The following is a 66,071-nucleotide window of genomic DNA, read 5'->3' as shown; positions in this document are numbered from 1 at the left end:
CATTGCAGGGGCCTACCTGTGGTGGGTACAGACACGAATGCTATAAAGAATTTATAATATGAGATCTCCAATTCCTTGCCCGTGGGAATACTCACGCCATTAAAATGGAGTTTAATCAACAAAATTTGAATCCATACAAAAAGGCCCCAACGATCTAACACAACAAAACAACAACAAAAAAGAGAAAACCCAAAAGGTGTGATCCTAATATCTATTTCTCCATCCTATATATATCTCAATTGATGAGGTCATCTACAAGTCAAAGAGAGGGTTTAGTCACTATCAAAGTTGGAAATTAGCTGTCAAGAAATAAACAGAATATCAGTTAGTCCGTTTTGCCTGAATTGAAGCCCTCAGGAAAGGGTCTGTAGCTTTCTGCTTCATTTAAACCAGGGGGGGTCGTAGCATTAAGATACCTAATCCACCGCATTTTGCGCTGACATAAGATCTTATTCCAATCCCCACCTTTGGATGGAATGTGGATCCGATCCAATACTGTGAAGTTGACCTTTGGCATCCTGTATTTGTGTTTTCTGGCCACATGTCGACCCAAGGATTGCCAATTTGTATACTATGCATGTGTTTACTAATACGTTGTCCTAATTCTTGTTGTGTCTTTCCTATATAAAATGAGCCACATTGACACTGCATCAAATAGACCACCCCCTTGGTTTTGCAATTCGCAAAGTGTTTGGCGGCAAAATGTTCACCGCTTGGTGGCAAAATGTTCACCATTTGGCAGAGTCAAATGACTCATTCTTTTAACAACTGGGCAAAAAGAACATGCCCCACAGGAAAAAGTACCTAGTGTTTTACAGGGATCCTTTCTTGACTCCCCCCAATATTCACTTTGTACAATGGATTCCCCAATCGATCCTGCCTTTTTATATGTGATTTTGGGACTGTCACTAAGTTTCCAAGGACTGGGTCCTCAATGAGGATGGACCAGTATTTGGTAAGGATTCTACTAATTTTTTCATGTTCATTTGAGTATCGCAATATTATTCTGGTGGTATTGTCTTTCTCCTTCTTTTTCTCGGGCTTAAAAATGAAATCCTGTCTATTGGTATTTTTGACTTGATTAAAAGCCTTTCTTAAAGATGATTTTGTATAGCCTCTGACAAGTAGTCTTTCAATCAACTCATCTGCTTCCCTCTGAAAATCTTCATTAGTGGTGCAGTCGCATTTAATACGCAGAAATTGACTGAAAGGTATTTTGAATGGTTCAGGATGGAAGCTGTCAGCATGCAGCAAACTGTTGCCGACAGTCTCCTTCCTAAAATGTTTACTCGTTAGTCTACCATTTGGTTCTTTTAAGACACTGATGTCCCAAAAATCAACTCCGATTATCAAAGGTCATTGTGAAGTATATGTTAAGATCGTTGTGATTCATCTGGTCAAGACTGTAGTTTGTCCTTTGGACCATCCCAAACAAAAAATATGTCCTCTATGCATCTCTACCATAGAAATTCTTCTCCCACTCCCCCAGGTTGGCATATGAGGGGGCGCAACACGTCCCGATAGCCACCCCCTGTACCTGGAGGTAGTGGGAGCCCTTGAAAAGAAAGACATTATGCTGAAGGATGAAATCCAACATTTGTAGAATAAATTGATTAAATTTCCATTCTTGTGTAGCCCTTTGTCTAAGGACATATCCCTCAGCGGCAACCCCTTTGTCGTGTGGAATGCTCCCATAGAGCGATTCCACATCCACAGTCACTAAAATTGCCAATTTGGGAACCTCCAGATTTTCCAATATCTGTAGCAGGTGAATAGTATCTTTTGATGCAAGACGCCATTCTCATTACATGTGGTCTTAGATGGGTGTCAACAATCTGACTGATTCCCTCTGAGCTGCTGCCATTCCCAGAAATAATAGGTCTTCCTGGCAGATTAAAGTCTTTGTGCACTTTAGGAAGTGCGTAAAAAGTTGGAATATGGGGATATTTTACACAAATAATGTCTTTAGTAATTATTCCTTCTCCTAAAGCCTCATATACTAATAGATACAATTCTTAATTGAATCTGTCTCTCAGGGAGGCAGAAATCTTGCGGTGATATTTTTTATTATTAAGAATTTTTGACACGTTTTCATACATTTCATTGTTCATTAAAACTAATTTGCCTCCCTTATCTGACGCTTTTATGGTTATTTTCATATTCTTTTATAGGGATTTTAATACTGTCTGCTGTTTGGAATTTAGGTTTATAATCTTACTATCTACTTTGATGGCCTATATCTCTTTTGGTGGTTTGCTTAAAAAAAAAGGACCAAAGCAGAATTCTGATTTGGAGTATCTCACATAAGTGAGTACACCCCTCACATTTTTGTAAATATTTTATTATATGTTTTCATGTGACAACACTGAAGAAATTACACTTTGCCACAATGTAAAGTAGTGAGTGTACAGCTTGTATAACAGAGTAAATTTGCTGTCCCCTCAAAATAACTCAACACACAGCCATTAATGTCTAAATCGCTGGAAAAAAAAGTGAGGACACCCCTAAGTGAAAATGTCCAAATTGGGCCCATTTAACCAAATTTCCCTTCCCGGTGTCATGTGACTCGTTAGTGTTACAAGGTCTCAGATGTGATTGGGGTGCAGGTGTGTAAAATTTTGTGTTATCGCTCTCACTCTCTCATACTGTTAATTGGAAATTCAACATGGCACCTCATGGCAAAGAACTCTCTGAGGGTCTGAAAAAAAGAATTGTTGCTCAAACTACGGCCCTCCAGTTGTTCAGGAACTACAATTCCCATCATGCCTAGTCATGTCTGTGAATGTCATAGTTTTACAATGCCTCATGGGACTTGTAGTTCCGCAACAGCTGGAGGGCCGTAGTTTGAATATCCCTGCTCTACATAAAGAGGGCCTAGACTATAAGAAGATTGCCAAGACCCTGAAACTGAGTTGCAGCACGGTGGCCAAAACCATACAGCGGTTTAACAGGTTCCACTCATAATGGGCCTTGCTATGGTCGACCAAAGGCGTTGAGCGCATGTGCTCAGCGTCATATCCAGAGGTTGTCTTTGGCAAATAGATGTATTTAAAAACAAATTCGAATCGAATTTGAAAAAATAGAGATCGATTTTCTAAAAACTACAATAAAATAGAATATAAAACAATAAAGCAATATAATCAAAAAGAATAGAATAGAAGTTAATAGAATATAATACAATAGAACATGACAGTCTTCCGAAATTCGAATAGTATAAATTTGAATTCTAGAATAGATTGGAAAATAATTAAAATATATGGAAACTAAAATATAAAAGAATAGAAAAACAATAGAACAGAATAGAATCAATTATAATATATATTATATTTTATTCTATTCTCTTGTTTTTCTTTTCTATTCCATTCTAATCTTTTCTATTCGAATTTGAATTCATTTTATACGAAATTCAAATTTCTTATTGAATGAAATCGAATTTGAAGAGAAAAGATTATAAAAGATTAGTTTTATATTAGAATTTGAAAAAAATGTGTCCGAATTCCTAAAAAGTCGATCAAATTTGAAAAATTGAATTAGATTAGAAAAAATCGACTGCATTTGAAAAAATTGTACCGCATTTGAAAAAAAATCTACTAAATTAGAAAAAACTACCACATTCGATTTTTTTTTACATATAACCATTTTCCAAAATTCGAATTTCATATAGAATGAAATCGAATTGGAATAGAAAAGATTAGAATAGAATATATTATATATTTTTTCTATTCTGTTCTATTGTTTTGCTATGCTTTTCTTTTCTATTATTTTCTATTCTATCCTAATCTTTTCTATTGGAATTCGATTTCATTCTATACGAAAGTCGAATTTCAGAAGATGTTATATATAAAATATTTTTTTTCTGTTCTGTGCTATTGTTTTTCTATACTATTGTTTTCTAGTATTCGATTCTATTTTAATCTTTTCTATTCAAAGTCGATTTCATTCTATACGAATTTCGAATTCCAGGAAATGGTTATATATAGTTTCGTTTAAATGTGATAGCATTATTTTAAATTTGATAATTTTTTTCGAATTCGGTAGATTTGTTTTCGAAAGCGTTAGAACTTTTTCGAATGCGGTAGAGTTTTTTTCGAATGCAGTAGAATTTTTTTCGAATACGAAATGAATCCCGAAAATGAATGTAATGAATGCAACGAACTTAACAAAACAAATTTAATTAAATAACGAAACGAAACGAAACACATTTTTTAATCCTGCACATGTCTATGTTTGACCATTTGCTGTGATGTTTCGTATTGAAATTTGCTGTTTGGTGGAACTACAAGTGAACACATAACTAGTTAGTATACAGTTCTAATCACACTATTAACAATAGGAACATATATAACTGTATTAAATACCTATACCCACTTGCTTCCATAAAACTGAACTCTGACTGGTGTGTGTCTGTTCAGAATTTCTCTCTCTGGTGTAATGAATTCTATCAGTGTGCTGGGAATATTCCAGACAGAATAAGTGTAAGGCTGGCTGTGATTGGCCAAGACTCCTGCTGAATAACAAAAGCTTAACTCTATGCTTTCTGGTTTCAATTCTGCTGGGTCTTAAGCTGATCTTACAGTCACACAACAAATCTTAAAAGGCATATTCTCTCTTTTTGCTTCTGTGAACACAATATACAACTGTTACATGACATCCATATATAAAGTCACAGTAAATATATCTGCTTTTATCTCTCACTTATGAGCATATGAACTGTATTAAGGTTATTAGCAGGTCTAGCTGTATATGCATGTAAGTCACATTAGAAACCTAGGACAGATCTTAGCTGGCCAGCTACAATGATAGACCTAGCAGCAGCATCTGTTCTTCCCCATCTGTAAGTTTGTGAGAAGATAAATTAATAATATTCAATTTCCCTTTGGTGTTGTCTTGCCTGCATGGGGTTCCATCCCCTTTGGTGATATCAGTGATTTGATCAATTTTGCTTTGGTGATTTATCAGTGATTTGATCAATTTTCCACAACTAATCCTAACTTTAAAAATGCATTGGAAATGCACGTCAGCATGCATCTATAACACAAGTCAACACACAAAGCAAACACGCGTTGATGTTTTACAACACACCTGCCTCATGCTACAAAAAAAAAAATGCACCTCTACTCACATGAACAGATTTAAATGAGCCCACAATGTTTTTTTTTTTTATTAATATTCTATGGAATCTGTGTTTATTCAATCAATCAAACTTTTACAGGGACGTTTCTATTCCATCGGGCTTCCAAGAGTGCTTATAGTGAACACATTCCCTAAGAGTATTTCCTATATTTTATATACAGCCCTTTTTATTTTTTTTTAGACTTTTACCAGGATTATTTTGACATGGAAGTAGCAGTTGGCTAATCCCTCTAGTGCAGCATGCTCCTGGAAATCCCATTAAGACTTTACAATTAGGAGAGCCTGGTATTAAACCTGCTGTCTGATCAGAACAGAATGACAAGCATGGTGTGAGCAGTGACTATGTCTTTACATACCCCTCTGCCAAGCAATGTTCGCCATGGCCTTGCCAGTATCAGTGGATCTTTATTTATTCAAAACAAAACCACGGATTGTGGGGAACGTAGATCATATCACACAGGTAATACGTTTATTTTACATATGTTTTATTAACTACATATAGGACTGTTCTAGTTTACAGATCTATAAGCTGTCCACACATGTTACAATCTGAGGATGGGTGCGGCCGCAGTTTCAGTGCAATAGAGCGGTTCTGTTCAGCGGTTCAAGTGCAAATTTTTACCTGAAATCGCACTTGAACTGGACTCTAAATAGCACAGGACCCTTTTTAAAACCACTCTGCAGATGCCCCGCACATGTGTGAACCGGCTCCATAGAAAGCCGATCCAATTCACATGTTATGCGAATTGGATGTGGTTAAAAACGCATCCAATTCACATATATGTAAACCGAGCCTGATTGTACAATCTCCTGTAGCTCTACCAACAAGTATGTTGTGCAAGGACATGCCTGATTGAATAGTTTACGTAGGTCCGTATATTATATAGGTTTGGTAGGTCTAATGCCCGGTACACACGATCCGATTATCGGACGAATGATCGTCCGTTTTTTTTTGTATGCTAATCTTAAGGTCGAATCTGATGAGTTTACTAAAGTCACAAAAAAAATTCTCGTACGGCAGAATAAAAAATCGGAAGTGATGTCATGTGTAAGGATGAGCTCTGACGTGTTCGCATGGAACACGTGCAGAGCCCGCCAGGAAGTGTGCACGGCGCTGCGCTAATAACAGCCAGGGAGACATTTCACGATCCCTGCAGCCGAGCATCGGGACAATGTCTCCCTGGCTGTGATTAGCACAGCGCCGTGCACACTTCCTGGCGGGCTCTGCACGTGTTCTATGCGAACACGCCAGAGCTCATTCTTAGTCATGTGTTGTAATGCATTTGTATTGCATTTTCGAACAACAGCTGTACTGATTAAATGAAAATTGTACGATCTGGCATCGTATGAAAAAAAATTCCATGCATGTCCGATAGAATAAAATCGCATGAACTGTCCTGAACGGCTCTCGGAAGCTCTGTACTAACGATCCGATTATCGTACGATCGTTTCGAAAGCGGCATTTTTCATACGATTTTCGGATCGTGTGTACGGGGCTTAAGGTTGATTGTACAGAGATTGCATGGTCAGGTTATAATGTATAAAGGTGAGCCTTGCATACAAGAATGAACTAAGAAAATTCTAGTTACCTGGTTGCCATAATGATCCTCTTGTTTTCAAATTCTGAACCATGGAGTGAGAACTGGTATACAGATTAGGAAACCTGACATTTTTCTGGCTTTCCTGGTTTGTATACTAAGTGACCCAACACACTGAAGCTGGTGAGTCAGCACAGAAATTAGGCATTTAGCCTTTTCCACAAGGAAGTCAGCAATAGCAGCTCCTGTATTTGTCTAATGATTGGTTTACTAGAGGGAAAAATATTGTATGCTTTTAACTGTATTGGGATCATACGTGTAATAACATGAATATGGAAAGAGTTTCACAATTGCCAAAATGACTGAAAGAACTAGAATTAAATGAAAGGTACTATTGAATCTGGTGCATCTGTGCATAAAAATCAATCAGCTTCTAACATCAAAACACTGGTGATCTTTCGAGCTACTATACACAAATTGTCAGTTCCAATATAATCAGCTGCTAGCACTGATCACATCCCATAAGGCTGTGCATTCAGTATAAAAGTAACAGAAAAAAGTGCTGCGCTAAAAAATATATAATATGTGTTTTTTTTACACATACTATACTGTCTGTAGCAAACCACATGATAAATACTATAATGACACCACTAACTCAAATTAGTGTAACTGTGTGCTCAATTATAGTGCAGCATCTGAACTATTAATTAATTCGTTTCTCTACTTATCCATATATCCACACTCTATTAATTGCCTATAGAAGATCACATGCATAAAGTGCTAATTAGTGCCACAACTTAATGCTAATTTAAGTGATTCTGTGCGACAAATAAAAATGATATGCATTAATGCTTAAATAACAACATCTGTCATAAAATGCATCCAATATAATTGTGCTCAAAATATTCACATACATGTTCCCATGCACTACAAAAGTGCTGTGTGCAAAGTGCTATTTGCTTGATTCACAAAATGACATGCATAATATATACACAGTCCATTCACAGCTCAAAAAAATCCAAAGCAACAGGTAATAGCAAAATGTGTCCTTGTGTCCACCAGGGCTGTGGAGTCGGTAAATAAATGTTCCGACTCCGACTCCGACTCCTCAGTTTTATGTACTTCCGACTCCGACTCCGACTCCTCTGTATTAATATGCAAATGTATTTTATACATTCCTTGAGGGAAAGAAACGCAACCTACCACAGGACTACTGTCTGGGAAGCCAACAGTCTACTGTATTGCACAGTTTAAGCAAAAGACAAACACAATGAAAACAAAGTTTTATTTTTATTTTTTTATTAAAGCGGGGGTTCACCCGTACATAACACTTTTTACCCTTAGATGGATGCTCGTTTTGTCTAGGGGAATCGGCTAGTTGTTTTAAAATATGAGCTGTACTTACCGTTTACGAGATGCATCTTCTCCGCCGCTTCCGGGTATGGGCTGCGGGACTGGGCGTTCCTATTTTGATTGACAGTCTTCCGAGAGGCTTCCGACGGTCGCATCCATCGCGTCACGATTTTCCGAAAGAAGCCGAACGTCGGTGCGCAGGCGCAGTATAGAGCTGCACCGACGTTCGGCTTCTTTCGGCTACTAGTGACGCGATGGATGCGACCGTCGGAAGCCTCTCGGAAGACTGTCAATCAAGAAGGAACGCCCGCTCCCGAAGACCCATACCCGGAAGCGACGGAGAAGATGCATCTCGAAAACGGGTAAGTACTGCTCATATTTTAAAACAACTAGTCGATTCCACTAGACAAAACGAGCATCCATCTAAGGGGAAAAATAGTTTTATGGGTGAACTCCCGCTTTAATCAATCAAGTGGCTGGATAGTAGCAGCAGGCATAAACATCAGGAACAGGATCTTTACCAGTTCAAAAATACAAACCACATTATTTGGTTGTTTTAGAACAAAAACAAAACATAGGGCAGTGGGAGGATCCATGAAGGGGCATTTATTCTAAAACATGATTTTCCTAGGAGAATCCCATAGTCATGTTTAAAGTTTAAGCTAACAATCGGAGTTTACAAGTTTTTATAGCCTTAGCTAAATGACCGCAGTTTTTCCAATGGTTTACAGCTTCAGTCTTGAACTATTGGCCCTCCATTCCCTTTACTTATACAAGTGTCTCACTCTCTAGTCCTGCAAAAAACATATTTATTTAATCCCTTATCAGTGAGAGGCTAGGTTACACATGGACGCTGCGTTCCCTGTAAAAGCAGAACACAACACTATGGAAAGTATAAGTATTGCAGCTCCTAATTGTGCGTTGCGTGCCATATAGTGAAGCACATGAAAAGCATGCTTCTTCACGGTCACTTAACGTGTTCGTTTTGCGGTTACGTGAGGCACTGCATGCATTGGTCTTTATTCTTACAGTAGAGAAGTCATTAATTATAACTTTTTGTGAATTGGGACATTTAAACTTGCTTCTTTTTTTTTTAATTCCAATCTAAATTTAGTAGGAGTCGGTGCATTGTTTGCCGACTCCGACTCCGACTCCAGGTACCCAAAATTTCCCCCGACTCCGACTCCTCGACTCCGACTCCACAGCCCTGGTGTCCACTCTGGTTCCCCCCCCCCCCCCCCCCTGCGCTCATCACAAAATTTCTCCAAGGTGTGGGAAAACTTATGGCGGACAATCAACGTTAAAACCATTATTAAGAAACTGCAACAGCATTTATATTTTTTTCGACTCCTTGGGAAGGAAGATACTAGAGACCTTCTATCGCTCTGTCATTGAGAGTACATTAAAGCGGAGGTTCACCCTAAGAAAATTATCTACCATCCCATTCAGCATACTTGCGTCAGCTACAGTATGCTTTTTTTTTTTTCACTGCACTTACCATTTAATCGTTGATTTTCTTTTCTTCTTCGCGCGGGGGAATAGGCGTTCCTATGAAGGGGCGTAGATGATTGACGTGCGGCTACAGCGCGTCACGCTTTCCGAAAATAGCCGGACTAGGACTCGGCTCTTCACGGCGCTATACGGCGCCTGCGCACAGACTAGGAGCTGACTGCGCAGGCGCCATATATAGCCGAGTCCTAGGTCGGCTATTTTCGGAAAGCGTGACGGCCTGTAGCCGCACGTCAATCATCTATGCCCCTTCATAGGAACGCCTATTCCCCGCGGGAAGAAGAAAAGAAAATCAACGATTAAACGGTAAGTACAGCGGAAAAAAAAAAAGCATACTGTAGCTGATGCAAGTATGCTGGATGGGATTTGGTAGATAATTTTTTTAGGGTGAACCTCCGCTTTAATGTATTGTATTCTAGTTTGGTATGCAGGCAGATAAAAAGGCTCTAAAGAGAGTGGTTCGAATAGCGCACAAAATTGTAGGGTGTGAACTTGTTTCTCTAGAAGCAATATATGAGGAAAATTAGTGACAGACCAGACTCATCCTGGTTGTCATTTCTACAAATGTATTGCCATCTGGGAGACATTTTAGGGTGATTAACCACTTCAATACTAGCCCATAGTCATTTGACGTCCACAGATGGGATCTCCCATCCTGGGTGGACGTCATATGATGTCCTGGGCTTTGTGGGGGGATATCTGAATGATGCCTGCAGCTAGAGGTGCTAATTATCCTTTTTATTTTATGAATTAAAATAAAAGCCCTCTAATTTCAATAGCACCGGTACTTGGAAGTAACCAGGTGCTACATAAATATGGGATATTTTTTTTTTTAATAAAAGCAGACTTACCTTTTAAATGAAAAGGGCTATAGGGAAATACACTATCTGAAAACAAACTCTATTTCTTACATTTCTTACATTTTGTGTGTTTCTATAGGCCATGAAGCAATGTCAAGTGTTCCCCTCCAGATGGCTTTATATTTTAATGTTTTCTTCTTTCCCTTCTGGTTCATATCTGAGATTATCATGTTGGAACTTAAGGTGAGTAGGAAGTGGACATTTTTTTTTTTTTTTTTTAACTTGAGCATTCTATTAAGTGTAGCCATTTTGTGTGTGTGTGTGTGTGTGTGTGTTGGGTATGAGGAATAGCCCTCCCCAAAATGGATATTGCAGTAAACCTGTACCAGAATCGTTGCTATGTGGAAGAGAAGAGTGGGTTTGATAATACAGTTGGCAGTGCCTCCACTCAGGACAGAGATTCTGTGAACAGATGGGGTTCCCTTCCTGGGAAATTAACCAGTACTGTAATCAAAGTAATTGGGAGCAGAGTAAGTATTGTGATCAGCATATAACATTAACTGTAAGTTTACAGATACACACCAGTAAAGAGATAATACAAGATTTATATGTGAAAAGTTTGATAAAAGTAAATCCAATATACAGGTATTATCAGCAAACAGCCTGATAGGCAGGCCCGAATTTACTCCCTTTGCCGCCCCAAGGCCGGGTCCTTCAATGCCGCCCCCCCCCCCCCACACACACACATCACATGGGGAATCCCCAGAGAGCCCCCCCTTACATCAGGGTCCCCAGAGAGCCTCCCCTCTTACATCAGGGTTCCCAGAGAGCCTCCCCTCTTACATCAGGGTCCCCAAAGAGCCTACCCTCTTACATCAGGGTCCCCAGAGAGCCTCCCCTCTTACATCAAGGTCCACAGAGATCCTCCCCTCTTACATCAAGGTCCCCAGAGAGCCTCCCCTCTTACATCAGGGTCCCCAGAGAGCCTCCCTCCTTACATCAGGGTCCCCAGAGAGCCTTCCTCCTTACTTCAGGGTCCCCAGAGAGCCTCCCTACTTAATTCAGGGTCCCCAGAGAGTCTCCCCCTACATTAGGGTCCCCAGAGAGTCTCCCCCTACACCAGGGTCCCCAGAGAGCCTCCACTTACACCGGGGTCCCCAGAGAGCCTCCACTTACACCGGGGTCCCCAGAGAGCCTCCCTACTTACACCGGGGTCCCTAGAGAGCCTCCCTACTTACACCAGGGTCCCCAGAGAGCCTCCCTACTTACACCAGGGTCGCCAGAGAGCCTCCCTACTTACACCAGGGTCTCCAGAGAGCCTCCCTACTTACACCAGGGTCCCCAGAGAGCCTCCCTACTTACACCAGGGTCCCCAGAGAGCCTCCCTACTTACACCAGGGTCCCCAGAGAGCCCCTCCTTACATCAGGATCCCCAGAGAGGCCCTCCTTACACCAGGGTCCCCAGAGAACCCTCCCTTACACCAGGGTCCCCAGAGAACCCCCCCTTACACCAGGGTCCCCAGAGAGCCCCCCTTACACCAGGGTCCCCAGAGAGCCCCCCTTACACCAGGGTCCCCAGAGAGCCCCCCCCTCTTACACCAGGTTCCCCAGAGAGCCATCCTTCTTACATTACTGTCCCCAGAGAGCCATCCCTCTTACATTACTGTCCCCAAAGAGCCCCTCCTTACATTACTGTCCCCAGAGAGCCCCCTCTTACATGGAGGGTCTCCAGGGTCACCAGGGTCCCCAGAGACCCCCCTTACACCAGGGTCCCCAGAGAGCCCCCCCTCTTACACCAGGTTCCCCAGAGAGCCATCCTTCTTACATTACTGTCCCCAGAGAGCCATCCCTCTTACATTACTGTCCCCAAAGAGCCCCTCCTTACATTGATGTCCCCAGAGAGCCCCCCTCTTACACCAGGGTCTCCAGGGAGCCTCCCCTTACACCAGGGTCCCCAGAGAGCCCCCTTCTTACACCAGGGTCCCCAGAGAGCCCCCCCCTTACACCAGGGTCCCCAGAGAGCCCCCCCTTACACCAGGGTCCCCAGAGAGGGACCCTGGTTACATGATCGTGAATTCAGAGTCAGCCAATCTACGCTGCGCTTTAGTTCTCCCCAGTAGTTTGTAATATGACATTCAACTGGACCTCTAACTACTAGAAGTGGCCATCTGATGCCCAACCTGGCTCTAGCCTGAGCTGATCAATGAGCTCTGAGCTAAAATTAAAAATAGAGTCCCAGAATCCTGTCCCAGAAGGACAGGATTCACTAAAATAACAAAAGCTGTATATAAACTCTATAGCATATAGTGGTTCTTAACCTTTCTAGTGCCGTGACTCCTTGATTAAAATTTCCCAAGTTGTTGGGACCCCTAACAGTAAAATTATTTTCGTAGCGTGGGTTGTCGGCTTTGCGCCCCTAACCCATGGACATTTAGTGCTCCCTGAGTCCTTTCCACTCGTACAGTATTAAAACCCCTTATGGTACATTTTAGGATGTACCACTCTTTCTATTTGTTCTTTTTTCCCCTATCATCTCTCTCTAGCTAGCTGTCTTTCTTGTTCTTTCTCTCCCTTTTTCTTTGTTCCTCCCCTTTTTTTCCTCTCCCTTCCATGTATTCTCTATTTTTATTAATTCTCTTACTTTGTGGTGGGGGGAATGGGATGAGTGGATTAGGTGCTCTTGATCAAGGTCATCTGCTGATCTGAGAACTGTAGTGGGGACTTTTAAGGCAACTATAACCACAGGTTTTGTTACTCACTGTGTCTCTGACTTTGTGGTGTCTCGTAGCAGTGACACCTATGCCAAAATCAGGAGATGGGGTCTCCTCCAGTCCCTCCCACTTCACATTCCTCACCAGTCAGCTGACCTTTAGTCTCTGCCCCCCAGCCATGCCGTTAACTGAATGGGCAACTGCTAAGAGGCTGAGTGGGCGGCCACAGGCTTAAGGGACAGCCCAGCTGGGCTTCTGTAAAAAGGCAAGGAGAGCAGTGCGGGCTTCAGGAACAGCCCATGATTCGGTGACCCCTGGCAAATCATCATTTGACCCCTGAGGGGGTCCCGAACCCAAGGTTGAGAACCACTGCTCTATGGCAATAAACAGGTTCACCTACTTATATACAGCAAGCTATCTGACACTATGCATGTGAAATGATAACAATAGGACAGAGATACTCTGTCACAAGGATAGATATACACCCAGCAGCTGCAGTTAAAGTATTTAAACATAGGAATTCTTGCAAAATAGTTGCTTCTGGTTTGGATAGGATATGTGGTTGAGACTTTCTCTCTCCCTCCACTTCCTTCTTCAAGGGTTTTAAAGCCGGTTGAGGTGCAGGCCAGTCAAGTTCCTTCACTCAAAACTTGCTCATCCATGTCTTTATGGACCTTGTTTGTGCACTGGTGCGTAGTCATGTTGGAACAGGAAGGTGCAACCCTAAACTGTTCCCACAAAGTTGGGAGCATGAAATTGTGTAAAAAATGTCTTGGTATGCTGACACCTTAAGAGTTCCCTTCACTGTAACTAAGGGGCGAAGCCCAACCCCCTGAAAAACAATCCCAGACCATAATCCTCCCTCCGCCAAATGATTTGGCCCAATGCAAAAAGCAAGGTCCATGAAGACATGAATGAGCAAGTTTGGGGTGGAGGAACTTGACTGGCCTGCACAGAATCCTGGCCAACCCGATAGAACACCTTTGGGATAAATTAGAGCAGAGACTGCGAGCCAGGCCTTCTCTCCAACATCAGTGCCTGACCTTTAAAAATGTGCTTCTGGAAGAATGGTCAAACATTCCCATAGACACACTCCTAAACCTTGTGGTGAACAGCCTTCCCAGAAGAGTTGAAGCTTTTATAGCTGCAAAGGGTGGGCCAACTCAATAGTGAACCCTACGCACTAAGACTGGGATGCCATTAAAGTTCATGTGTGTGTGTAAAAGAAGGTGTCCCAATACTTTTGGTAATATAGTGCATATGTCCTTTCCTAAAGTGGATCTGAACTCAAATAGTAATGATTTCCTATGTCAAGCAATAGTAATTGTGCCTAAGCAGTACACAAAAAGGAAAAAAAAAATACAGGATCTAACTGCCTGACAGACATGCGACATGTCACAAGTGATGTGACTGAAATCTATAGGAGAACATTTTATTTTTGACTAAATTTCATGTTTAAATGAAGCAACTAGGTATTGGCATTTCATTATTCTCTTGAAACAAGAACTATTGTCAGGGCCTAAAAACATGTATAATAACCTGTGCTTAATGATTTACAGTAAAAAATGATATATGTAGCACCCTCACCTACTGTAGGTGCTAGGCTAGAGTGAGGTTTTATGTAGAACGGGTACATTTAGGTAGGTAAAAGCTAGGCCTGTTTGTTTTGATCTGTGGGCTGGGAGGGGCTTAGAGTAGGCTGGAGACTCACAACTAGTTTCATCTTTTGGTTGCCTCCCTTATGCTTTTAGAGGGAAGGTGGGGAGGAAAGGTGGAGTTGTCTGGGGTGGTCTAAGAACCCCTAACCAATCTCCAAACTGGATTGGCAGGGGGCAGGCCTCCTTAAATAACCAGAGTCAACCCAGCTGGGGAGGATTTGTTCAGGTGGAAGAACTGGAGATGGAGTATTGAGCTGTCTGGGCCTTGGAGGGAACCCCCAGGTCTGAGGGGGTGACCTTGGGCCAGGGGCTCAGAGCTGTACAGGAACCCCACACAACCCAAGGGGTGTCTTGAACAGGAGCAGGAGAGGGCAGCGGGGAATACTGCCAGGTAAGTCTCCAGTGGGATCCATCAGGTGTCGTGAGTGGCAGGAGAGCTGGAAGAGGCATGTCGGAGAGGACTTGGAGTGTTCAGTCAAAGGTGGATGCAGAGCCAGCTGGAGAGACTGTGATGTTACTGGCAGTGAAGTCAGGCTGCTGCAGTCAGGAGGGCTGTCATGGCTTGCAAAGGGAAGACTTTCCTATTTTTGTTGCTACACTGAAGGGGCCCGGGGTCCCTGCCTGCAATAAGGAACTTTGCTAAGGTCTGGCTGAAACCAGAGTTAAGCCTAACCATGTGCTAGCTGAGCCTGAAGAACTGTGCTGGAGGGATCTACAGCAAGTGTTGTGCAGGAGGAGAATATCTGAATTGTCCCATACCATGCAAGAATAATTTTCTAGGCATCCCATGAATTCCTTAACCCCATCCAAGTTCTAATTCCTTAATAAAATACTAAAACAAAGCTGATGGACTTTTTCATTGTCTTGGAGTGTCTGGAAGTGAATGCCGGGCTGGGCAGGGTGACAGGTGGGCCACATTACCCAGCAGCCCCTATGGGGTTACAGCTACATATAATACAGATAAAGTAAAACTTTATGGTCAAGTACACTATGGAAGTCAGATGTGCTAGGCTTGGCACTGGAAACCCAAAATAGTAACAGTTTTGGGTTTACCGACATTTTAATCAGGTGTATATTTAGTATATGAATTGCAAATCCACACCCCACATAAAATCCAGAATAACTCCGCTAGCTATCAATTTAAAAGAACCTCTGTGACGGTATCGGTATGATATCCCCGTCAAGCATTCCCTCCTCTCCATACAAGAACATCACAGGATCCCCCACACATGAGTCAAGACTGGATGCTGGAACCAAGACTGAGTTTAATGTTATAACACACAGCTTATATGTCATTTCCAAAACTGTTACAATGACAAATCTCCGCCCCCCCCTCACACTGGGGCTTCCATACAGATGAGTAGGCAGACACGACGGAGCCGAGTCTGAAAACACATTTTCTTTAGATAATGACATCAGTGGAGTTGAGTACTAGTTGTACTAAATACATTAACTAGACAACTCGACCCCGCATATAGAGAGATAATTACCACAATGAAGCAATCAGAATAATTAACACAAGCCACAAACACAGATCTCCTTCACACAACACAATAGATCAATTAACCTTTAGAAATAGTGAGGGGACATTAGCACTTCAATAACCGGATGGTAATCACAATGGCAAGCAGGGAGAGCATTAGACTGAAGCATATAGGCAAATGTATCACAATGGCCCCCCTTTTTCTCCCTGCTCCGGAAAACCCGGTTGGACCTTCCCTGGTCCAGTAGGGTTGACGGGTTCAGAGCTTTTAGTCCGAGGTTTACTCCGTTTGGCATGACTGACCTCCCTTGGCAACTGCTTCAGACTCAGGTATGCCACCGGGTCGTCAGATCACACGCCGGTCAGTCCCCAAGTCTTTGTGCGATCTGCAAAGTCACCAGAAGTCAGTGTGAAGATGGCGAATGGGTCTGTGCGCCGCCATCTAGGTGTCCCGCTATGGGAGGGGCAGGTTATGGCTCTGAAGTGACAGTCACAGGAGATTCATAAAAAGAAAAAGTTATATTTGTTGAAATGCTGTAGCACTGGTGCTCAGAGTCCGGGGGGGGGGGAGGGGACTCAGAGCCCCATAAGGTCAGCCACCCCCTGCTCCCTCCGCAGCCGCCGGTTCTCCTCTTTGAGCTTCTCCAGCTCCATCTCCAGTTCATGGAGCCTGGGGGGGTCAGCCCGCTGTGACCTCAGGTGGTTGTTCTCCTCCTCCATGCGGCTTATGCACTCCTCCAGCTCTATGTACTCAGGGATCAGATCCTGCTTGCTCATGTCCTGCAGGCTCTCCACGTGGTCCTTCATCATCAGGAACTGGGTGGTGGTGTAAGGGGCCACCGGTGGGCCCTTGGCGAACATCTCGGCCCGCATCTGGGGCGCCCGCTGCGATTCCATCTCCTCCAGTCGCTTCTTCTCCTCCCAGGTCCGCTGGTTATATGACTTCCAGGACCTCTTCTTCTTGGAGGGTAGCTGGCGGTGCCTCTTTCTGCCCAGCTCCCTCCAAGGCCCCTCCGGCTCATGGCTGTCGCCCATGACCAGCTGACAATGGTGTTCCATGTTGTCCGTAATAACAGATTGTACCATGAGGGCTTCGTAAGGGGTGCCCAATGGTTCTTCCTGACCCAGCTCCTGGGGATCCCAAGCCGAGTCTACACAATGGGCTGCTGCTGGTGGGCGGTACCCAGGTTGAGACCAATTTGACCTGGTGTTGTCATTCATGGGGCAATTCTGCTTGAAGTGACCCAACTGTTTGCACCGGAAGCAGCATTGTTCGTTGTCTTCCTGGCGTGGGTAGCGAGGGCTAGATGTCATCGGTCTGTTAGGCTGTTGGTATCTAGCGGCTGGTGGGTGTGAGGGCGCCGTTGGTCGTGGAGGTTGTACCCGTGGTGTGACCTGGTTTGTCTTGCGAGTATCTGCATATTCATCCGCCAACTTCGCGGCCTCTGGTAGAGTCATGGGCCTGCGATCTCTCACCCAATCTTTGACGTCCGTCTGGATGTGATTGTAAAATTGCTCCAGGAGCATTAGTTGCAAAATGTCCTCTGCGGTGGTGGCCTGGCTGCTGTTAACCCAGTTAGAGGCCGACAGGGACAACTGGCATGCCCATTCCGCGTAAGAGTCTTTCGTGGTTTTGCGTGAGTCCCTAAACTTCTGTCGGTGGGACTCTGGGGTTACTGTATAACGAGCCAGGAGCACTTCTTTAACCCGGGCGTAGCTATGGATATCCTGATCTGGCACGGTCCGGAAAGCATCAGAAGCTTTGCCTGACAGTTTGCCTGACAATATTGCAACCCACTCTCTTCTAGCTATTCGGTGCAGGTTACATTGTCGCTCAAAATCCGCCAGGTAGTTATCAATTTCACAGTCCTTTTCATCAAAAGCTTTAAAAGCGCTAAACGGAATCTTCCTTGTGTCTGCTGTGCTGTACTCACTGTTCGGAGAATGTGCGGCTGCTTGTTGGACTGCTGCCAGTTTTAACTGTAGTTCTGCATCTCTTATTTGTTTATCCTTCTGTAGTTCTGCGTTTACTAACAGGTCCATCACTTTCAGCACCACATCCGGCGTTGGGCTCGGGCCGAACCACGCTAGCTTCTCTCTCATTAGCTTGTTGGCTGGTGATTCCTCTTCCTGAATCACTGGTGTCTCCATCTCTTGTACTGCTGGCGTTGCTGCAATCACGTTCTCCTGGTCTCGCTCCATTAATTCTGCTATGATGACCCGCTTGGTTTTGTTGCTAGCAATCCTTCCACGAACTTCCAGTAGTTCTTTCAGTGTATTTCTTTTAAGCAGGGTGTAGCAGCCTTCCATTCACTGTTCCCAGTGTCTGCTTGGAGTCCTGGTGTAAGGGAGAGTAGAAGGGAAGATCCCGCTGCTGCCATCCAATTGTGACGGTATCGGTATGATATCCCCGTCAAGCATTCCCTCCTCTCCATACAAGAACATCACAGGATCCCCCACACATGAGTCAAGACTGGATGCTGGAACCAAGACTGAGTTTAATGTTATAACACACAGCTTATATGTCATTTCCAAAACTGTTACAATGACAAATCTCCGCCCCCCCTCACACTGGGGCTTCCATACAGATGAGTAGGCAGACACGACGGAGCCGAGTCTGAAAACACATTTTCTTTAGATAATGACATCAGTGGAGTTGAGTACTAGTTGTACTAAATATATTAACTAGACAACTCGACCCCGCATATAGAGAGATAATTACCACAATGAAGCAATCAGAATAATTAACACAAGCCACATAAACACAGATCTCCTTCACACAACACAATAGATCAATTAACCTTTAGAAATAGTGAGGGGACATTAGCACTTCAATAACCGGATGGTAATCACAATGGCAAGCAGGGAGAGCATTAGACTGAAGCATATAGGCAAATGTATCACAACCTCCTCTTAAAAATAATAGGATTTTGCAAACTCTAATCATGCCCTTTCAGAGTCCATCATGTGGTGAATTCAGCACCATCTTAAATCCTTGAGAACCTGTGGCATTAAATTGTCTTCCACCTGAGCTGGGACAAAGTCTAAGTTTCTCCATAAAGTATTTTTTGTTGTCCAAGTACACCATTAATTTTTGCAGCAATTTAAAAAAATAAAGAATTGTGCTGCTTGTACACACAAATTAGGAATAAAACAGGTATCTTCTGTCTTCTTCTCTTTGTTTCTGCAGTACTTCTTGCTACCAAGCTACCATCAGTTTCTCTTAGTCACAGCTATCACAATTATCACAGTAATTGAAATCCTGAGACTTTACTTGGGCTACATCGGAAATTTACATGAGAAGGTAAGCTGAAATCAATTGTATTGCTGTTACTCTAGACCAGTATTAAACAAAAATATAATATATTGCAGCTTACCAATCCTTAAAGCAGAGTTCCACCCAAAAGTGAAACTTCCACTTATATGCTTCCTCCCCTCCCCTCCGGTGTCACATATGGCACCTTTCGATGGGAGGGGGGGGAACAACATGGACCCGTTTATGACAGGTCCCCTTCCCTACATCCGGGAGACAGGCTGCAGCCTGATCTCCAAGAAGTTCAGCCCCCCTCCTCCTTCCCCCACCGCCAGGCCAATTGGAAAGTGCAGCGTGCTTCACGCGTGTGCAGTAGGGAACCCGCGGTGAAGCAGAAAAGCCTGGCTCCCCTACCAGAAATGGCGGCGGCAGCACCCGGGAGTCGATCCGAATTTTAAAAGCAGCTGTGTTCTGTCACATTAGCAAACGTGTGAGATCAGCAGGCTTGCCGCTGCTTTTAAAATTCAACATCAAAACAGTGTCACAGACTTCTAAATACTGTATTTTTACAATATAAGCTCAGTTTAGTGGTAAAAATACATGTAAAATGCAAGATTTCGGTGGGTGTAAAAAGATATCTGCTTGGCGACTTCAGACTGTAGGCTTACTGCAGCTGAGTGCAGGGTGTACGAAAATGGCCCTGACAGAAACGTCACTTCTGTTACAAGTTTTGATGGGTCACCTAATCTAATGAAACACCGGCTCTGTGACTGGTCGGAGCCGCGTGACGTCACTCCCACGCATGCACACGAGAGCAGTTGGTCACGGCACTTGCGAGTGACGAAACGGCACGAAGGTCCATTTCTTCACAGAGCATGCGCCAATGACATAATCTGCGCACTACAAGGTAAAGATCTCCTAAACGGTGCACATTTAGGAGATAATTCCACTACCTATAGGTATGCCTTATTCTAGGCTTACCTATAGGTAAAAGTGGCAATCACAGGTTTCAACCACTTTAAAAGTCAGCAGCTAAAGTATTTGTAGCTGCTCACTTAAAAAACATAAAATTTGGGCTGGACCTCCTCTTAAACTACTTGCTGCCTGCCCACAGTAGTTTTAGACTGCATTCACACCTGAGCGTTTTGTCGCCTGAAGCGCGATGCTCAAAAACGCTAGAGGGGAAAAAATACATTATTCCTTATGGAGATGGTTCACATCTCCACTCCAAGACGCCTGATGCCGAACGCCTGAAGCTCAAACAAGTTCCGGACCCTTTTTTGTCGCGCGAATTGGGCGTTTTTGAGCGTTTCCATTTCCCATAGAAAGTAATGGAAACGCTCGATTCAAGCGACTAGCGCGACAACTAGCGTTTCGTACGGGCGTTTTGTAGCTTTAATCAATAGAACATTTCACCCAGGCAGAAGATAAAAAAAATCTACCAACATGGCAACAAGTGATGAAAAGATGATAATTTTTCCTATTGGCTAAAATAAAAACGTCGAAGTACAAAAACGTCGGATGACGCTGTATGCAAACGCGCAAATAAGCATGACTACGCGCGACAAAACGCCGGAAAAACGCTCAGGTGTGAATGCAGCCTTACTGCAGGTGAGCAGCATGGGCAGGCTGGACAACATACCTGTATACTGCCAAATTGCTTCCAGGTTTGGGGGGTGCATGTGCCCACCCCCTGCCCTCCTGTGATTGGGCACACCATGAGTTTGGCAGCTGATTACAGCCAATGATTTTGGCTGAAGTCAGCTGTGTTCAATCACACAAAGTTCTGTGTTCACCAAAACACAGAACTCTGTGTACTGTGAATAGTGATCTGGCTGTTTCGTCTCCCAGCAAAGCAGGGATTAACAATGCACAATACATTGACTAGGAATCAGCCTCTTGTATTTCCTGTACAGCAGAGCTGGAATATGAGAGAAAGAAGCAGTAAAAGGAGCCAATCATTTCATGTGCTGACGGGGAGAGAATGCAGAGAAATTAGCTTGTCAGTGTGCTACTTCTCCTTTCACTGTCCAGTCACAGGTTGGGGAAGATTCAAGATAAGCTTGGCTCTGATGCAGTGGGTTGATGCAGGTTATTAAACTGAGGACATCTAGTGGCAGAAAAAGGTATTATGGGGGAAATCTCTAGGTTGAAGATTGCAGCAAAAGCTGGTTTTGTTATTTTATCTTCTAACAAGCTATTAATTTTTATCCTGTTATTTCTGCCTGGATATTTGCTTTCATTATCAATTGTCATATTTTGCATACTACGTAAGACTATTCTCTCTTTAAACCAGGTGCCGGAACTGGCTGGATTTTTGCTTCTTACCTTCCTCATACAGATGCCTCTTTTTTTATTCCTTTTGACAGACGAAAAAATCCTGATACTGCCTCTGGAAGTTGCAGTGCATGCAATCTATGTGATTTTGCTGAACATGGAGCTACTTGTCTCATTCTTTGTTCTGAAGATCATGACAAGACAGCTGGCCACGCAGTTTTACTTGCACCAGACTGACGAGTCAGAGAACAAAAATGTACCTGCCAAGTGTTCCCAAGTGACAATACAGCACTTCAAAAGGAGCATGATTGAATTGCAAGAGAGAGATGCCCTTCTGTATTAATTATTATTGAACCTTGGTGATGAAAACAAAAACAACCTGATGATATAATGCCAGCAGCCCTCATCATTCCTTTAGTCCACATTTTCATTGCAGTGTTTGAAACAATGTACAATTAGAAATGTGAAAGGTAGGGTAGAACTGCATTTTCTACGATATATAAAATAGTATTTACACAATCATTTTAGATATGCATATTTATTGGTTGTCCTTGCAGGAAAAACATGAACTAGCCTAAGAACATTGAAAGGAATGCCAGAAACGGAGAAGTGATGGAGGTTGCAGTGGCTCCAGTTGAAACTGGCCCTGACCCAAGAGTAGGGGAATGAAGCTTTGGTTTTATCTGACTGCAGCGGGCAGGTGTTACCTGGGTGTGTGGAACAGGACAGACAGACTTTTCTTGGATAAACGGTTTAGTGATAGGACTGAAGAACACCTAGATACATCATACCGCCTCCCTGAACTGTAGTTTTTTCTTTGATGAGACCTCATTGTAGTCCTAGAGGTTTTAGCAGGACAACCCTTGTCTTCACTGTGGAAAATAACACTCAAAATAGCCCGATAGCTATATCATCAGGCAGAAGGCTTTCAGAGTTGAAGGCCTTAAAGGATTTGTAAAGGAATTTTTTTTTTTATCTTAATAGCTTCTTTTACCTTAATGCAGTGCTGTTTTCATGTCCTCATTGTTTGTTTTTGCTCTCAAGTTGCTGTAATTCTTCTCTGATTTCCACACTTCCTGGTTGTCCGTTTCCTTATAACCACAGTACTGGGAGCTTTCTCTCTGTGGTCACTAATCAAGGAGGTGTGGTTACTGTGTATCTAAAACCCCTCAACACCAATCAATCAGTTTCGTTTTCCAAACCATCACTGCCCTGTAGGTACATTATATGATTGATTTTTATCTATTTTAAATTGTTTTTAAAAGGAATCAGTTAACTATTATGTCTCTATACCCTGTAAACAGTCATTTCAGCTAAACAATTTTTTTCCTTTACAACTCCTTTAAGCGCAGATAAAGGATACATTTCCTTTTTCCCCCAGAGTGGAGTTACGCCCCTTGAAAGGCTTTGTTCAAGTTAGGATCATCTTTTCACCTGGCCAACTCATAGGCCCTACCAACCTTTACATATTCTCAACCAGGCTTCTTACTTGAGCTGGACATTGTCAGAGTTTTAACTACTTACCTGGCAGCCACATCACCCTTTAGCGCATTGAATAAAGTATCCTTCATTCCCTGGGGTAAAAACAGGAAAAAAGAAGCGTCCTCTAGAACAGTGTTTCTCAACTCCAGTCCTCAAGGCGCACCAACAGGTCATGTTTTTAGGATTTCCCTCAGTTGAAACTGCTGTGGTAATTACTAAGGCAGTGAAACTGATCAAATCACCTGTGCAAAATAATGGAAAGCCTGAAAACATGACCTGTTGGGGCGCCTTGAGGACTGGAGTTGAGAAACACTGCTCTAGAATGATTGCATCCTGAATCATTAAACTAATACAAAGATCATACGGGGTGAAGGGAGTCCTCCTTCAGTGGTAAAGGCTCACTCCATGAGAACATTAGCGGCATCTTGGGTGGTGCGAGCCTGATGCCTAGTACACACGACCGGGATTCCCGGCAGTAAAAAGTCAGGCGGGAAAACCGAGAACCTGCTCCGAAACTTTCCCTGTGTACACACCAGATGTTTTTCTGTCGGGAAAACTGCGGTTAGAGCTTTGGCCGGGAATCCCGGTAGTGTGCATGCTCCACCGCAGTGTTTCCCATAGGGAAACTGCCGGGAAAAAGACCGCCGGGAATTGCGGCAGGAAAATACAGAACATGCAATTTAGCATACACACGGCCGTTTTTCCTGGCGAAAAACTGTCATGGCAGTTTTCCTGCCAGGAAAACCGGTCATGTGTACGAGGCATGAGTCTCTATTGAAACAGTTTGTAGGACAGATATTTGGTCGTCCCACACCTTCCTGAGGTACTACAAAGGGGATTCAGGTGCCTTAACAACTATAGAGCTTGGGAGAAAGAATATCCACTCAGCACTTAACTTCTCTATTTAAAAAGTTGATTTTCAGTATCATCCCACCTGTGTCAGCTAGTTATTTATCATGGCTATGCCGGCATGGAGAAAAACATAAAATTGTATCAAATACTTACCGTCATTTTCTTTCCCTGGTGCATGTTATGCTATTTACTCACTGGTCCTGAGAGAGAGGTCAGAGGCGGAGCTCTATCACCGATATTTTGTCATGGATAGGCACCAGGAAAGGAAAATTTGATACAATTTTTAGTAAGATTGTTCACAGGAGTATGTGGGCCTTTAGCAGGGGTCGACAAATCCCGGGCGCCAGGTCGCCATGGCGACTAGAAATAGGGTCCTGGCGACTTGGCTTGGAAGGGGGGGCAAAAAAAAAAAAAAAAACTTTTTTTTTTTGTGAGCTGGCACCATCTGGTGGTAAGCCGTTGGTATTACAAGTTATTACCACCAGATGTGTAAGATGGCGCCATCTGGTGGTGGCCGTTGGTATTACAAGTTAAGCATTACAAGTTAAACAGCAATTCTAATGTAATTTTTCACTATTTTCACTGCCATCTTCTTCCCTCTAACTAGAACCCCCAAACATTATATATATTTTTTAACCTAACACCCTAGAGAATAAAATGGCGATCGTTGCAATACTTTCTGTCATGCCGTATTTGCGCAGCGGTCTTGCAAGCGCACTTTTTTGGGAAAAAAATTACACTTTTTTTAATTAAAAAATAAGACAACAGTAAAATTATCCCCATTTTTTTTTAATATTATGAAAGATAATGTTACGTCGAGTAAATTGATACCCAACATGTCACGCTTCAAAATTACGTCCGCTCGTGGGATGGCGTCAAACTTTTACCCTTTAAAATCTCCATAGGCAACGTTTAAAAAAATCTACAGGTTGCATGTTTTGAGTTAGAGGAGGTCTAGGGCTAGAATTATTGCTCTCGCTCTACCAATCGCGGCGATACCTCACATGTGTGGTTTGAACACCGTTTACATATGCGGTCGCTGCTCATGTATGTGTTCGCTTCTGCGCGCAAGCTCGTCGCGACGGGGCGCGTTTTCTGGCTCCTAACTTTTTTAGCTGGCTCCTAGATTCCAAGCAAATTTGTAAACCCCTGGCCTTTAGTATTATAGTGAGCATTCTTGTCAGTCCTCAAAATGTAGATGAATACGGCCTCATGTATACAGGCCTATGAATTTATGCTCCAAATATGGTGCATTTTTTTCTGTCAGAACTTTGCAAAAAAGTTGTGTGTACATGCGTTTATACGCATTAGGCGTGTATTAGTATAAAAAGCATTCTACTGGCCAGAATATTTATTCTGGCCATTGGAATAAATTTACACTTGTTTATGTGTGTGTTTGTGAGAAAATGCAGGTTTGGTGCATTTTTACTTTTTAATGTCTCTAAACTATGCTCTTAAAATACTAATCTAAAAGCCACATAGGCTAACTTAAAACTGTGTTTAGAGGCATAAAAATATGCTGTGTGTCTTTAAAAGCACAATTTTGCTGCTAGTTTACAAGAGGCCTTATAGTAACATACAAAAAAAAAATAAAAACCCAAGGCACATGAAGAAAAATAATTTAATCACAAAATAGTATAATTTTACAGGCAAATGGTGACAATAACTGTCTAAAAAAACAGAAATAAAAGGCTGAGGAGCTTAATCAAGATTTGTTTAAACCTCTGTGCAAAAAAATAAAAATGTAAATCAAATGACAAAACAGCAGGACAATTATTTCTTTGGTGTGTCACAATATGGTGCGTTGTCTAAAAGGACATCAGCTCGTGGCCGCAGAACTAAAAATGCAAAGATAATTAAAGTTACCAGCAATACAATTAATAATTAACAAAAAAATGCAATGTAGGATGATTTGCTATGTCAAATTTTTATAAAGAATCAGCAAAACATTTTAAATCGCCTTCGAAATCCCACAGGTAGACAAGCAACTCAGATCAGTGACTAGACCTTCTGCGTGCTACAATCATTTTAGCTCATTGCCTGCAGGAACTAATGTAAAAACTACAAATTACAACTAATGAAGAGTGTATTTGTTTTACATGGAAACTATGAGGCCTCATGCACGTTAATGCATTCGCAGTGAGTTTTTAAACCTTTTTGCAATAGCGTTTTTTCGCGTTAGCGTTTTGTTTTTAAAGAAATTTGTTATATTTTTTTCTCCTTTTCAATGGATCAAAAATATTAAATGCCGGTGAGCAACGATTGAGTGTTTTATCAGCGTTTTTACAGCTGAAAAACGTCTCTCAGAACCCACTAGTTTTTTTTTACTGCTCAAAAACGCCACTGCCCAAAACTGCTGATAAAAGCCTATGCGTGCACGGACACATAGGATAACATGGAGAGTTTAACCCTTTCTCCCCGAGCGTACGCATATATGGGGTTATACCGGGATGATGCCCGCAGCTGCAAGCATCATCCCGGTACTGTTGTTTAGAGCCGGCGATTGGCTATCCAGGCAGAACAACCAATGTGGCTAAAAGCCGATCGGTTGTTATGCCGGAGGAGCAGGAGGGGACATCCCCCCATTCCGCTGCTCTGACTAGGGCCTCCCGTCCCACCGGGAGACCCGATCCGCGATCCGATGCCTCCAGTGTCTAGGCGCAGACTGGAACAAAGCCGTAAAAGGGCTTGGATTCAATCTCCGCAATGTAAACACGGAAGCGGCGTCATGACGTCACTCCCGGGGGAACTCGGCTGCCAATGGCGCCGGATTTAAGAAAAGTACACAGTATTCAGAATCACTGTTTTCGGCGAACTGAATACTTTGACGTGTAAAGGAGGTTACACGTTACAAAGAGTGCCTGTCACAAGGGATGTTTACATTCCTTGTGATAGCAATAAAAGTGATCAAAAAAAAAACAACACAATTTAATATAAAAAATAAAATAAAAAATACTTTTTTTTTTTAAAGCGCCCCCCTCACCGCGAGCTTGCGCAACAAAGGAAACCTGGTTCCCACCGTGAAGCATGGAGGAGGAGGTGTGATGGTGCTTTGCTGGTGACACTGTTGGGGATTTAATCAAAATTGAAGGCATACTGAACCAGCATGGCTACCACAGCATCTTGCAGCGGCATGCCATTCCCTCCGGTTTGCGTTTAGTTGGGCCATCATTTATTTTTCAACAGGACAATGACCCCAAACACACCTCCAGGCTGTGTAAGGGCTATTTGACCAAGAAGGAGAGTGATGGGGTGCTGCGCCAGGTGACTACCTCTTGAAGCTCATCAAGAGAATGCCAAGAGTGTGCCAAGCAGTAATCAAAGCAAAAGGTGGCTACTTTGAAGAACCTAGAATATGAAATATATTTTCAGTTGTTTCACACTTTTTTGTTATGTAAAATTCCACATGTGTTAATTCATAGTTTTGATGCCTTCAGTGTGAATCTACAATTTTCATAGTCATGAAAATAAAGAAAACTCTTTGAATGAGAAGGTGTGTCCAAACTTTTGGTCTGAACTGTATGTTTATGGAATGTGCTGTTTTTTCTGCTTTTCTTTCATTTCTTATTTTGTATATTAAATAAAAATTGAATAAAATAAAAATTGGAAAAAAAACATACATACATTATTGTTGTTTTCAAAAACCTTCCAATAGTTAATCAGTTAGTTAAAGAAGACCTAGCATCAGATCTTGTATATGCCAACTGTATGAAAGACAGTTAATGTGCAAGTGTAGCACTTACAGGTACTTATTACCTCTCACTGAGATCACAGTACTTTCCCTGAAAATGTCTTTGCTTACGTTTATCTCCCTAAGAATAGAGCTATCCCCAAGGGTCAGCATCTATCTCTTGGACTTGGATGCTGGCTCAGAGATGACACAATCCTGTTAACCATGATGCCTGTGCAATCCACAAATGCCATACATATGAATTGTAACAGTGTATTATGTATTTTGCCTGGAGTCCAGCTTTAACGTGTCTTAGGCACAGTTGGCCAGAAGAGATTTTGTTATAACTGACTGCAAATGACTGCCACCCCCACAGCTTTTTAGATAAAAAAAAATAAAAACGGTGCTCCCCTTCCCAAGGTCAAAATATTCAAATATATATTTGTACTACAATCTTTCAGTGACCAGACTTGTTATGGATGGCCAGCTTCAATCTAGTGCCTCTATGCACCCTTAACAATTGTGCCACATCTCCCTAGGCCCTCTACTATCACTGCTGAATATTAAGGCCCAGATTCTCAAAGGGCTTACGACGGCGCAACGCAATGTACGCCGTCGTAAGTCCTAATCTGGGCCGTCGTATCTATGTGACTGATTCTTAGAATCAGTTACGCATAGATATCCATTAGATCCGACAGGCGTAAGGCTCTTAAATGCATTATTTTTTTCGCCGCTAGGTGTCGCCTCCGTCGTTTTCCCCGTCGAGTATGCAAATTAGCAAAATACGCGAATTCCCGAACGTATGCGCGGTCGACCCAGTGAAGTTACAACGTTTACGTTAGATTTGCGACGCGTAAAGTTGCCCCTGCTATATGAGGGGCAACCAATGTTAAGTATGGCCGTCGTTCTCGCGCCGAAAATAAAAAATTTACGTTGTTTGCGTAAGTCGTCCGTGAATGGGGCTGGACGCCATTTACGTTCACGTCGAAACCAATGACGTCCTTGCGACGTCATTTGGAGCAATGCACCCTGGGATATTTTTAGGACGGCGCATGCACAGTACGTTCGGCGCGGGAATGCGCCTAATTTAAATGCTCCACGCCCCCTACCCGGCAAATTTGAATTAGGCGGGCTTGCGCCGGGTGATTTACGCTACGCCGCCGCAACAGTACAGGCAAGTTCTTTGTGAATAAAGCATTTGCCTGTAAAACTTGCGGCGGCGTAACGTAAACCAGATACGTTACGCCCGCACAGTTTTACGCCCAGATACGAGAATCTGGGCCTAATTGTTTAAGCCAGGGGTCTTCAAACTATGGCCCTCCAGTTGTTTAGGAACTACAATTCCCATCATGCATAATCAAGTCTGTGAATGTCAGAGTTTTACAATGCCTCATGGGATGTGTAGTTCCGCAACAGCTGGAGGGCCGTAGTTTAAGGATCCCTGGTTTAAGCCCACAATCTCCTGTTTGTAATGAGGAAAAAGTGTGACTGGTTTTCCTGTTCCTACCTATTCGATCCGAATCTGAGTGAACACCTTGAATAACAGTTGTTCGGAGAAGAATTTCAACATCTTGTCCTATTTTCATTAGCTGTAAAATAAAACAGAAGACAATATTCTAGGTAACACTTCTATACCAGAAAATATAGATTTGCAACAGCAATGGGCCAAACCCCCTTGTTCAGTTCGGAGCAGAACTCCCAAACAGGGGAAACGTTTTGACCTGAACGGTGAACCCCATTGAAGTCTAGGGGAGCCGAACAGGAAAAATTTAAATTGAAGGCTTATATACAAGTATATACCCATAAAATGGGTATGAGGGTCTGGGTACTGCCCTGGGGGACATGTATCAGTACAAAGTCAAATCACATTATAATTGACTTGCGATTGCAATTACCAGCACCCGGCTATTTCAAATAATAAAGCGGAGGTCCGCCTAAAAAAAAAAATATTAAAAGCCAGTAGCTACAAATACTGAAGCTGCTGACTTTTAATAAATGGACACTTACCTGTCCAGGGTGCCTGAGATGTCGGCAGCCGAAGCCGATTAATCGCTCGGGTCTCGGCTGCCCCCGCCTGCATCCTCAGTGAGGGAATTAGGAAGTGAAGCGCTGCGGCTTCACTTCCCGGTCCCCTACTGTGCATGCGTAAGTCGCGCTGCACGTCCTTGCTGTCTTCAGGGACCTGTGTGTTTCCCAGAAGACAGTGGAGGGGAAGTGGCATGGCCCCCGGGGGGGTCTATGTCCAGAAGTGGGTGCAAATGCCTGTATTATACAGGTATCTGCACCCCCCTTAAAGGTGCCAAATATGACACCAGAGGGGAGGAGGGTTACGAAAAGCGGAGGTTCCATTTTTGCGTGGACCTCCGCTTTAAGAACCCACTGCTTTGCACTACATGAACAAGACACAGGTTCTCTTTAAGAATCTATGGACTACATAATATGCATCCTAGTTTACCAACATGTTTCCCTACCTCTGATATCTTTTCAGGAGAAGTCTCATTTTTGTTTTTCCGAAACTCTGCGTTGATCCTTTGCCTTGCGCCTGAAGTAAAGACAAATTATACTACTTATACTGTATATATGCTAAAAAAAAAAGTCATATAGCAATTATTGTACAACACTGTAGCTGAACCATTCATAGATTTACTTACCTTCTAATGCTCTGGTGTCATCCTGGAAAACTTGTTGTCTTGTCCTATGCAATGCTTTGAAAAGCCTCAGAGCCTACAAGTAAAAACACAACATATTGCAGTAGATGTCTAACAAAACTGGCATTTCAGACAGAATAATCCAATGGCTTCAAATATCTTCTGTGAAACAATAATGTTGGCTAGGGTTGTCCTGATACCGATACTAGTATCGGTATCGGGACCGATTCCGAGTATTTGCGGGAGTACTCGTACTCCCGCAAATACCCCCGATACCGAAAGCGAATACTCGCCCCCCCCCCCCCCCCGCCGCTACGCCGCATCCCCGCTTGGTTAATATGGGCGGGGAACATTACAGCATTCATTTGAATAGCTGTAGTCTTTCCCGCCACGCTGCGTATAGACACTCCCCCTTGCTCGGGTGAACTGTCCAATCCCGAGCAAGGGGGAGTGTCTATACGCAGCGCGGCGCAAAAGACTACAGCTATTCAAATGAAAGCTGTACTGTTCCCCGCCCGAAGCGGGGATGCGGCGCGGCAGCATGTTCGGTAAGGGGGACATGGCTGGATATGGGGAGGACATGGCTGCATATGGGGGGGGACATGGCTGCATATGGGGGGGGGGACATGGCTGCATATGGGGGGACATGGCTGCATATGGGGGGGGGACATGGCTGGATATGGGGGGGGGGGGCATGGCTGCATATGGGGGGGGGACATGGCTGCATATATGGGGGGGGGGACATGGCTGGATATGGGGAGGACATGGCTGCATATGGGGGGGGACATGGCTGCATATGGGGGGGGGGGACATGGCTGCATATGGGGGGACATGGCTGCATATGGGGGGGGGACATGGCTGGATATGGGGGGGGGGGGCATGGCTGCATATGGGGGGGGGGGCATGGCTGCATATGGGGGGGGGGCATGGCTGCATATGGGGAGGGGCATGGCTGCATATGGGGGGGGGGCATGGCTGCATATGGGGGGGGGACATGGCTGCATATGGGGGGGGGGGACATGGCTGCATATGGGGGGGGACACGGCTGGATATGGGGGGGACACGGCTGGATATGGGGGGGGACACGGCTGCATATATGGGGGGGACATGGCTGCATTTGGGGACACATTTAAAAAAAAGCATCGGTATTCGGTATCGGCGATTACTTGAAAAAAAGTATCGGTACTTGTACTCGGTCCTAAAAAAGTGGTATCGGGACAACCCTAATGTTGGCAAAGAGAGTGAAAGCCCGGCACCGATCCACTTCGAGATAAAATCATCTAACCTTTATTAGTGGTCCGTCAAGATACAAAAAAAAAAAAAATCCATCAAACAGCATGATTGGCGCTTACAGTTTTAACCTTTGGGCCTTAGTCATGTCATAATGAGGCTGATTTACTAAAGCTGGAGAGTGCCAAATCTGGTGACTAAGGCCCAAAGATTAGGGCTAAAATGGATCAGTCTTTCTGTTTAATGGATCATTAATAAAAGCTATGTGATTTTTTTCTCAAGTTGGATGAGTGCCGGACCTCAGCATGTACAGTGCTATCCTGCCATGGACAACTTAACCTTATATTTTTATTAGGGAATGGGGGGTTGTAGCGCTGCATTCTCTTTTTTCATAAAGACTTGTTGGTGCTGGTATCTTTTAGCAATAGCAAGGATGGGTGGCATGCAGTAAAAACATACCAAAGGTTAAATAAGCATCAAGAAGCTTGGCCAAGTTTCTCAACATTGCTCAGTGGTTTTGTGCTTTAGATTAAAGGAATGAATATTGGTCTGTAAATGAGGGAAGTTTAACCACTTAAGGACCGTCTCACGTCAATATACGACAGCAGAGCGGCACGGCTGGGCATATTCACGTACCTGTACGTCTCCTTCTTTAAAGAGGAGTTCCACCTAAAAATGGAACTTCCTCTTAACCCACTCCTCGCCCCCTTACATGCCACATTTGGCATGTAATTTTTTTTAGGGGGGGAGTGGGGGCTTCAGGAGAAGGGGACTTCCTGTCCCACTTCCTCCTTCCGCCGAGGGGCTGGAAAGGCGATTAGCTTAATCGCCTTTTCACAGCCCCTCTCTGTAGGCGAGCGCCTGTCCAATCGGACGGCGCCGCGCCGCTTGCGCACTGCCGCTCGCGCACTGCCGCTCGCGCATGCGCAGTGGGTGCCCGGCCGTGAAGCCGAAAGCTGTCACTGCCGGGTGCCCACACTAAGAATGAAGATGCCGGCCGGCGAGGGGGGGCGAGGAGCGGAGCCCCGGCCGGCGCGTCGCTGGAGCCGTGGAGCAGGTAAGTGTCAGTTTATTAAAAGCCAGCAGCTACACTTTTTGTAGCTGCTGACTTTTAATAAACTTAAAAAAAAGGTGGAAAACCCCTTTAAGATGCCCAGCCTTGGGCGGCGCACTCGCGACCTGGTCCTGAGCTACGTGACCGCGGGACCCGATCGGGTCACAGAGCTGAAGAACGGGGAGAGGTAAGTGTAAAAAAAACCTTTCCCCATTCTTCCTAGTGTCACTTATCGTCTGTTCCCTGTCAGCGGAACAGGCGATCAGTGACGTGTCACGCCAGGCCACGCCCCCACACAGTAAGAATCACTTCCTAGGGAACACAACCCCTTCAGCGCCCCCTAGTGGTTAATCCATTCACTGCCAGTGTCATTTTCACAGTAATCAGTGCATTTTTATAGCACTAATTACTGTGAAAATGACAGTGGTCCCAAAATGGTGTCAAAAGTGTCCAATGTGTCTGCCATAATGTCGCAGTCACGATAAAAATCGCTGATCGCCACCATTACTAGTAAAAAAAAAAAAAAAAATGCCATAAAACTATCTCCTATTTTGCAGACGCTATGGGCCAAATTCTCAAAAATCCTGCGTAACTTAAATTTCAGCAGTTAAGTTACACTGACTTAAAATTTCTACCTAAGTGCCCGATCGTCAAAGCACTTACGTAGAAATTTCAGGCCGTGTAACTTAAGTGCCGCCGTCGTAAGGCGGTCCTCCTCTCCTGGGGGCGTTTAAAATTTAAATGAGGCGCGCTCCCGCGCCGGCCGTACTGCGCATGCGTGCGACGTCATTTTCCCGACGTGCAGCGCGCGAATGTAATTAACGCCGGGCGGCTTTGAGAATTTCGATAAAAAAATGACAGCGTCGCTCAGCATGCATTCCTGAGAGGGAGAACTCCATGCCAATTTTCAAAGAAAAAACCGGCATGGGTTCCCCCCCCAGTAGCATACCAGGCCCTTAGGTCTGGTATGGGTTGTAAGGAGACCCCCCCACGCCGAAAAATTGACGTAGGGGGTCCCCCTACAATCCATACCAGACCCGTATCCAAAGCACGCTACCCGGCCGGTCAGGAAGGGAGTGGGGACGAGCGAGCGCCCCCCCCCCCCCCTGAGCCGTGCCAGGCCGCATGCCCTCAACATGGGGGGGTTGGGTGCTCTGGGGCGCACTGCGGGCCCCCCCACCCCAGAGCACCCTGTCCCCATGTTGATGAGGACAGGACCTCTTCCCGACAACCCTTGCCGTTGGTTGTCGGGGTCTGCGGGCGGGGTGCTTATCGGAATCTGGGAGTCCCCTCAAATAAGGGGGCCCCCAGATACCGGCCCCCCACCCTAAGTGAATGGATATGGGGTACATCGTACCCCTATCCATTCACCTGGAGGCAAAAAGTAAAAGTTAGTAAACACACAACACAAGGCTTTTTAAAATAATTTATTATTCTGTTCCGGATGCCCCCCCTGTCTTCTTTATTAGCTCAATTACCAGGGGGGGCTTCTTCTTCCACTCTCCGGGGGGGGGTTTCTTCTTCCGCTCTCCGGGGGTCTTCTCCGCTCTCCGGGGGGGGGGCTTCTCCGCTCTCCGGTGGGCTTCTTCCATCTTCTCCCCTCTTCCGCTGTTGACTCGGCGAACCCCGGTTCTTCTCCAGCTGTCCGGTGCCTTCTTCTTCAGCGCTGGCTGCCTGCTATGTTTGTGTGTTAGCTCAATTAGTAACAGGCAGCCGGCGCGGTCTTCTGTGACGTCAGGGTCTTCTGTTCTTCTCCCCTCTTCCGATGTTGACTCGTCGCCTGTTGTCGCTGTAATGATGGAAGCGCGCCTTGCATCCCATTTATATAGGCATCACCGTCCCATCATGCTCCGGTAGGTACCCACGTGGTGGGTGCACGTGGGTAGGCACCCACCACGTGGGTACCTGCCGGAGCATGATGGGACGGTGATGCCTATATAAATGGGATGCAAGGCGCGCTTCCATCATTACAGCGACAACAGGCGACGAGTCAACATCGGAAGAGGGGAGAAGAACAGAAGACCCTGACGTCACAGAAGACCGCGCCGGCTGCCTGTTACTAATTGAGCTAACACACAAACATAGCAGGCAGCCAGCGCTGAAGAAGAAGGCACCGGACAGCTGGAGAAGAACCGGGATTCGCCGAGTCAACAGCGGAAGAGGGGAGAAGATGGAAGAAGCCCACCGGAGAGCGGAGAAGCCCCCCCCCGGAGAGCGGAGAAGACCCCCGGAGAGCGGAAGAAGAAACCCCCCCCCGGAGAGTGGAAGAAGAAGCCCCCCCTGGTAATTGAGCTAATAAAGAAGACAGGGGGGGCATCCGGAGCAGAATAATAAATTATTTTAAAAAGCCTTGTGTTGTGTGTTTACTAACTTTTACTTTTTGCCTCCAGGTGAATGGATAGGGGTACGATGTACCCCATATCCATTCACTTAGGGTGGGGGGCCGGTATCTGGGGGCCCCCTTATTTGAGGGGACTCCCAGATTCCGATAAGCCCCCGCCCACAGACCCCGACAACCAACGGCAAGGGTTGTCGGGAAGAGGTCCTGTCCTCATCAACATGGGGACAGGGTGCTCTGGGGTGGGGGGGCCCGCAGTGCACCCCCCTGCCCCAGAGCACCCAGCCCCCCCATGTTGAGGGCATGCGGCCTGGCACGGCTCAGGAGGGGGGGGGGGCGCTCGCTCGTCCCCACTCCCTTTCCTGGCCGGCCGGGTAGCGTGCTTTGGATACGGGTCTGGTATGGATTGTAGGGGGACCCCCTACGTCGATTTTTCGGCGGAGGGGGGGTCTCCTTACAACCCATACCAGACCTAAGGGCCTGGTATGCTCCTGGGGGGGGAACCCATGCCGGTTTTGAATTTAAAAATTGCCGTGGAGTTCTCCCTCGGGAATGCATACCAAATGCCGTCGCTGGAATGGGCCTTTACAATGTGTGACTAACTTTCCACATTATAAAACCAGCCCTAGTTTTGCGCAGGCAAATTCGGAACTTAGGCAGAAATCACAGTGATGAAATGCTTTGAAAATCTGCTTAAGTCCTCATTTGCATACGCAAAGCTGCATTTCAATGAGAAATGCCCCCAGTGGCGGATGCGGTACTGCATCCTAAGATTTGACCGTGTAAGTGTCTTACACATGTCAGATTTTCTGCCTAACTTTGGAAAAAGCCTTTTGAAAATCGTTTCCAAAGTTAGGCACAGGGATACGCAGGCTGAACAGCAGTTAAGTCTGCGTATCTCTTTTGAGAATCAGGCCCTATAACTTTTGCGCAAACCGATCAATAAACGCTTATTGCGATTTTTTTACCAAAAATATGTAGAAGAATTCATATCGGCCTAAACTGAGGAAAAAATATGTTTTTTTATATATTTTTTGGGGGATATTTATTATAGCAAAAATAAAAAAATATTGCATTTTTTTTAAATTGTAGCTCTATTTTTGTTTATAGCGCAAAAAAATTAAAACCGCAGAGGTGATCAAATACCATCAAAAGAAAGCTCTATTTGTGGGAAAAAAAGGACGCCAAATTTGTTTGGGAGCCACATCGCACGACAGGTAAAGCGGCGCAGTGCCGAATTGCAAAAAGTGGCCTGGTCCTTTAGCTGCATAATGGTCCGGGTCTTAAGTGGTTAAAGACTAAACCTTTTTCTGACACTTGTTGGTTTCAAGTTAAAATCATTATTTTTTGCTAGAAAACTACTTAGAAACCCCAAACATTTTATTTATATATATATAATTTTTAGCAGAGACCCTAGAGAATAAAATGGCGGTTGTTGCAATATTTTATGTCACACTGTATTTGCGCAGCGGTCTTTCAAAAGCACGTTTTTGGGAAAAAAATACACTTTAATGAAAAAAAAAAAGAAACAAAAAGCTAAACTGTAATGTCATCTCAATTTTTTTGTATAATGTGAAAGATGATGTTACGTCACGAGAATCGTGATCTTTATTCCAAGCAAGAAAATCAGGATTCTTATTTTCCCAGAATTGGGCAGCTCTATTGCACATTATGGCAGACTTACCTAAGAAAGTGATCCTCTCCATTGACCTTCTCCAGCATTGTGATGCCAGTGCTTCCATTTCCTCCCAGTCTTCTTCCAACCACTTGCCCTCTTGATTGCCCGGGTGATGTAACTTCTGAGCATGTGCATAGGACACATCTTGGCACACAGTCATGAAAGACTGTATACTGGGCAGCACATGCTCAGCTCGGGGGACTTTTAGAAAAAAAAAAAAAAGGCTAACAGACAGGGAAAGCATTTTTAAGGTAGAAGAACACTGCGTTGAAAGGGGATACCTGCGGCAGAACTATTGTGTTCTGCTGGAAGGAAGCCTTCCCTGCCGGCAGAACACAATGATTAGTGATGCTGGCTATAGCCGGTGGCACTAATCATTCAAGAAAAAACAGACTGGTTAACACAAGTCGATCGATAGATGAGGGTGGCGACCAGTGGCGGCTGGTGCTCAAAATTTTTGGGGGGCGCAAACGAAAAAAAAAAAAATTGCAGCTTCACTGTGCCCATCACATGCAGCCACTGTGCCATGCCACCAAATGCAGCCACTGTGCCATCAATTGTCACCACTGTGCCATGCCATCAAACACAGCAACTGTGCCATCAATTGTCACCACTGTGCCATGCCATCAAACACAGCAACTGTGCCATCAATTGTCACCACTGTGCCATGCCATCAAATGCAGTCACTGTGCCATCAATTGTCACCACTGTGCCATGCAACACAGCAACTGTGCCATCAATTGTCACCACTGTGCCTTGCCATCAAACGCAGCCACTGTGCCATCAATTGTCACCACTGTGCCATGCCATCAAACGCAGTCACTGTGCCATGCCATCAAACGCAGCCACTGTGCCATCAATTGTCACCACTGTGCCATGCCATCAAACGCAGCCACTGTGCCCCTCAATTGTCACCACTGTGCCCTTTAATTGTCACCACTGTGCCCCATGATGCCACTGTGCCCATTGTCACCACTGTGCCCATGATGCCACTGTGCCCCATGATGCCACTGTGCCCATTGTCGCCCCTTTCCCTGTAAAAAGCACTTACCTGAAACTTCCATGTCCTCCCTCAATGTCTTCTGCCGCCGTGGTGAAGCTTCAGCCAATCAGGTTCCTGATACCCAGAATCCAGGAACCTGATTGGCTGAAACGGCCGTCAGTCTTATGCAAGGACCGCAGGTTGCCTGCGCTCCGAGTATAGACATCCGAGAGCCGGAGGGCGGTACTGGAAAAGCCTATCAGAGCCGCTGGCTTTGATAGGCAGTTCCCCTCAGCCAACCAGCTGCCGTTATTCAGGTAACCGGCGCCCTATGTCCGGTTATATGAATAGACCAGGCAGCTGGCAACCAACAATAACACACATTCGTGCATTTATGCACGAATGTGTGTTATTTGCGAGAGGGGGTGGCGCTGCAGCGCCCTCTATAGACGGCCGCCAGAACTGCGGTTAAAATGTCAAAATGACATTTTAGCCGAATAAAAGTTCTTAATGGGCCCCTTTTTTTTTTTTTTCGTGTGACTGCGGGAGGGGGGGGGGGGGGGGCGGCCAGTGGACGGGCCGCCACTGGTGGCGACACAGATCTAAATTCAGCTGTTTTAGACAGCCTCCACTATCATCAAGCCTGCTGTTCATCACTTTTCTTTATAAAATAAAGGCTTACTTCCACTTTTAGGCCCCTTTCACACTGGGCACGGGAGGTGCTGCGCGATTTTTAGCACCGCTATACCGCGATATTCGGCCGCTAGCGGTCGAAAATGGGTCAATACCGCCGGCAATGCGCCACTCTGCACAGTTTTCCACTGATTTCAATGGGAAGGAGCGGTAAACACCCCGCTCCTATACCACTCCAAAGATGCGGCTAGCAGGACTTTTGGAGCAGTCCTGCTAGCGCACCGCTTCAGTGTGAAAGTGTTCGGGCTTTCACACTGAAGACTGCAGGGCATGATTTTTTCAGGCGGTATAGCAGCGCTATTTTTAGGGCTAAACTGCCTGAAAAACATGTCAGTGTGAAAGGGGCCTTACAGTCACCTCTCTGGCAGGCAAATCTTCCCTTTACGCAAAAAGCGCTATGGCCTCCAGAATCTTCAGCATCCACCCTTTCTGGGTGTGTTGAATACCCGATCCTCTGTCTTCACCTCAGTCACAGCATGTAGTGAGGGGGTACCCCAATGCACAGCAGAGGACCGGGCATTGAACACACCCAGGTCTCATCTGTCTCCACAGAGGTATTAAGGCCTGGTTCACACCTTTGCATTTTTTAGTGCGTTTTCAGTTTTGCAGAAACGCACTACAGTCTATTTAACATGGTTCCCTATATGTCACATTCACATACGTGCATTTTATGGAGAGGGCCATAGACTTCAATGGATCAAAAACATATATTGAAAAATTCAAAATGCACCTGGCATATGTAAACTGCAACCTGCATAGGTGTGAACCAGGCCTAAAGCGGAACTAAAATCTAAAAAGAAAAAACTGCAAACAGACAGGCTATTTTGTGCATAAATCCAGCACCGGCCACTAAGGATGAGCTCCAGCGTGTTCGCATAGTACACGTGCAGAGCCCGCCAGGGAGACATTTCCCGATCTCTGCAGCCGAGCATCAGGACAATGTCTCCCTGGCTGTGATCAGCACAGCGATGTGCAGACTTTCTGGCGGGCTCTGCACTGTACCATGCGAACACGCTGGAGCTCATCCTTACCGACCACACAAGAGGACGGAACAACAGCAGAAGAAGCCAGGGAGAAGAGGGTGACGAGGGACCTCACAGACATCGCACTGCTGAAGCATAGCTAAGTATTTCGCAGTTTAGTTATGCTTTAACAGTCTTTCTATTTGTTTTGTCAAGCAACAGTGTCTTTAACCAGTTACATACCATAGTACTGATATTAATGGCAGACTGGTGGCCCTTTATTTACCTAGTGGGGTAAATTAATGACACTGGGTAAAAAGCTGTCAGGTGGCCGATCTGCCAGGCGATCGCTGTGTACTGATTGGTCATCACAGCAATCACATGGTACCATTTACAGTGCTGGTCCCTCCCTTTCTCCTTGAAAGGGGAAGGTGGAGAGATCCTGTAATTGTGATTGGGCACAGAATGAACAGATCAGCTACAATAGCTGCCAATCCGTGCATTCTGTTGAGCTTAGCAAGTCATTTCCAAACTTGCAGCTCAACTGCTTGCTATTTAGGTAATGCCTCCAATGGATTGGATATACCAGTCCTGTCGTCAACCATCTAAAATGGGAATGCCATTTCACTTCCTGTTGTGTCTCTCGGACAGGAAATGAAATGAAAGGATGCACAAGGCAAAGCATAAACCGAGAGGTGTTTTCTCTTTGCGTGACCTAATCTAAAAACTAAAATACAGATTCGAGTTGTATATATACTTTAACCCACCAGGATTCCTCCTCTATAATTTATCTATCCAGTACAGACAACACACTAACCTTCATAATGCCTTCCAAACCTTGTTCATTCCCAGCAGGGGTCGCGTATCATCAACAGGGAGCGTGCCCAGCCAATCACAAAACCGGTGTGCAGCCACACCTCTGCACTTCGTGGACACGCCCACTCTGTAGAAGCCTTTCAGGCCATGATTGGATCGGGCAGACGCTGTATTCCATTCCATTACCCTTGTCTAGCGTGGGCACCGTCAAGGACTTCTTGAGACAATATGCAGAAAACGCATTGTTTAATCATTACAAAATTACAGCTATTAGTACTTTTATTGAAGGTAGTCTTAGAACAAGTTTTCTAAAAGAAATTGGAAAATCTGCCCAAATCCAAAATGGCCGCGGGCGAGATCTTTGACCTGACATCACTAGAAAGCGACACCCCGTGGATGGTCAGCATGTGTATATGTCCCGCCCCCTACGGTGTGCTGCAGCCATGGCGGATGAGATCAGCAAAGCACAGAGCGCCCAGCCCGGGGGAGACACGATCTTCGGGAAGATCATCCGCAAAGAGATTCCAGCCAAAGTCTTCTATGAGGATGAGCAAGTAGGTGGATGGAGGATGGGACACGTGCAGCTGTCTGTAGCTGGGTGACAGCTGACAGTTATCTGATTGATGGCACTGAGGGGGGAGAGATTCTGACAACTGCTCCTCTGATTGCAGGAGGCTCCTGATCGTCCCACATGGGGGCTGTACGATAAGGTAACCAGATTTTTAAAATGAAATCCGGGGACATATTTTTTCTTTACTAGTGGCAACAATCAGCGACTCTCTGCCCGTCGCCGCACAGCCTCTCAAGTCTTACTCTTCGGGCCCCCGGTGACTTGTCGGTATGGTTCTCCCTATCGAGATGGTTCCTGTAAGGACTGCGCAGGCGCAATCCTTGCTGACCGAAATGTCCGAACCTCGGCCAGCATTTGGGCTCATTCCTTAACATCCCTGTGGATTGGAGGATGTTAAAAAGAGTCAGGAGGCTGAGCGAGCATAGCGAGCCATCCGAGCGGCCACTTACCTCAAATTCCACATCGCCCTGGAGGTTCGGTGATTACCGTCGGCAAGGATTGCGCCTGCGCAGTCCTTGCAGGAACCATCTCGATAGCCGGAACCATATCGTCAGATCACCGGCTGTTACTGGGTGGGGAGTGGAGGAAGATCACTCCGCCAGGGAAGGCAAGGAGACGGCAGGTGGCTGGCCAGGATTTGAGTCAAGGCAGAAGAACATGCGAGTGGAGCTGAATGGGCATGCGCCCGAAACTGAAGAAATATTCCCTCCGCTCCGACCAGCACATGATCATCAGAAGGGGGCACAGACGATGGGAAAAATACAAACCCCCCTATGCTAGTAGGCACGGCGGAGCGGGGGTGTGTAATTCTAATTTTTTTATTTTAATTCAGCACTGACTGTCTTTGAAATTTCAGGTTTCTGCACAGATGTCTATGTAAATCGCGGCCCGAAATCGCAAAAAGTAGTACAGGAACTACTTTTTGAAATCGGTGCAGTGCCGCAGATGCGGCGTCGCACCGATTAGGACAGTGTCATTACCGGCAAATGCCGCCAATTTGAGATGCGATTTCACATGTGAAATCTCATCTCAAATCGAAGGAAATCGTACCCAGTGTGAACCTGGGCTTAATGTCTTCTATGAAGGAGGTAGTGGCCTACTTTCAGTCCCTTAAAGTGGTAGTAAAGTCTTTACTACCACTTTCACCTAGAGGTAAGCCTATAATAAGGCTTACCTGTAGGTATAAAGAATATCTCCCAAACCTTACGGTTTAGGAGATATTCCCCTCGCAATGCGCCGCTGATTGCCGCCGCCGGACCTTGCCGGAATGAAGTCTCCCGCGCGCATGCGAGGGAGTGACGACATCGCCGCTCCAGCCAATCACCGCGCTGGAGCAGCCATACCCAGAAGACACGCCGAGGCAAGATGACTTCTCGCTCGGCGTGGACCAGGTAAGTTCTCTACACCTCGTTCCAAGGTAAGTATTTCATAATGAGCTAGTATGCAGTGCATACTAGCTCATTATGCCCTTTGCCTTTCAGGTGTAAAAAAAATAAATAAAAAAATTATTGGGTATACAACCGCTTTAATGACGGTAGCTGGACTAGGACCTTCCTCGTCTAAACCCAAAGCTCAAGAGCCTTCAGCCTCGGCTAGATACCTTCCTCTGTTAGTGTCTGCGACCATTAGTTCACGCAATACTTCTGATCTGGAAGGTGGTGAGAATCTGGGTTCTACATCTGATGAGGAATCTGCATCAGAGGAAGATACGGGTAACCCTAAGTATCTTTTCCCAGTTGAAGATATTGATGAACTATTGAAGTCAATATATACTTCGGAGCAGATTGAGATGCCACAGCAAGCCCAATCTGTACAGGATAGAGTGTATAGGGGTCTACAGGGGAGGTAGTCGAGAGCTTTTCCAGTGCACCAGTCGCTTAAAGCGGTAGTTCCCCCTCCAGAAATGTTTTACCCTTAGATTGATGCTCATTTTGTCTAGGGGAATCGGCTAGTTGTTTTAAAATCGACGCTGTACTTACTGTTGTAGTGGTATGGGTCTTCGGGAGTGGGCGTTCCTTCTTGATTGACAGGCTTCCGACGGTCGCATCTATTGCGTCACGAGTAGCCGAACGTTGGTGCGGCTCTATACGGCGCCTGCGCACCGACGTTCGGCTACTTTCGGAAAATCGTGACGCGATGGATGCGACCATCGGAAGCCTGTCGGAAGACTGTCAATCAAGATGGAACGCCCATACCCAGAAGCGCCGGAGAAGATCGCTCTCTACAACGGTAAGTACAGCGTCGATTTTAAAACAACTAGCCGATTCCTCTAGACTAAATGAGCATCAATCTAAGGGTAAACATTTTTTGGAGGGGGAACTACCGCTTTAAGGACATGGAAAAAGGTTCCTTTTCAGTCCGAGTTTGAGGATTTTTTCTTTAAGTGTCCTAGATTAGATGCCACTATGTCACAGGTGTCCAAGAGGTCAGATCTTTCCTTTGAGGACTCTGGGGTCCTTGAGGATCAAATGGACAGAAAGGTCAACTCCTTGCTACGTAAGGCCCGGGATGCTTTGGCTTTTTCTTTGGGTCCAGCGGTAGCTTCCACCTGTGTGGCTAAGAATTTAGATGTATGGGTCCAGCGTCTGGATGATCTTCTTGCATCCGACACCCCCAAAGAGGAGATTAGGGAGTCTCTCCCACTCATTGCGAAGTCAGTGACTTTTTTTAGCTGATTCCGTAAAAGCTGCAGCCAGGTCTATTGCTCTCATTAATTCAGCTAGGTGGGCTATCTGGCTTTAATCTTGAGAGGGTGACCTTGCCTCCAAGAATAAACTCTGCGGCATACCCTTTGAAGGCAAGCTCTTATTTGGTTCCTCCTTAGTGGAGGTCCTAGTTCGCTCTTCTGAGAAGAGTAAACGGTTCCCTTCTTCCCAAAGGAATAAGCCCCAGAATAAAAGGCCTTTTCGCAGGTTCCAAAACAAGGTTCATTTTAGAGCCAGCAGGCAAAGAAGTGGTATTTTAGCAAAGACAAGCAAAAAGGGGAACTCTGTTTGCTCCTTCAGCCCCTTCCAAGAATCCCCAGTGATGCTAGAATTGGGGTATTGGGAAGGTTGTCCCATTTTGTCAAAGAATGGGCAGAGATTTCCAACAATTCCTTTATTCTTCCAAACATTGGAAAGGGGTTACAGGTTGGAATTCAAAAGTCTTCCCCTCCAGAGATTTTTTCTTACCCATCTGCCAAGAGACGGCAAGCCATGATGAATCGAATTTCTGTGTGGGAAACGGAGGGAGTTTCGTATGGTCATCAATATAAAAGCTCATAGTCTACAGATGTTTCCGGATGGAAAATATTTATTCTGTAAGAAATCTGTTGTTGCCAGGGGTCTTCATCATAACCCTGGATCTCCAGGATGCTTATCTTCATGTTCCAATCTGCCAGCGTCATCGAAAGTTCCTCAGATTTGAGATTCTCATTGGCAGTTCAATGGCTTTCCTTTTGGGCTCTCGGCAGCACCCAGAATTTTTACAAAAGTCATGGCCTTTTTTTGGATACAGAGTATATCGATTGTCCCATATTTAGACGATTTTTGCGCGAGACAAAGAGCCCCTTATTCAGGATCTGCAGTTTGGTTTTACGGACCTTTCAGAAATTGGGGTTGAAAATCAGCGGAAGTCTTGCCTGGTGCCGTCCCAGAGCATGCTTTTCCTAGGTTATCTTAGACTGTTGTCCAAAAGATTTTTCTTCCCGACGAGAACATTTTGAAAGCTGCTCCCGAAGACCTCCCTTCGGCGGATCATGCAGCTATTAGGGTTGATGACTGCGGCCATCCCAGGGGTGCCTTGGGCCCAATTACAATCCAGACCCTTTCAGGCGTTTCTTTTACTCCATTGGGAATGCACTCTACGAATCTTATAGTCCTCAAGTTTAGTTTATCTCATGAACAGGCAAGAGAGGGTGGCTATGTTCCTACGTACAGTGGGACCATGAAGAACAACTGAAGCCACCTTTCAATACAAAGGCAGATCACAGAAGCAAAAAAAGGAGTTTTGGAAAACTGGCGAAGACTGAGAGCAATAGAAAGAACTTTGAGTCAAAAATATACTGTATACTTGTATAGAAGATTTATTTATTTTATTTATTTTTTAAACCAGGGGTTGGCATTCTAGAAAGGAACTCTTCTCCGGCAGTTTAAAATGCTTGCTAAATCCCCTCAGGGGACACATTACTTGGTCCTGTTCATATCCGTGAAGGGGTTTTCAAATGAAAATGCATGTTTATTTCTGTCAGTGCTGGCTGTAGCGCCACCCTGGGTTGAAGCCCAAATTATGAGTGTACCTTTGGGGGGGGGGGTACAGTCAGCATTGAAGGCACTGCCCCCCCCCTCTTCATTCTGCAGTCCTGTGCCCCCTTTGTCACCTCCTCTGGGTATGACACAGTTCACATAGGAGAGCCTGCACAACCTCTGCCCCCATCTCCTCTGAATGCTGTCAGAAACCTAACTACAAGCTCTCTCTGTATTGCAGAAATGTGCAGCACTTATTGCAACTGTAGGGACAAAAAAGTGTGTGTGTGTGCGCGCAGGAAGTGTAATATTCACAGAAAATTTGTACCAAGGCTCTCATTGCTGAAATTGCTTTAGTTTTTTCCTCATGTTTACATGGATAAATTACAACAAATGGAGATGATTTGGAATTGTTGCAGTGCATAGAGTGAGGTGGCTGGTGGAGCCCTCAATGCTTTCTACTATGGAACATTTACTAAAGATCCATGAGAGACTGGAGAGCCCTGTCAATAATTCAGAGATTTGTAAACGAAAACACAAGTCCCATCTTCTACTGCAGCAAAGGGACTTGTAGACCTCAATGGAGCACAAGTGATGTTATCGTACTTGTAGTCCATTGGTTATGTCCTCCCAGCCCTGTAACCGCATGTCCATACCTCAGGTTAATAGTCTGCAGGAGCCTGTGCATTGCATCACGTTTTCTATGCCTTGCAGGCCCAGTGCAAGAAAATTAATACATGCACATTTTAACGTTTTTCGTTTGTTTAGAAAAAAAAAAAACTGTGGTGATTAAATGCCACTAAAAGAAAGCTCTATTTGTGTGATATAATAAGAATTTCATTAAGGTACAGGGCTGCATGACTGCAGATGTCATTCAAAGTCTGATAGTGTTGAAAGCTGAAAATTAGCCTGGGCAGGAAGGGGGTGAAAGTGCCCAGTAGGCAAGTGGTTAAAGCGGAGTTCACCTACTTTTTTTTTCTTATTTAATTCATCAATGGCAATTTACTTCCTCCCACCTGCTGCTAATCGTGTCGTTTCTTGCGGCGCACTGTCTCCTGGGAGCTTGGTGTCATAATTCCCAGGGGTCTGTGTGGATCGCCGCTGCTCAGCATCGTGAGATTTCAAAACCGGAAGTGACACAATGCTTATCTTTTTTACCATCACAACAGGGTGGGCGCTTCCGCCGCCTGTTGTAATGGCACCATCAGAAGTTTACAGCGCTGCGGCCCGAACATACTGCGCATGCGCGAGAACGGGTGGTGCATGCTGGTCGCTCAGCTGCACCGTATCCTGGAAGATGGTGCTTGTGGGAAATGCCAGGACAGAAGAATAAAAGTAATTTTTTGCTTACAAATCGGAAATCGAGCAGCGATTATATACAAAAAAACATTATGATCGTAAGATATTCATTACAATAAAAAAATATATATTTATCAGTGCCACAAAGGCATTAAATTGACCCAAAATGCAACTTGAGGACATAACCCATTAAAGCGATGTTAATTGCCGACAAGGTCCTACTGCCAAAAAAGCTGTGACAAATAGAGGTGCACCGAAAATTATCGACCGAGAACTGTGTGTTTTTTTTTTTTTTTTCATTGGACCAATAGCAAAAATCAGCCGATGCCGAAAGGGGACGGGGTCCGCCCCGGGTGCCGCACTGCTGATAGAACAACTTCCTTCCCCCTCCCTCTTCCCCTCGCCGCGATCTCCGTGTGTCACGGAGCTGAATTGTCTAGACTGTAGTAGTAATGTCCCGCCTCCTGTGATAGACGGCACACTGATCCAATGGCGGGACATTGTTTCTGCGGCCGCTTTGTGACAGAGATCGCTGCTGGTGCGGGCAGGGCACTGGTAAAGCTGCTGGGCACAGGCAAGCTGCATATGATGGGCACTGGTGAGGTTGCTGGGCACAGGCAGGTTGCATATGACAGGCACTGGTGAGGTTGCTGGGCACAGGCAGGCTGCATATGAGGGGTACTGGTGAGGATGCTGGGCACATGCAGGCTGCATATGAGGGGTACTGGTGAGGATGCTGGGCACAGGCAGGCTACATATGAGGAGCATCGGTGAGGTTGGGCACAGGCAGGCTGCATATGATGGGCACTGGTGAAGCTGCTGGGCACAGGCAGGCTGCATATGACGGGCACTGGTGAGGTTACTGGGCACAGGCAGGCTGCATATGACGGGCACTGGTGAGGTTGCTGGGCACAGGCAGGCTGCATATGACAGGCACTGGTGAGGTTGCTGGGCACAGGCAGGCTGCATATGACGGGCACTGCTGAGGTTGCTGGGCACAGGCAGGCTGCATTTGACGGGCACTGCTGAGGTTGCTGGGCACAGGCAGGCTGCATTTGACGGGCACTGGTGAGGTTGCTGGGCACAGGCAGGCTGCATTTGATGGACACTGGTGTGAGGCTGCATTGATCTCCTGTATCATGTGTGCTAGAGGTGACCTGTCTTGCACTAAAGGTACCAATAATGGCCAACAATAAACTCATATTAATTTAAATTGATGGTATTAATTAAAAAGTTGAATACAATTTTATATATAAAAAAAATATATAAATATTTTTTAAAAACTGACATTTTCGGTTGAGGTTTACGTCCTAGTGCATCCTTCATTTTCGGTATCGGTTTCGGCACCATAATTTCCATTCGTTGTACCCCTAGTGACAAATTATCATAGAGCAGGAGGGTGGACAAGCAACTGTTCTGAAAGCTGAATTTCCTCAATTCAGTGGGACGCCTCACCATAGCCTTTTTCAGGAGTTCAAGCTCTGCCCCTTCACCTCACATCCTTGTAGCCAATCCTGATGGCGCCAACTAACCTTCCTGCGTTAGGTCAACACCCACTGTATAGCTTTCCACCATATGCTTCCAAGCCTCCTTCTCCCTGAGGCCTCGTACACACGACAGAGTTTCTCGGCAGAATTCAGCGAGAAACTCGGTCAGAGCCGGATTCTGCCGAGAAACTCTGTCGTGTGTACACTTTCAGCCAGATGGAGCCGCCGAGGAACTCGTCGAAAATAGAGAACATGTTCTCTATTTTCTCGTTGTTCTATGGGAGAACTCGGCCCGCCGAGCTCCTCGGCGGCTTCAGGGCTGAACTCGCCGAGGAACTCGATGTGTTTGGCATGTCGAGTTCCTCGGCCGTGTGTACGAGGCCTAAGGATTTCATTATGGTGTGCTTTCCACCACCATTTTTGCCAGGTCTTTCAGACTGGCAGCCTCTTGTTTTAGCCATTGGAAGAGTTGGCGGTAGTGTAGTTCCTGCGCGGGGAAGATGGCTATATATTTTTCCAGGTTCACGTTTGGCATTGAGAGTATATGCTGCACTGCGCAAGCAGTCTGAAAAACAAAAACTTAAAATTTTAAAATTGCAAAATTGACATGAGGAAGGAGAAGTTTTTTTGGCAGAAGAGAGATTCAGTAGCTTTGACTTAAAAAACTTTACCCCTCAAAAACTTTTTTCACTTTTGATGGCACTTGTGGTTGCAATATACCCAGATGCTTCTCATGCCTGAGCACTTTTATGATTGGTTGCTTTAAACTCATTTTTTTTATTTTTCTTTGCTCTAAATAATCTTTCATCATGGCATACATTTTCATGGCATAACATTCTGTTATGTGAGAATCCTCAGTAGAGAAGGTCTGCTCTGCTGAGTTGAAGTCGGAGGCTCCTCTGGGAGACTATATTTAGTTCATGAGAAGCCAGATGGTTGCTTCTGAAATAAATAAAACGAGGGATGTGTTGCCCATTGCAACCTGTTAAATTCTAGCGATCGTTTTCTGACCTGCACAGGAAGGATGGCATCTGGCATCTAGATACTGCTGGCAACGAAGATGCCAAACGGCATGAGAAGTCTGCATGTTCATGAGATGAAGTGTTTGTGGATGAAGGTTACACTTTTATCATGAAATCCATCACGGGACATACAGAGGTTTTGCTGGAAAGATGATTATCTCTTGAAATTGTGAATAAATGTTTTAGTAACAAAGGTTTCACATTTCTGCCCAGAAAATAGGCGACTTTATGGCTAATGATACTTTTAACAAATGTGTTTTGAGGCAAAATGGAGCCTTTAAAGAATGGCTGAGGTCTAATGACTTGCATCCGGTTATTGTGAAGAAATGGCCGGATGGATCCCTTACTAGGGTGGGTAGACGTACCTGTAAGACCCCTTTCACACTAAGGCGTATTTCAGGCGTTTTAGCACCAAAAATGGAACATAAATAACGCCTGAAATAATCCTGCCCCAGCATTCTCAATGTGAAAGCCCGAGGGCTTTCACACTGAGGCGATGCGCTGGCGGGAGGGAAAAAAATCTCCTGCAAGCAGCATCTTTGGAGCGGTATAGGAGCGGGGTGTTTACCGCTCCTTCACATTGAAATCAATGGGAAACCGCGGTAATACGCCTCTGCAGAGGTGCATTGCGGGCAGTATTAACCCTCTTTCGGTCGGTAGCGGGGGTTAAAACCACACCGCTAGTGGCCAAATATCGCGGTAAATATGACAGTATAGCGGCGCTAAAAATCGCACTGCTATACCGCCACCACACCTCACCTGCCCAATGTGAAAGGGGCCTAAGTCTTGTGCGCTCCCAGCTTGCAGACAAAGCCGCTGCTACTGCTGTCAAATGACAGCAGAAATCATTGGCTAACACACGCATGCAACACCTTCACATCACACTTTTCTAATAAGTCGCTTTGGCTGCGACAGATTTAAAATGCTGCCATGTAGGAGTTAAGAAAACTATAAGTAGTGCGAAATTGGTGGAATTTTGGATTCATGCATGTCGGTACCGTATATGAATCTATAGCAAGCACCTCTCCTGAAAGTGGTGAGTTTTACAGGCAGAGAAGATATTTGGGGGAGTAATTTATCTCATTGTATTTTGAGCTCTGAAAGTGTTACTAAACCCACAACAGTAAAATCAGTCTGTTTATGCAGTAAAGCATGCTTGTTCGACTCCCTGTGAAACCTAAGGGGTTTATCCTCTGCATTGTATAACAAAGGCTGTTTTATCCTGTCTTATCTGGTTCTCCCCTTCCGCTCTGCACTTGCTCAGTTTGGTGTGTAATGCTAGAGTTTTTTTTTTTTTTTTCTTTGGGAAGGTGCATGTGATCAGCACAGGGCCAATCGGCACTGTTCAGACAGGGGGTCAGAGGTCATGCAGCCTCATAGGACAGATGGATGAGAATGGGGAAAAAAGCTTTAACCAGTGTTTTCGAACTGCTGATGAGAGAGGGTATTTAGCATAATTGCATTTCCATGTTCTGTGTAGAGGTCGGACCGATATGGGTTTTTCTCTGGCCGATGCCGATATTTGGAAATCGGGGAGGCCAACATGTGTTGCCGATCTTTGCAGTTGATATTTTAGGCCGATTTTTTTATTTTTTTTCCCTTAGTTGGTGCCCACTGGTGCAGCCCATCAGTGCAGCGTATCAGTATCCATTAGTGCCCACCAGTGAAACCTCATCAGGCTCCACTGGTGGGTACTATCAGTGCCCAGCAGTTCAACCTGCCAGTGCCACCTCAGTGCCCACAAGTGCAGCCTATCGGTGCCCACCAGTGCCGCCTCATCAATGCCCACCAGTGCATCCCTCCAGGGTATCCCATCATTGCCCACCAGTGCATCCCTCCAGGGTATCCCACCAGTGCATCCCATCATTGCCCACCAGTGCATATCACCATTGCATCCCTCCAGGGTATCCCACCAGTGCATCCCATCATTGCCCACCAGTGCATCCCTCCAGGGTATCCCACCAGTGCATCCCATCATTGCCCACCAGTGCATCCCTCCAGAGCATCACATCAGTGCCCACCAGGGCATCACCTAATCAGTGCATCACATCAGTGCCCACCAGTACAGCCTAATGTCATTCACTGCCAGCTCATCAATGCCCACCAGCGGAGCGCTCCTGGCTCCGCTGGTGGGCGGAGTATTGGGATGCCTGCCTTTACATGCACATGAATTTTAATCGCATCCCAGTCTTAGTCTGTAGGGTTCAATATTGAGTTGGCCCACCCTTTGCTGCTATAACAGCTTCAACTCTTCTGGGAAGGCTGTCCACAAGGTTTAGGAGTGTGTCTATGGTAATGTTTGACCATTCTTCCAGAAGTGCATTTGTGAGGTCAGGCACTGATGTGGATGAAAAGGCCTGGCTCGCAGTCTTCGCTTGATTCGTCACAAAGGTGTTTTATTGGGTTGAGGTCAGGACAACATAGACCTTGCTTTGTGCACTGGTCCAAATCACTTAGTGGAGGGGGATTATGGTGTGGGATTGATTTTCAGTGATTGGGCTTGACCCCTTGGTTCCAGTGAAGGGAATTCTTAAGGCATCGGCATACAAAGACATTTTGGACAATTTCATGCTCCCAACTTTGTGGGAACAGTTTGAGAATGGCCCCTTACTGTTCAACATGACTGCAAGGTCCATAAAAACATGGATGAGTGAGTTTGGGGTGGAGTAACTTGGCTGGCCTGCCCAGAGTCCTGACCACAACCCAATAGAATACCTTTGGGATGTATTGGAGTGGAGACTGTGAGCCAGCCTTCTCGACCACATCAGTGCCTGACCTCACAAATGCGCTTCTGGAAGAATGGTGAAACATTCCCATAGACACACTCCTAAACCTTGTGGACAGCCTTCCCAGAAGAGTTGAAGCTGTTATAGCGGCAAAGGGTGGACCAACTCAATATTGAGCACTGTAAAGTTCATGTGCGTGTAAAGGCAGGTGTCCCAATTCTTTTGGTAATCTAGTGCAGTGGTAATCGCCCTGTCCTCAGGGTCCACTAACAGGCCAGGTTTGCAAGATAACTGAAATACATGATAGGTGATATCATTTGCTGCTCAGTGATTGCAGTATTCTAGTCTGCATCTCCCCCCAAGGAAATGCATAAAACCTGGCCTGTTGGTGGGCCCTGAGGACGGGGTTGATGACCACTGATCTAGTGTACTAGTGTATGTTACATGGGCGGCAGCAGGTTAAGACTACTTTCACACATCTATATTTTGTGCAGTTATAGTGCGGTACATTTTATACACATATTGTACACGTTTTGCAGTGTGTTCAATGCATTACTGTTCCTTCCTGTGGAAAGGGTGTTTTGCTAATGGCTGCAATGGTGTGTGTTTTTTTTTTTTTTGTTTTTTTTTTAATACCTTAAAGTGGAGTTCCACCCATAAATATAACATTACATCAGTAGTTTTAAAAAAATGTCATTAGTCCTTTAAGAATTTTTTTTTTTTTTTTTTAGATGCCTTCAAAGTGTTGTTGCTAGGCAGAATAGTTAATCTTCCCTCTTCCTGCACCTAGGTGTCTAAGCTTCCTAACCTACACCGCACAGACTCCTGGGAATGTAGTGGGTGTAACTTTCCAGGAGTCTGTGCACTCCCCAGTCTCGAAGAATCATGTGACTTGGACAGTACAGGTGCTGAAACCTGATCTGAAACCTATTACACTGCTTGTGCAGCACTGAGCATGTGCGAGATCTGCAAGGCTGAAATCCAGGAAGTCATACAGTCTGGCTTCATGATACCCACACTTAAGATGGCCCCAGTTAATTTCTATTTTATAAAGTGTCTAAATGCTGTAACAACCTAACAAAACGGACCTTAGTTTACAGACTAACTTTACTAGAATACATTAAGCTTGTGTATTACACAAGTGAAATTGTGGCCGGAACTCCGCTTTAAATGAAATGCTTTGCAATAACGCAGGATAACATGTTGATCATTCCCATACTGTCCATCCCTTCTTTCCTCCTGTACTGTGTAAAGTTTGCTGTTTGTGGCTAAGCCAGACATATCGCCGAGTGCTCTGGGTGAGTTTTTTCCTATTTATAATCTTTTTGTTCTTGTTCTTCTCTAGTGTATCGCCTTCCATGATATCTCTCCGCAAGCTCCAGTACATTTCCTAGTGGTGCCTAAGAAGGCTATTAGCCGTTTATCTGAAGCGGATCCTGCTGATGAAGCTGTAAGTGAAAGCTCATTTTTATATTGATGAATAACCAGTCTCTCTCAGTCCATTGAGAATACATTGCTTTAGGCCTTGCAGACAGCAGAGGGACTGATTTACTTTGATGTATTCTGTTCAATCCACGGGCATAACAGAAACCAACAGCTAGGAAAACAGTTTGGCTTCTCCTTGAAATTGACACAGATATAAATCATGCTGGTAGTCTGGTGGATACAAATTGGAAAAATGGTCTTCTAGGATTACTTATCTTATGCTTTGGTGGCCACCCTCCCCCAGAAGTTCTTTTAACCACTTCATTACTGGACACTTAAACCCCCTTTGTGCCCAGACCAATTTTCAGCTTTCAGCACTGACGCATTTTGAATGACAATTGCGCGGTCATACAACACTGTACCCATTTTTTTCCCACAAATAGAGCATTCTTTTGGTGGTATTTGATCACCTGCGATTTTAATTTTTTGCGCTATAAACATAAAAAGACAGAAAATTTTGAAAAAAAAAAAAAAACTTTTTGACTTTTTGTTATAATAATATCCCAATTAAAAAAAAAAAAATTTCCCTCGGTTTAGGCCGATACGTATTCTACATATTTTTGTTTAATTTTTTTTTGCAATAAGCGTATATTGATTGGTTTGCGCAAAAAGTTATAGTGCCTACAAAATAGGGGATAGATTTATTTTTATTTTATTTATTTTTACTAGTAATGGCGGCGATTTGCATTTTTTTTTTGTCAGGCCTGCAATATTGCGGCGGACGTATCGGACACTTTTGACACAATTTTGGGACCATTCACATTTATACAACGATCAGTGCTATAAAAATGTGCTAATTACTGTATAAATGTGACTGGCAGTGAAGGGGTTAACACTAGGGGGTGAGGAAGGGGTTAAATGTATTCCCTGGGTGTGTTCTTACTGTGTGGGGGGAGGGGACTGACTGGGGGAGGTGACCAATGCTGTGTCCCTATGTACAAGGGACACAGCATCGGTCTCCTCTCCCCCCTGACAGGATGTGGAGCTGTTTACACACAGAGCTCCACATCCCTGCTGTCACCACCGATCGCGGGTGTCTGGCGGACATCGCGGCCGCCAGGCACACGTATCGGCTCCCGAGCGATGCGCCGGACACGTTGTTTCCCCGCTGCGCGCCCCCAGCGGCACGCACGGGGAATGACCATAGGATGTCCAAAGACATCCGCTCGGCACTTGAGAGCTGCGCTGTGGACCAAACCCTATTGGCATGCTAAGTGCACTGTTACAAATCATCAAAGTGATTATTAAACACTTCAGCCCTGGAAGGATTTGCCCCCTTAATGACAGGCCATTTTTTGCGATACAGCACTGTGTTGCTTTAACTGACAATTGTGCTGTCATGTGACGTACACACACAATGTGTCTTTTTTTTTATATTTTTTTTACAAATTGGAGCTTTTTATTTTTTTTGTGCTATTTGATCACCTTTGTCAGGGGTGTCCAAACTTTTTTCAAAGAGGGCAGGTTTGATGAAGTGAACATGCGTGAGGGCCGACCATTTTGCCCGACATTCTTTAAACCATTAAAATTTGGTCTAAGCACGTTCCTCCGAGCACTAATACACTGCCCAACAAGAATTCTCTTGCCTTTGTGGCTGTGTGTGAGTAAAAAGATGAGCTTGGGCGTATTATTTGGATATACCGTATTTGACGTATAACGCACGCCTTCACTTTAAGAGCAAAGTTTGAGGGAAAAAAATGTAATAAAGAACTTTGAAGCAAAATAAGGGTCAGTGCCCATCTGCAGACTCACCATTGCCAGGAATGCACTCGCCATTGCCAGGAATGCAGCACGATTTGCCAGGAAAGCACTCGCGAGCGCCAAAAATAAATTGCAGGAGACTCTCCTGTTTACACAGCGGCCTCTTTAATAGAAAATTCCGCCTCCTTTGGACAGAACAGTCGTCCAATGACAGCGCAGGACTTCTATTACAGAGGCCGCCTGTAAACGGCAAATTCTCCTGTGTGCGTCCCGCCTCCTCCCTGTCCCGTTCCAAGGCATATACATCTTTTGTGGCCTCGGCGCTTGGAGATTGTCGGGGGCCAGAAAAGAGATTATATACCGTATTTTCCGGCGTATAAGACGACCCGGCGTATAAGACGACCCCCTAATTTTCCAGGAAAAATGTTGGTTTTGGGATATACTCACTGTATAAGACTACCCCCTTCTTACTGTCTTTCTGGAAGCTGAGGGGGAGCCAGAACCGCTGACAGAAACAGGCTTTTTCAAATCTCACTGTGCCATTACATTACATGCCCAGACTGTGCCATTACATTCCTCACTGTGCCATTACATTACATGCCCAGACTGTGCCATTACATTCCTCACTGTGCCATTACATTACATGCCCAGACTGTGCCATTACATTACTCACTGTGCCATTACATTACATGCCCAGACTGTGCCATTACATTACATGCCCAGACTGTGCCACTGTGCAATTACATGCCCCCACATTGCCATTGTGCCATTACATGCCCCCACATTGCCATCACTTGCCCCCACTGTGCCTGAACTTGTTGCCCCCCCAGTGCATTAACACTCACTTTTTTCCCATCGCTGACAGTCCCCCATGCTGCGATCGCGATCGTGAATGATTTCAAAGCCGCGCCTTCACTGCAGAGTGTTCTGTGATAGGATGAACAAAAATCTTCCCAGCAGCGCCTCTGTTATGTTTCCCGCCTATCACGGACGTCTTCTCATCTCGTCCGAGGATGAGAAGGCATCTGTGATAGGAGGAACAAAGAACAGAGGCGTTGCTGGGAAGATTTTTGTTCATCCTATCACAGAACACTCTGCAGTGAAGGCGCGGCTTTGAAATCATTCTCGATCGCGATCGCCGTATGGAGACTGTCAGCGCTGGGGAAAAAAGTGAGTACTTAGACTGTACCCGGCGTATAAGACGACCCCCGACTTTGGATGCATTTTTTTGCATCCAGAAAGTCGTCTTATACGCCGGAAAATACGGTATATATATATATATATATATATATATATATATATATATATATATAGTCTGTCTAAATATCCCGGCGGGCCGTCCAAAACCGGAACGCAGGCCGGACTTATTTTTTATGCTATAAAGAAAAAAAGAGCAACAGTGTTTATATATATATATATATATATATATATATATATATATATATTCCGCCACCATTTTCGGCAACTTTTTGTCTATTGGTAAAACTTTGATAAACCCTAGTTTCGGCTGATAATTCTCAGCAGAGGCTATATTGGTGCATCCCTAGTTGCCATTACTGCAAAGATTTTATTTTAGGGTGTTCTTACCTTGTTTCTAGCAGTAGGTGGCGCTGCTGCATTGCTTGCTGTAGCGTAAAGGACAAAGTACATTGCAATAGCCATTTCCTTCTTCTTTTTTCCAGCATTTGTTTTACGCTGCATTTCATTCTCTGGAAAATGAGACTGGAACAGAAAAATGAATTTATAGACTGTTGAATCCTGTGTTTTCTTTTTTTTTGTATAACTATCAAGGAAAACAGTTTTTTGCAGTTTTAAAACTATTTAAACAATTTCTGATTTAGGATATATTCCTTAGACCAGAATTAGGACATGTGGCCTTCCTCCATATATAGTATGTCGTCTTTTCAGGTTATTTCAAACCACAAGGTTGCCCATTAGATTTTCTCTGTTCACCATACTTTATTTGATCTATCTTCACAGTCCTTTCCAAAGTGCCAGCTTGGCTAATTACCACCACACACACGGGCTCTGTGACTTAATTAGAAAATGTTGGTTTATGATGTTTTCACAGATTGATTTCCTGACCACTCATCTGTTTTATGACGGCGAGGGAAATTTTTTAAATTTGCTGTCATGTAAATGGGATTTAATTCAGGTGTTTCTCATACATCTCTGATAGATGTGGCTAAAGGTTCCATCTTATGCCTAATGCATTAGGGTAATGTCACATGGGACTTTTACAAACTGAAAAAAAGATATGTTATGATTTTCCATGCTGAGCTGGTACGTTTTACACAGTATAGAGTATGGCGACAATCTTTCAACATGCTATAATAATTAAATCGCACATTTATCAGGATATAGGGCCTTCTCGCTCATGACCCTTGGTTAATTTTTTTTCATCCGCTCAGAATTCAGTTTCTTTGGCGGATCCCTCTTAACCTTTATTATGATGGAGGAAGGGAACAGTCAGTTAGAAAGCACCGCACGTGATTTATTGAACTGGGAGTTTGACCTCTATGCCTGTCAGTGCTGGGGATGCACGATTTTAAACACTGGATTTTTTCAGATCTGCTAATTTACCTGTAATAGGAAAGAGTAGGATACATACGGATCTTGGGGAGGAGAAGCAGCACATCACTGGTTTTGGTGAATGGCTATGCAGGGGGGAGAGTGGGAGCACAAGTTTGATCATTGGAGGAAGGCAGGCTGAGTTCCCAGCTCAGCCAGAAAACTGACCACTCTGTGCACTCATAGCAAAGCAAAGGCACTGGCAGGAACACCAGGGATTTTGCACCAAGGAAGTAATACAAAAAGAGCAGGATACTTTTTCATACAAGTACATGGTACAGAAAACACGAATCAGGAATATAAAGTGTTGGTGTAACACATTCTTTAACCACTTAAGGACCGCCGATATACATCGGCAGAATGGCACGGCTGGGCACAGGCACGTACAGGTACGTTGCCTTTAAGAACCCAGCCGTGGGTTGTGCGCCCCGGTCCGAAGCTCCATGGCCGTGGGACCCGATCGCCGCTGGTGTCCCGCGATCGGTCACAGGAGCTGAAGAACTGGGAGGTGTGTGTGTGTGTGTGTGTGTGTGTGTGTGTGTGTGTGTGTGTGTGTGTGTGTGTAAACAAACCTTCCCTGTTCTTCACAGTGGCAGTGTCATCGTTCGTCTGTTCCCTGATATAGGGAAAGACGATCAATGGTGTCGCATGTCCAGCCCCGTCCCCCTACAGTTAGAAACACATATGAGGTCACACTTAACCCCTACAGCGCCCCCTAGTGGTTAACTCCTAAACTGCAATTGTCATTTTCACAGTAATCGGTGCATTTTTATAGCACTTTTTGCTGTGAAAATTACCATGGTCCCAAAAATGTATCAAAATTGTCCGATGTGTCCGCCATAATGTCGCAGTCACGAAAGTAGTAAAAAAAAAAAAATTCTTAATAAAAATGCCATAAAAAAATATCCCTTTTGTAAACACTATAAATTTGGCGCAAACCAATCGTTAAACGCTTATTGCGATTTTGGTAGAAAAAAAAAATACGTAGAAGAATACGTATCGGCCTAAACTGAGGGGAAAAAAAATGTTGTTTTTATATCTTTTTTGGGGATATTTATTATAGCAAAAAGTAAAAAATATTATTTTTTTTCAAAATTGTCGCTCTATTTTTGTTTATAGCCAAAAAATAACCGCAGAGGTGATCAAATACCACCAAAAGAAAGCTCTATTTGTGGGGAAAAAAAAGGACGCCAGTTTTGCTTTGGGAGCCACGTCGCACGACCGCGCAATTGTCAATCGCAAAAAGGGCTAAGGTCCTTAACCCAGGGCTCGACAAATCCCGGGTGCCAGGTCGCCATGGCGACTAGAAATGGTGTCCTGGCGACTTGGCTTGGAAGGTGGGCAAAAAAAATTTAAAAAAATTGTGAGCTGGCGCCATCTGGTGGTGAGCCGTTGGTATTACAAGTTATTGCCACCAGATGTGTGAGCTGGCGCCATCTGGTGGTGGCCGTTGGTATTACAAGTTAAGCATTACAAGTTAAACAGCAATTCTAATGTCATTTTTCACTGCCATCTTCTTCCCTCTAATTAGAACCCCCAAACATTATATATATTTTTTATCCTAACACCCTAGAGAATAAAAAGGCGATCGTTGCAATACTTTCTGTCACGCCGTATTTGCGCAGCGGTCTTACAAGCGCACTTTTTTGGGAAAAAATTACACTTTTTTAAATTAAAAAATAAGACAACAGTAAAGTTATCCCCATTTTTTTTAATATTATGAAAGATAATGTTACGCTGAGTAAATTCATACCCAACATGTCACGCTTCAAAATTGCGTCCGCTCGTGGAATGCCGACAAACTTTTACCCTTTAAAATCTTCATAGGCGACGTTTAAAAAAAATCTACAGGTTGCATGTTTTGAGTTACAGAAAAGGTCTAGGGCTAGAATTATTGCTCTCGCTCTACCAATCGCGGCGATACCTCACATGTGTGGTTTGAACACCGTTTACATATGCGGGCGCCACTCACGTATGTGTTCGCTTCTGCGCGCAAGCTCGTCGGGACGGGGTGCGTTTTCTGGCTCCTAACTTTTTTAGCTGGCTCCTAGATTCCAAGCAAATTTGTCAAACCCTGCCTTAACCTGCATATTGGTCCGGGTCTTAAGTGGTTAAAGAAGACAACCTCTGAGTGTTGAGAGGTAATACCTGTTCAGTTCCAGTTTAAAGTCCTTTTTTAAAGAACTGTAGTTTTAGTATCGATATCTTTAATCGTCTCCTTTCCCAGTAACCCTGCAGCCTCCTCACTGCACCATTAAAATATCTAGTCCAATTTTGTGGCCATGTTCCATGGTACTGACCCTTTTTAGGATGTAACATGAAATATGGTCATGTTCCCCAGAGCCCCACGTTCCTCTGTTTGATTTGCGAGGTGCTGGAAACACTACCAAGTCCCACATGCCACCGTAGCACAGGGTTAAATCTCAGTGGAACACAAGTGATGTCACCACACTTCATTGATTGTCAGCGGACCTGGGGCTGGAGGAGAAGTTTGCAGAAGCCTGTGCATTGCACCTACCAGGCACTGTTTGTGGTTTCAATGCAAACTTGTAATAAATTCACATTTTATATTGTGTGGGTGTATTTTTTATTTATGTTTTGCTAAAGGTGGATTATGACTTTAAAGGGTAAGTTTAGTCTGTGAAGACGCAACCTTGCCTTCCTTCTTTCATAACGGCATTCCGGAAGAAGTGTCTCTCACAGCCACATGATCAAATGACTGCTCACCATTGTAAACATAGCGATGCTTACAGGCTGCTAGTGCAGTGGATCATCATCTTTTTTAAAGTAAACTTACCTTTTATTGTTCTACTTGCCTGTTCTCTGGGACTGAAGTGATTAAATTAACAGCAACTGTTTTGTCCATACTTCTGTTTCTTAGATCTGTAAGGGAAAACTCATTGTGTATAATCCTGTAATTGGCAGCCCTCTGTACAACATTGGCTGTTGTCACTTTTTCATTATTTTTACAGTGTAAACATTTCAGTGCAGACATTTTTAACCTTTTATCCTTTTGCTCTCATTCCACAGCTACTAGGACATCTGATGATTGTTGGCAAGAAATGTGCTGCCGATCTGGGCTTGGAAAAAGGTTTTCGGCTGGTCGTCAATGAGGGACCAGATGGTGGTCAGTCTGTGTACCACGTTCACCTGCATGTTCTTGGCGGACGTCAGCTGGGCTGGCCTCCAGGCTAATGGGCCGCAATGCACATGATAAAAACAAAGCAATCTCAATCTGTCCTGTCAGAAATGCAGTCTAATGTCCACCTTTTGGTACATAATTACTTGTTCAGACGAGAATACTTCTGACCTGCTTAACGTGGAAGTAGAGCATGGCAAAATAAAATGAGTTGATTACTTCAGTCGTGTGTGTGTGTGTGTGTGTGTGTTTTTTTGTTTTTTTTTAACGGTTTACCGTGATTGTAACCATTAAAGGGTCACTAAAGGAAAAAAAATGTTTCGCTGAAATGACTGTTTACAGGGTATAGAGACATAATAGTTAACTGATTCCTTTTAAAAATGTTTAAAAATAGATAAAAAACAATCGTATAATGTGCCTGCAGTGTAGTTTTGTTTTTGCTGTTGTTTGCTGGTTCTCTGATGTACAGAGAGCCACTAGAGGGCAGTTAGCCAATAGAGGGCAGCGATGCTTTGTCTAAAACTCCTCAGCACCAATCTAGTTTCGTTTTACACACAGTAATCACACCTCCTTGATTAGTCACCACCGTGAGAAATCTCCCAGTACTGTGGTGATCAGGAAACAACCAGGAAGTGTCCAGAACAGAGAGGATTTACAGCAACATCAAAGCAAAAACGAACAATGAGGACATGAAACCAGGACTGCAGTAAGGTAAAGGAAGCTATTTAGCTAAAAAAAATAATTCCTTTAGTGACCCTTTAAGGGACTGCTTTACCTAAAGATTTAATGTAGCCAAGTAGAGTTTACTTTACGTAAAAGACCTGGCAGTAACTACCATGGAAACTACCCATGTCTGTAAAGAAAACAAAACAAACCATATTATGAGCAGGCTATCAGGAGATGGCATTTTCCCCCTAAAGCTGGCCATGCACTGATCAAAACCAGCAGGGACCGACGCATTTTGATGAGTGTCTGGCAGTCCCTACTTCATTTGATCGATATGTTGAAGACATTCATGATTAGACACTGATCAGTGTATTCTGAGGGTGGCGAATGCAGCTGTCGGAATACAGTGTCCCATCAGTGGGAGATTCCTCCATTCATCTTGTTTGTGTGAATGAAGTAATCAGTCTGGTAGACAGAATACTTTTTTTTTATTTATTTTTTTTGTGTATGACCAGCTTTAAGCTTATATGAAGGAGGGGAAATGGGCAGTACATCTGCCCAATTCATGCACATTTCCCAATCTCATGCCTTTTTATGGCCCATTTAGACCTCCCCAGTGTGGTGCATGGCGGGAATGAACTTGACGTGCATTAGCATGTTGTGGCACCATTCACGGTCAATTCAGCGCACCACAACGCATGGTAATGCATTACTGTGGGTTGTGGTTTGCTGCGTTGGAAAAATTCCTTTATGTCTGATTTTGGTTCATTCTGGAGTAATAATACAATGCTTTGAAACAGACAAATGGACCTTTAGGACACTTCTGCTGAAAAATCGCGGTGCGGGAACTTCAGGGAATTTTTTTTTTTTCGACCATGCAATTTTCATGCGGCTCCGTTTTTTGAAAAGGTGTACGCACGTTGTTTTTTTTTTTTTTTTTTTTTTTTTTTTTTTACAGGCACAGCAGCCCAGTTATTTGTTTGGGCCGCAAACGAGGCCTGCAAAAACACATAGTTGTGAACCTAGCGTTTAAAGCTGAAGTACAACCAAAGCTTGTTTTGGCTGTACTTGTACTGTGGATCACAGATTCTTTCTGTACTGCTGTGACAGTTTTCAGCAGAAAGTGGGCTGAAGGCCATGGTTGGCTGATGGCAGAGTCAGTCCCCAGGCTGGGAAAAGGTCTGGATCCACCCCAATGCCTGGACTGGCACCTGGCTCAGCCCCTCGGCGAGCTTCTGAGAGGCTGAGCCAGCCATTCCCATCCCCTTCACAGCCTATCGCTCCAGTGAGCGCAGGGGGGCAGACAAGAGAGCCGGTGACTGACAGTGACAGCACTGAGTCCACAGAAATGCACTTGTGAACTGACAACACACAGCATTTTGTGGACAGTGTCCGTTCTGCCCAGTTTCTTTCGCTAAATAACTCTAAGAAAAAGGCGAATCTTTCTGTAGTCCATGATTAGAACTAAAAACATTCAAAGATAATGGAGGAAGTGTACGTATAACACATGACCATGCTTAATTTCTGACAAGATTAAGGCCTTGTGCACACTGCACGTTGAAATAACATTATAAAAATGCTAGTAGCTTTGCCGTGAGCTTTTCAAAGGTTTTTTAGCGCTGGTTTTTCCACGTTTGGCGTTTTTTTGCAGAGTTTTATTTTTTTTATTTAAACGCTGGTGAGCTGTGTTTTTGAACGTTTAGCAGTGTTTTTATGACGGATGTTTTTTTTTTTTTTTTTTTTACAGCTTAAAAACTCTTCTCAAAACCCTCTAGTTTCGGGGTGGTTTTAAGCCAAAAAATGCCCCAGCCAAAAACTGCTAACAGCCTGTGTGTGCATGGACTCATAGGATAACATGATGGGAAGTTTATTGATTGATTGTAGAAAGTCTGAAGCCAAAAACAGCTGCTGTAAAAATGTCCAGGGTGCATGAGGCCTAATTATTATTTTTTTTCTTATAGATAAACAGGACTAACGTATTGTTTCCAGCTGTGTGTTTTGCTAAAAGAAAGCAAATTAGTTTTTTTGTTTTTTTTTGCGTGTGTGTGTTTATACTGTATACCATTTAAAGGTACTTTAACACATCAGAAGTCCCACATTGTTTAAGGTATCTTTCTGCATTGAGCAACAACGGAAACTGCTCGGAACAATTTAAAACCAGGTAAAAGGTGGAAGGGTGCACTTTAGTAGGGCATTATACAAAGCAGAACAAAAAATTAATAGCACACTACAGCTAGACAAAAAAAAAAAACAGTTTCAACTACTTGGGTTAAAAGAAGTATGCATACATTTGTAAATACTAAAGTGCTATAAAATGCCTAAAATACAATTTGTGACTAGGGATGGGGAAGCTGTTACTTCCACCTGATCAACTGCGGTCAAAGCATTCCTGCTCTGCAGCTACAAGTACACAAAGGTGTGGGGACATCGTTGACCCAATATGGCCACAGTTGGAACATGTCCTGGCCACAGTTGATGTGTGTTAATGGACACACACAGCGTGGCTCCTGAGAGCCTGCATGAGTGTCCCCAAAGCAAGCATCTTGCTATGAGGCATTTGGCTCAGGAGGGAGAGACAGGAGTGCCTGCGGGTTACCCCAGGTAAGTATGTCATGTTTATTAAGAAGAACAATCCCTTTAGAACCACTTCAATTAAAATACTATAAATGTAATATTTTCTTAATGTGAATTCATATGAACATGGACTCTGGCGATGGCCTTAAGAGCCTATTTTGCTTGAGATTGTTTTGGAAACCAGGTTATCCCCACTGGATATTAAGGTTTGCAATCCGAGCCCTAAACAATTTAAAAGTTCTATGGCAAAAAATAGTTGTGAACTAAACACAAGCAATTTCCCAACCAAGGACACCAAGAGGGCTGCAGTGCTATGGGCATGTTCCCCTATCACTGCAGAATAGCCCAATAATGTACATGATATATAAGTAGGGTATGAGTTTATGCAAAGTTGTTAATGAGGATCCCAACATAACTTTTGTCTGCTTACTCATTAAAAATGTCTGATCTGTTACCATCAGATACAGAGGTTAATTGTCCAGTGTAACATTTGCAACTTGGAAACATACCTGGCTGTGTGAAACTTGGATCTCTGCCCCTTTTCTATACAATTAATGCTTTGTAATTGCTATGAAGAGACTTGCAATTTAGCACTATAGAGCTCTGGATGTAAAAAAATCTGCCATTACAGGTCATTTATAATTTAAACATATTTATTGAAGTTAAACTATTTTACATTTCAGAGTGGTTTAGACCTTTTATTGTTGTTCACGCCATATCTAGAGACTTAGGATGTTGGCATTAGATATGCTTTTCTTAGTACAGTAGTGTTGCACTTGACCTTTTCTTTCTTTATTGTATAGTTTACTACATGGTTAAAGTGCCCATCTGGAGGTAACGGCGCGTTCATAGAATCATTTGTGGTAGTTGATCCCTTGGGTTTTTAAGTACAATACTTTATTTGCCTTCCTTCCTCACCTCTTCTGACCTAGCGACTTGCCATTACAACAGTACATATCCTGCGCTCTGGATAATGTTTCCTTTACAAAGGAGAACTAGGGATACTAGTGAAAAACTTTGTTCAAGTCAAAACTCTGTCAAGTTTGATCTTAAAGTACATATTAACCAAGTTACTAACATTTCATATACGCTTTAACATGATGTTGTAATTTTGAGAGTTGAAGTTCATTACCTGCTTCCGGACCTCCCCATGCATACTGTATGTACTGTGGCAGGGTAGCCTTTCAGCGCAAAATCACATACCTGTACTTAATTTTGTTTCCTGGGGTGTGCACATGCACCATCGGCGGACCCGCCGAACATTCCAGAGGCAGACAGAAAAAAGTCTGCCTATGTAAACAAGGCAGATCATTGTTCTGTGACAGGAATAGACAGAGATCCTGTGTTTCTGCTAAGCAGGAACATGGATCTCTGGTCATCTTACACTACAAGCACCCCTCCATAGTTATAAATCACTCCCTAGGGTCACAGTTAACCCTTTGATTACCCCTGAGGTTAACCTTTTCCCTGCCGGTACAGTTACATTGTATATTACGCACTGATCTCTGTATTGGTGTCACTGCTCCCCAAAAAAGTGTCACTTAGTGTCTGATTTGTCCGCCACAATATTACAGTCCCGCTATAAGTCACTTATCGCCGACCATTACTAGTAAAAAAAATACATTTATAAAAAAAATGCCATAAAAAAATTATCCTATAGTTTTTTTTAGACGCTATAAAAAATGGCCTGGTCATTAAGGGGGCTAAACCTTCTTGAGCTGAAGAGATTAAGATTTGTCTGTTTTATGTATGTAACAGATTAAAAAAAACAGCTTGGGGGCCATAACAGACAAAAATCTGTCTGCTATCAACAGGGACAGGCAATGCAGTGATAGGTTTTCCATATTTGCTTCAGGAAAAAAAAATTCAAACAGGCCTGGGGGAGGGGACACTGTAATTGCCCTATACCAAGTTGGCTATATACATTTACAAACACGTATTATTGTGATCAGGTGGAGTTGAACACTCGCAAATTGAATATTTCAGTTTTGTATTTTATTGCATGGTTTCTATTCTGATGTACGGATGTAAAAAAAAAGCAAGCTACTGGATTCTTCCCACTATGTTATGGATGATTGTTGTGCCTAATTATATATTTTTCTCCACTTGTACACTGCTCAAAAAAATTAAAGGAACAGTATGAAAACACATCTCAATGAGGAAAAATATCATGCTGCATATCTATGTTGATATGGACTGGGTAATGTGTTAAGAAAATTATTTCCATCATTTGATGGGAATTAAAATGATCAACCTACAGAGGGCTGAATTCAAAGACATTCTGAAAATCAAAGTATAAAAAAAAGTACTAATTGGTGGCCCTCTATTGATAGTACAACCCTGCGCTTTGGGAATAAACAACAAAGTCCAAGCAATAAAAAATCTGTCAAGATAAAACACAATAAATAATAATAAAAGCAGCTGCTTAAAATAAATGTCACTTGATAAAAGCAGAAAAATAAAAACAGCCCACACAGAGCATGT

At 44.4% G+C, this 66,071-nt stretch overlaps 3 protein-coding genes across 4 annotated transcripts; 2 read left to right on the top strand and 1 right to left on the bottom strand.

The window, feature by feature from the left end:
* Window positions 1–5,325: 5,325 nt before the first annotated feature.
* Window positions 5,326–22,188, top strand: LOC120924831 (transmembrane protein 17B-like). Its single transcript, XM_040335830.1, has 4 exons — window positions 5,326–5,593; window positions 10,473–10,576; window positions 19,376–19,489; window positions 21,735–22,188. The coding sequence occupies exons 1-4, from the start codon at window positions 5,476–5,478 to the stop codon at window positions 22,056–22,058; spliced, it is 660 nt and encodes a 219-aa protein (XP_040191764.1). The 5' UTR covers window positions 5,326–5,475; the 3' UTR covers window positions 22,059–22,188.
* A 3,466-nt stretch (window positions 22,189–25,654) lies between these two features.
* LYRM7 (LYR motif containing 7) lies at window positions 25,655–40,228 on the bottom strand. Of its 2 annotated transcripts, none has more exons than XM_040345070.1 (5): window positions 40,122–40,228; window positions 30,371–30,443; window positions 30,191–30,261; window positions 29,227–29,308; window positions 25,655–25,887 (listed from the first exon to the last, which is right to left on the bottom strand). In XM_040345070.1, exons 1-5 carry the CDS (start codon window positions 40,125–40,127, stop codon window positions 25,823–25,825), a joined length of 297 nt encoding a protein of 98 aa, XP_040201004.1. In that variant the 5' UTR covers window positions 40,128–40,228; the 3' UTR covers window positions 25,655–25,822. The 2 variants fall into 2 exon arrangements, with proteins under 2 accessions (XP_040201004.1, XP_040201012.1); XM_040345078.1 differs by lacking the exon at window positions 25,655–25,887 and adding an exon at window positions 27,359–27,397.
* A 296-nt stretch (window positions 40,229–40,524) lies between these two features.
* Window positions 40,525–60,570, top strand: HINT1 (histidine triad nucleotide binding protein 1). Its single transcript, XM_040345058.1, has 3 exons — window positions 40,525–40,674; window positions 52,797–52,901; window positions 60,239–60,570. The coding sequence occupies exons 1-3, from the start codon at window positions 40,534–40,536 to the stop codon at window positions 60,401–60,403; spliced, it is 411 nt and encodes a 136-aa protein (XP_040200992.1). The 5' UTR covers window positions 40,525–40,533; the 3' UTR covers window positions 60,404–60,570.
* Window positions 60,571–66,071: the final 5,501 nt, after the last annotated feature.

The sequence above is a fragment of the Rana temporaria genome, chromosome 1, assembly GCF_905171775.1.
Source record: "Rana temporaria chromosome 1, aRanTem1.1, whole genome shotgun sequence".
Lineage (NCBI taxonomy): Eukaryota > Metazoa > Chordata > Amphibia > Anura > Ranidae > Rana > Rana temporaria.
The sequence above is the reverse complement of the archived record's forward strand: the minus strand, read 5'-3'. Positions and strand labels throughout refer to the sequence as shown.

Bases quoted from the DNA above. Each gene is read 5' to 3' on its own strand.
- LOC120924831 (XM_040335830.1), top strand. From the start codon at position 5,476: ATGTCTTTACATACCCCTCTGCCAAGCAATGTTCGCCATGGCCTTGCC. The intron at 5,594-10,472 runs GTAATACGTTTA...GTGTTTCTATAG, and splicing joins ACGTAGATCATATCACACAG to GCCATGAAGCAATGTCAAGT. The intron at 19,490-21,734 runs GTAAGCTGAAAT...TCTTTAAACCAG, and splicing joins TCGGAAATTTACATGAGAAG to GTGCCGGAACTGGCTGGATT.
- LYRM7 (XM_040345070.1), bottom strand. The intron at 30,262-30,370 runs GTAAGTAAATCT...TCTTTACTTCAG, and splicing joins TGACACCAGAGCATTAGAAG to GCGCAAGGCAAAGGATCAAC. The intron at 29,309-30,190 runs GTAGGGAAACAT...TTTATTTTACAG, and splicing joins CTCCTGAAAAGATATCAGAG to CTAATGAAAATAGGACAAGA.
- HINT1 (XM_040345058.1), top strand. From the start codon at position 40,534: ATGTCCCGCCCCCTACGGTGTGCTGCAGCCATGGCGGATGAGATCAGC. The intron at 40,675-52,796 runs GTAGGTGGATGG...GTTCTTCTCTAG, and splicing joins TCTTCTATGAGGATGAGCAA to TGTATCGCCTTCCATGATAT. The intron at 52,902-60,238 runs GTAAGTGAAAGC...CTCATTCCACAG, and splicing joins CGGATCCTGCTGATGAAGCT to CTACTAGGACATCTGATGAT.